This window comes from Thamnophis sirtalis, unplaced genomic scaffold, assembly GCF_051295495.1.
Source record: "Thamnophis sirtalis isolate CommonGarterSnake01/CBP01778 unplaced genomic scaffold, rThaSir2_p1.2 scaffold_22, whole genome shotgun sequence".
Lineage (NCBI taxonomy): Eukaryota > Metazoa > Chordata > Lepidosauria > Squamata > Natricidae > Thamnophis > Thamnophis sirtalis.
The window spans coordinates 499072-571160 of NW_028261402.1; positions in this window are offsets into that span (position 1 = coordinate 499072).

Below are 72089 nucleotides of genomic sequence, written 5' to 3' on the forward strand. Positions count from 1 at the left end.
AAAAAACCAACCCATTTTGTGATCTGATGTTTCCCTGGGGAGTTACACCCAAGTATATCTTAGAATTTGCAGAAAAACTCAATTGAACCAGAACGTGTAACTTTTGAACCAAAGCTCAGATTCGAAAAACAAACGTATATTAGTAGTGTCCTGAGTCGGGAATGCTAAAAAACCAACCCATTTTGTGATCTGATGTTTCCCTGGGGAGTTACACCCAAGTATATCTTAGAATTTGCAGAAAAACTCAATTCAACCAGAACGTGTTAGTTTTGAACCAAGGCTCAGATTCGAAAAACAAACGTATATTAGTAGTGTCCTGAGTCGGGAATGCTAAAAAACCACTCAATTTTGTGATCTGATGTTTCCCTGGGGAGTTACACCCAAGTATACCTTAGAATTTGCAGAAACACTCAATTCAAACAGAACGTTTTCTTTTGAACCAAAGCTCAGATTCGAAAAACAAACATATATTAGTAGTGTCCTGAGTCGGGAATGCTAAAAAACCAACCCATTTTGTGATCTGATGTTTCCCTGGGGAGTTACACCCAAGTATATCTTAGAATTTGCAGAAAAACTCAATTCAACCAGAACGTGTTACTTTTGAACCAAAGCTCAGATTCGAAAAACAAATGTATATTAGTAGTGTCCTGAGTCGGGAATGCTAAAAAACCAACCCATTTTGTGATCTGATGTTTCCCTGGGGAGTTACACCCATGTATATCTTAGAATTTGCAGAAAAAATCAATTGAACCAGAACGTGTAACTTTTGAACCAAAGCTCAGATTCGAAAAACAAACGTATATTAGTAGTGTCCTGAGTCGGGAATGCTAAAAAACCAACCCATTTTGTGATCTGATGTTTCCCTGGGGAGTTACACCCAAGTATATCTTAGAATTTGCAGAAAAACTCAATTGAACCAGAACGTGTAACTTTTGAACCAAAGCTCAGATTCGAAAAACAAACGTATATTAGTAGTGTCATGAGTCGGGAATGCTAAAAAACCAACCCATTTTGTGATCTGATGTTTCCCTGGGGAGTTAAACCCAAGTATATCTTAGAATTTGCAGAAAAACTCAATTGAACCAGAACGTGTAACTTTTGAACCAAAGCTCAGATTCGAAAAACAAACATATATTAGTAGTGTCCTGAGTCGGGAATGCTAAAAAACCACTCCATTTTGTGATCTGATGTTTCCCTGGGGAGTTACACCCAAGTATATCTTAGAATTTGCAGAAAAACTCAATTGAACCAGAACGTGTTACTTTTGAACCAAAGCTCAGATTCGAAAAACAAACGTATATTAGTAGTGTCCTGAGTCGGGAATGCTAAAAAACCAACCCATTTTGTGATCTGATGTTTCCCTGGGGAGTTACACCCAAGTATACCTTAGAATTTGCAGAAAAACTCAATTCAACCAGAACGTTTTCTTTTGAACCAAAGCTCAGATTCGAAAAACAAACATATATTAGTAGTGTCCTGAGTCGGGAATGCTAAAAAACCAACCCATTTTGTGATCTGATGTTTCCCTGGGGAGTTACCCCCAAGTATATCTTAGAATTTGCAGAAAAACTCAATTCAACCAGAACGTGTTACTTTTGAACCAAAGCCCAGATTCGAAAAACAAACGTATATAAGTAGTGTCCTGAGTCGGGAATGCTAAAAAAGCAACACATTTTGTGATCTGATGTTTCCCTGGGGAGTTACACCCAAGTATATCTTAGAATTTGCAGAAAAACTCAATTCAACCAGAACGTGTTAGTTTTGAACCAAAGCTCAGATTCGAAAAACAAACGTATATTAGTAGTGTCCTGAGTCGGGAATGCTAACAAACCAACCCATTTTGTGATCTGATGTTTCCCTGGGGAGTTACACCCAAGTATATCTTAGAATTTGCAGAAAAAATCAATTGAACCAGAACGTGTAACTTTTGAACCAAAGCTCAGATTCGAAAAACAAACGTATATTAGTAGTGTCCTGAGTCGGGAATACTAAAAAACCAACCCATTTTGTGATCTGATGTTTCCCTGGGGAGTTACACCCAAGTATATCTTAGAATTTGCAGAAAAACTCAATTGAACCAGAACGTGTAACTTTTGAACCAAAGCTCAGATTCGAAAAACAAACGTATATTAGTAGTGTCCTGAGTCGGGAATGCTAAAAAACCAACCCATTTTGTGAACTGATGTTTCCCTGGGGAGTTACACCCAAGTATATCTTAGAATTTGCAGAAAAAATCAATTGAACCAGAACGTGTAACTTTTGAACTAAAGCTCAGATTCGAAAAACAAACGTATATTAGTAGTGTCCTGAGTCGGGAATGCTAAAAAACCAACCCATTTTGTGATCTGATGTTTCCCTGGGGAGTTACACCCAAGTATATCTTAGAATTTGCAGAAAAACTCAATTGAACCAGAACGTGTAACTTTTGAACCAAAGCTCAGATTCGAAAAACAAACATATATTAGTAGTGTCCTGAGGCGGGAATGCTAAAAAACCAACCCATTTTGTGATCTGATGTTTCCCTGGGGAGTTACACCCAAGTATATCTTAGAATTTGCAGAAAAACTCAATTCAACCAGAACGTGTTACTTTTGAACCAAAGCTCAGATTCGGAAAAAAAACGTATATAAGTAGTGTCCTGAGTCGGGAAGGCTAAAAAACCAACCCTTTTTGTGATCTGATGTTTCCCTGGGGAGTTAAACCCAAGTATACCTTCGAATTTGCAGAAAAACTCAATTCAACCAGAACGTTTTCTTTTGAACCAAAGCTCAGATTCGAAAAACAAACATATAGTAGTGTCCTGAGTCGGGAATGCTAAAAAACCAACCCATTTTGTGATCTGATGTTTCCCTGGGGAGTTACACCCAAGTATATCTTAGAATTTGCAGAAAAACTCAATTCAACCAGAACGTGTTACTTTTGAACCAAAGCCCAGATTCGAAAAACAAACGTATATAAGTAGTGTCCTGAGTCGGGAATGCTAAAAAACCAACCCATTTTGTGATCTGATGTTTCCCTGGGGAGTTAAACCCAAGTATATCTTAGAATTTGCAGAAAATTCAACCAGAACGTGTTACTTTTGAACCAAAGCTCAGATTCGAAAAACAAACGTATATTAGTAGTGTCCTGAGTCGGGAATGCTAAAAAACCACTCAATTTTGTGATCTGATGTTTCCCTGGGGAGTTACACCCAAGTATACCTTAGAATTTGCAGAAACACTCAATTCAAACAGAACGTTTTCTTTTGAACCAAAGCTCAGATTAGAAAAACAAACATATATTAGTAGTGTCCTGAGTCGGGAATGCTAAAAAACCAACCCATTTTGTGATCTGATGTTTCCCTGGGGAGTTAAACCCAAGTATATCTTAGAATTTGCAGAAAATTCAACCAGAACGTGTTACTTTTGAACCAAAGCTCAGATTCGAAAAACAAACGTATATTAGTAGTGTCCTGAGTCGGGAATGCTAAAAAACCAACCCATTTTGTGATCTGATGTTTCCCTGGGGAGTTACACCCAAGTATATCTTAGAATTTGCAGAAAAACTCAATTCAACCAGAACGTGTTAGTTTTGAACCAAAGCTCAGATTCGAAAAACAAACGTATATTAGTAGTGTCCTGAGTCGGGAATGCTAAAAAACCACTCAATTTTGTGATCTGATGTTTCCCTGGGGAGTTACACCCAAGTATACCTTAGAATTTGCAGAAACACTCAATTCAAACAGAACGTTTTCTTTTGAACCAAAGCTCAGATTCGAAAAACAAACATATATTAGTAGTGTCCTGAGTCGGGAATGCTAAAAAACCAACCCATTTTGTGATCTGATGTTTCCCTGGGGAGTTACCCCCAAGTATATCTTAGAATTTGCAGAAAAACTCAATTCAACCAGAACGTGTTAATTTTGAACCAAAGCCCAGATTCGAAAAACAAACGTATATAAGTAGTGTCCTGAGTCGGGAATGCTAAAAAACTAACCCATTTTGTGATCTGATGTTTCCCTGGGGAGTTAAACCCAAGTATATCTTAGAATTTGCAGAAAAACTCAATTCAACCAGAACGTTTTGTTTTGAACCAAAGCTCAGATTCGAAAAACAAACATATATTAGTAGTGTCCTGAGTCGGGAATGCTAAAAAACCAACCCATTTTGTGATCTGATGTTTCCCTGGGGAGTTACACCCAAGTATATCTTAGAATTTGCAGAAAAAATCAATTGAACCAGAACGTGTAACTTTTGAACCAAAGCTCAGATTCGAAAAACAAACGTATATTAGTAGTGTCCTGAGTCGGGAATGCTAAAAAACCAACCCATTTTGTGATCTGATGTTTCCCTGGGGAGTTACACCCAAGTATATCTTAGAATTTGCAGAAAAACTCAATTCAACCAGAACGTGTTAGTTTTGAACCAAAGCCCAGATTCGAAAAACAAACGTATATAAGTAGTGTCCTGAGTCGGGAATGCTAAAAAACCAACCCATTTTGTGATCTGATGTTTCCCTGGGTAGTTAAACCCAAGTATATCTTAGAATTTGCAGAAAAACTCAATTCAACCAGAACGTGTTACTTTTAAACCAAAGCTCAGATTCGAAAAACAAACGTATATTAGTAGTGTCCTGAGTCGGGAATGCTAAAAAACCAACCCATTTTGTGATCTGATGTTTCCCTGGGGAGTTACACCCAAGTATATCTTAGAATTTGCAGAAAAACTCAATTCAACCAGAACGTGTTACTTTTGAACCAAAGCTCAGATTCGAAAAACAAACGTATATTAGTAGTGTCCTGAGTCGGGAATGCTAAAAAACCAACCAATTTTGTGATCTGATGTTTCCCTGGGGAGTTACATCCAAGTATATCTTAGAATTTGCAGAAAAACTCAATTGAACCAGAACGTGTTACTTTTGAACCAAAGCTCAGATTCGAAAAACAAACGTATATTAGTAGTGTCCTGAGTCGGGAATGCTAAAAAACCAACCCATTTTGTGATCTGATGTTTCCCTGGGGAGTTACACCGAAGTATATCTTAGAATTTGCAGAAAAACTCAATTCAACCAGAACGTGTTCCTTTTGAACCAAAGCTCAGATTCGAAAAACAAACGTATATTAGTAGTGTCCTGAGTCGGGAATGCTAAAAAACCAACCCATTTTGTGATCTGATGTTTCCCTGGGGAGTTACACCCAAGTATATCTTAGAATTTGCAGAAAAAATCAATTGAACCAGAACGTGTAACTTTTGAACCAAAGCCCAGATTCGAAAAACAAACGTATATTAGTAGTGTCCTGAGTCGGGAATGCTAAAAAACCAACCCATTTTGTGATCTGATGTTTCCCTGGGGAGTTACACCCAAGTATATCTTAGAATTTGCAGAAAAACTCAATTCAACCAGAACGTGTTAGTTTTGAACCAAAGCCCAGATTCGAAAAACAAACGTATATAAGTAGTGTCCTGAGTCGGGAATGCTAAAAAACCAACCCATTTTGTGATCTGATGTTTCCCTGGGGAGTTAAACCCAAGTATATCTTAGAATTTGCAGAAAAACTCAATTCAACCAGAACGTGTTCCTTTTGAACCAAAGCTCAGATTCGAAAAACAAACGTATATTAGTAGTGTCCTGAGTCGGTAATGCTAAAAAACCAACCCATTTTGTGATCTGATGTTTCCCTGGGGAGTTACACCCAAGTATATCTTAGAATTTGCAGAAAAAATCAATTGAACCAGAACGTGTAACTTTTGAACCAAAGCTCAGATTCGAAAAACAAACGTATATTAGTAGTGTCCTGAGTCGGGAATGCTAAAAAACCAACCCATTTTGTGATCTGATGTTTCCCTGGGGAGTTACACCCAAGTATATCTTAGAATTTGCAGAAAAACTCAATTCAACCAGAACGTGTTAGTTTTGAACCAAAGCCCAGATTCGAAAAACAAACGTATATAAGTAGTGTCCTGAGTCGGGAATGCTAAAAAACCAACCCATTTTGTGATCTGATGTTTCCCTGGGTAGTTAAACCCAAGTATATCTTAGAATTTGCAGAAAAACTCAATTCAACCAGAACGTGTTACTTTTAAACCAAAGCTCAGATTCGAAAAACAAATGTATATTAGTAGTGTCCTGAGTCGGGAATGCTAAAAAACCAACCCATTTTGTGATCTGATGTTTCCCTGGGGAGTTACACCCAAGTATATCTTAGAATTTGCAGAAAAACTCAATTCAACGAGAACGTGTTAGTTTTGAACCAAAGCTCAGATTCGAAAAACAAACGTATATTAGTAGTGTCCTGAGTCGGGAATGCTAAAAAACCAACCAATTTTGTGATCTGATGTTTCCCTGGGGAGTTACACCCAAGTATACCTTAGAATTTGCAGAAAAACTCAATTGAACCAGAACGTGTTACTTTTGAACCAAAGCTCAGATTCGAAAAACAAACGTATATTAGTAGTGTCCTGAGTCGGGAATGCTAAAAAACCAACCCATTTTGTGATCTGATGTTTCCCTGGGGAGTTACACCCAAGTATATCTTAGAATTTGCAGAAAAACTCAATTCAACCAGAACGTGTTACTTTTGAACCAAAGCTCAGATTCGAAAAACAAACGTATATTAGTAGTGTCCTGAGTCGGGAATGCTAAAAAACCAACCCATTTTGTGATCTGATGTTTCCCTGGGGAGTTACACCCAAGTATATCTTAGAATTTGCAGAAAAACTCAATTGAACCAGAACGTGTAACTTTTGAACCAAACCTCAGATTCGAAAAACAAACGTATATTAGTAGTGTCCTGAGTCGGGAATGCTAAAAAACCAACCCATTTTGTGATCTGATGTTTCCCTGGGGAGTTAAACTCAAGTATATCTTAGAATTTGCAGAAAAACTCAATTGAACCAGAACGTGTAACTTTTGAACCAAAGCTCAGATTCGAAAAACAAACGTATATTAGTAGTGTCCTGAGTCGGGAATGCTAAAAAAACACTCAATTTTGTGATCTGATGTTTCCCTGGGGAGTTACACCCAAGTATATCTTAGAATTTGCAGAAAAACTCAATTGAACCAGAACGTGTTACTTTTGAACCAAAGCTCAGATTCGAAAAACAAACGTATATTAGTAGTGTCCTGAGTCGGGAATGCTAAAAAACCAACCCATTTTGTGATCTGATGTTTCCCTGGGGAGTTACACCCAAGTATACCTTAGAATTTGCAGAAAAACTCAATTTAACCAGAACGTTTTCTTTTGAACCAAAGCTCAGATTCGAAAAACAAACATATAGTAGTGTCCTGAGTCGGGAATGCTAAAAAACCAACCCATTTTGTGATCTGATGTTTCCCTGGGGAGTTACACCCAAGTATATCTTAGAATTTGCAGAAAAACTCAATTCAACCAGAACGTGTTACTTTTGAACCAAAGCCCAGATTCGAAAAACAAACGTATATAAGTAGTGTCCTGAGTCGGGAATGCTAAAAAACCAACCCATTTTGTGATCTGATGTTTCCCTGGGGAGTTAAACCCAAGTATATCTTAGAATTTGCAGAAAATTCAACCAGAACGTGTTAGTTTTGAACCAAAGCTCAGATTCGAAAAACAAACGTATATTAGTAGTGTCCTGAGTCGGGAATGCTAAAAAACCAACCAATTTTGTGATCTGATGTTTCCCTGGGGAGTTACACCCAAGTATACCTTAGAATTTGCAGAAAAACTCAATTGAACCAGAACGTGTTACTTTTGAACCAAAGCTCAGATTCGAAAAACAAACGTATATTAGTAGTGTCCTGAGTCGGGAATGCTAAAAAACCAACCCATTTTGTGATCTGATGTTTCCCTGGGGAGTTACACCCAAGTATATCTTAGAATTTGCAGAAAAACTCAATTCAACCAGAACGTGTTACTTTTGAACCAAAGCTCAGATTCGAAAAACAAACGTATATTAGTAGTGTCCTGAGTCGGGAATGCTAAAAAACCAACCCATTTTGTGATCTGATGTTTCCCTGGGGAGTTACACCCAAGTATATCTTAGAATTTGCAGAAAAACTCAATTGAACCAGAACGTGTAACTTTTGAACCAAACCTCAGATTCGAAAAACAAACGTATATTAGTAGTGTCCTGAGTCGGGAATGCTAAAAAACCAACCCATTTTGTGATCTGATGTTTCCCTGGGGAGTTAAACTCAAGTATATCTTAGAATTTGCAGAAAAACTCAATTGAACCAGAACGTGTAACTTTTGAACCAAAGCTCAGATTCGAAAAACAAACGTATATTAGTAGTGTCCTGAGTCGGGAATGCTAAAAAAACACTCAATTTTGTGATCTGATGTTTCCCTGGGGAGTTACACCCAAGTATATCTTAGAATTTGCAGAAAAACTCAATTGAACCAGAACGTGTTACTTTTGAACCAAAGCTCAGATTCGAAAAACAAACGTATATTAGTAGTGTCCTGAGTCGGGAATGCTAAAAAACCAACCCATTTTGTGATCTGATGTTTCCCTGGGGAGTTACACCCAAGTATACCTTAGAATTTGCAGAAAAACTCAATTTAACCAGAACGTTTTCTTTTGAACCAAAGCTCAGATTCGAAAAACAAACATATAGTAGTGTCCTGAGTCGGGAATGCTAAAAAACCAACCCATTTTGTGATCTGATGTTTCCCTGGGGAGTTACACCCAAGTATATCTTAGAATTTGCAGAAAAACTCAATTCAACCAGAACGTGTTACTTTTGAACCAAAGCCCAGATTCGAAAAACAAACGTATATAAGTAGTGTCCTGAGTCGGGAATGCTAAAAAACCAACCCATTTTGTGATCTGATGTTTCCCTGGGGAGTTAAACCCAAGTATATCTTAGAATTTGCAGAAAATTCAACCAGAACGTGTTACTTTTGAACCAAAGCTCAGATTCGAAAAACAAACGTATATTAGTAGTGTCCTGAGTCGGGAATGCTAAAAAACCACTCCATTTTGTGATCTGATGTTTCCCTGGGGAGTTACACCCAAGTATATCTTAGAATTTGCAGAAAAACTCAATTCAACCAGAACGTGTTACTTTTGAACCAAAGCTCAGATTCAAAAAACAAACGTATATTAGTAGTGTCCTGAGTCGGGAATGCTAAAAAACCACTCAATTTTGTGATCTGATGTTTCCCTGGGGAGTTACACCCAAGTATACCTTAGAATTTGCAGAAAAACTCAATTCAACCAGAACGTTTTCTTTTGAACCAAAGCTCAGATTCGAAAAACAAACATATATTAGTAGTGTCCTGAGTCGGGAATGCTAAAAAACCAACCCATTTTGTGATCTGATGTTTCCCTGGGGAGTTACCCCCAAGTATATCTTAGAATTTGCAGAAAAACTCAATTCAACCAGAACGTGTTACTTTTGAACCAAAGCCCAGATTCGAAAAACAAACGTATATAAGTAGTGTCCTGAGTCGGGAATGCTAAAAAACCAACCAATTTTGTGATCTGATGTTTCCCTGGGGAGTTAAACCCAAGTATATCTTAGAATTTGCAGAAAAACTCAATTCAACCAGAACGTGTTACTTTTGAACCAAAGCTCAGATTCGAAAAACAAACGTATATTAGTAGTGTCCTGAGTCGGGAATGCTAAAAAACCAACCCATTTTGTGATCTGATGTTTCCCTGGGGAGTTACACCCAAGTATATCTTAGAATTTGCAGAAAAACTCAATTCAACCAGAACGTGTTAGTTTTGAACCAAAGCTCAGATTCGAAAAACAAACGTATATTAGTAGTGTCCTGAGTCGGGAATGCTAAAAAACCAACCAATTTTGTGATCTGATGTTTCCCTGGGGAGTTACATCCAAGTATATCTTAGAATTTGCAGAAAAACTCAATTGAACCAGAACGTGTTACTTTTGAACCAAAGCTCAGATTCGAAAAACAAACGTATATTAGTAGTGTCCTGAGTCGGGAATGCTAAAAAACCAACCCATTTTGTGATCTGATGTTTCCCTGGGGAGTTACACCGAAGTATATCTTAGAATTTGCAGAAAAACTCAATTCAACCAGAACGTGTTCCTTTTGAACCAAAGCTCAGATTCGAAAAACAAACGTATATTAGTAGTGTCCTGAGTCGGGAATGCTAAAAAACCAACCCATTTTGTGATCTGATGTTTCCCTGGGGAGTTACACCCAAGTATATCTTAGAATTTGCAGAAAAAATCAATTGAACCAGAACGTGTAACTTTTGAACCAAAGCCCAGATTCGAAAAACAAACGTATATTAGTAGTGTCCTGAGTCGGGAATGCTAAAAAACCAACCCATTTTGTGATCTGATGTTTCCCTGGGGAGTTACACCCAAGTATATCTTAGAATTTGCAGAAAAACTCAATTCAACCAGAACGTGTTAGTTTTGAACCAAAGCCCAGATTCGAAAAACAAACGTATATAAGTAGTGTCCTGAGTCGGGAATGCTAAAAAACCAACCCATTTTGTGATCTGATGTTTCCCTGGGTAGTTAAACCCAAGTATATCTTAGAATTTGCAGAAAAACTCAATTCAACCAGAACGTGTTCCTTTTGAACCAAAGCTCAGATTCAAAAAACAAACGTATATTAGTAGTGTCCTGAGTCGGGAATGCTAAAAAACCAACCCATTTTGTGATCTGATGTTTCCCTGGGGAGTTAAACCCAAGTATATCTTAGAATTTGCAGAAAAAATCAATTGAACCAGAACGTGTAACTTTTGAACCAAAGCTCAGATTCGAAAAACAAACGTATATTAGTAGTGTCCTGAGTCGGGAATGCTAAAAAACCAACCCATTTTGTGATCTGATGTTTCCCTGGGGAGTTACACCCAAGTATATCTTAGAATTTGCAGAAAAACTCAATTCAACCAGAACGTGTTAGTTTTGAACCAAAGCCCAGATTCGAAAAACAAACGTATATAAGTAGTGTCCTGAGTCGGGAATGCTAAAAAACCAACCCATTTTGTGATCTGATGTTTCCCTGGGTAGTTAAACCCAAGTATATCTTAGAATTTGCAGAAAAACTCAATTCAACCAGAACGTGTTACTTTTAAACCAAAGCTCAGATTCGAAAAACAAACACATATTAGTAGTGTCCTGAGTCGGGAATGCTAAAAAACCAACCCATTTTGTGATCTGATGTTTCCCTGGGGAGTTACACCCAAGTATATCTTAGAATTTGCAGAAAAACTCAATTCAACGAGAACGTGTTAGTTTTGAACCAAAGCTCAGATTCGAAAAACAAACGTATATTAGTAGTGTCCTGAGTCGGGAATGCTAAAAAACCAACCAATTTTGTGATCTGATGTTTCCCTGGGGAGTTACATCCAAGTATATCTTAGAATTTGCAGAAAAACTCAATTGAACCAGAACGTGATACTTTTGAACCAAAGCTCAGATTCGAAAAACAAACGTATATTAGTAGTGTCCTGCGTCGGGAATGCTAAAAAACCAACCCATTTTGTGATCTGATGTTTCCCTGGGGAGTTACACCCAAGTATATCTTAGAATTTGCAGAAAAACTCAATTCAACCAGAACGTGTTACTTTTGAACCAAAGCTCAGATTCGAAAAACAAACGTATATTAGTAGTGTCCTGAGTCGGGAATGCTAAAAAACCAACCCATTTTGTGATCTGATGTTTCCCTGGGGAGTTACACCCAAGTATATCTTAGAATTTGCAGAAAAACTCAATTCAACCAGAACGTGTAACTTTTGAACCAAACCTCAGATTCGAAAAACAAACGTATATTAGTAGTGTCCTGAGTCGGGAATGCTAAAAAACCAACCCATTTTGTGATCTGATGTTTCCCTGGGGAGTTAAACTCAAGTATATCTTAGAATTTGCAGAAAAACTCAATTGAACCAGAACGTGTAACTTTTGAACCAAAGCTCAGATTCGAAAAACAAACGTATATTAGTAATGTCCTGAGTCGGGAATGCTAAAAAACCACTCCATTTTGTGATCTGATGTTTCCCTGGGGAGTTACAAGCAAGTATATCTTAGAATTTGCAGAAAAACTCAATTGAACCAGAACGTGTTACTTTTGAACCAAAGCTCAGATTCGAAAAACAAACGTATATTAGTAGTGTCCTGAGTCGGGAATGCTAAAAAACCAACCCATTTTGTGATCTGATGTTTCCCTGGGGAGTTACACCCAAGTATACCTTAGAATTTGCAGAAAAACTCAATTCAACCAGAACGTTTTGTTTTGAACCAAAGCCCAGATTCGAAAAACAAACGTATATAAGTAGTGTCCTGAGTCGGGAATGCTAAAAAACCAACCCATTTTGTGATCTGATGTTTCCCTGGGTAGTTAAACCCAAGTATATCTTAGAATTTGCAGAAAAACTCAATTCAACCAGAACGTGTTACTTTTAAACCAAAGCTCAGATTCGAAAAACAAACGTATATTAGTAGTGTCCTGAGTCGGGAATGCTAAAAAACCAACCCATTTTGTGATCTGATGTTTCCCTGGGGTGTTACACCCAAGTATATCTTAGAATTTGCAGAAAAACTCAATTCAACCAGAACGTGTTAGTTTTGAACCAAAGTTCAGATTCGAAAAACAAACGTATATTAGTAGTGTCCTGAGTCGGGAATGCTAAAAAACCAACCCATTTTGTGATCTGATGTTTCCCTGGGGAGTTAAACTCAAGTATATCTTAGAATTTGCAGAAAAACTCAATTGAACCAGAACGTGTAACTTTTGAACCAAACCTCAGATTCGAAAAACAAACGTATATTAGTAGTGTCCTGAGTCGGGAATGCTAAAAAACCAACCCATTTTGTGATCTGATGTTTCCCTGGGGAGTTACACCCAAGTATATCTTAGAATTTGCAGAAAAACTCAATTGAACCAGAACGTGTAACTTTTGAACCAAACCTCAGATTCGAAAAACAAACGTATATTAGTAGTGTCCTGAGTCGGGAATGCTAAAAAACCAACCCATTTTGTGATCTGATGTTTCCCTGGGGAGTTACACCCAAGTATACATTAGAATTTGCAGAAAAACTCAATTCAACCAGAACGTTTTGTTTTGAACCAAAGCTCAGATTCGAAAAACAAACATATATTAGTAGTGTCCTGAGTCGGGAATGCTAAAAAACCACTCCATTTTGTGATCTGATGTTTCCCTGGGGAGTTACCCCCAAGTATACCTTAGAATTTGCAGAAAAACTCAATTCAACCAGGACGTGTAACTTTTGAACCAAAGCTCAGATTCGAAAAACAAACGTATATTAGTAGTGTCCTGAGTCGGGAATGCTAAAAAACCAACCCATTTTGTGATCTGATGTTTCCCTGGGGAGTTACCCCCAAGTATATCTTAGAATTTGCAGAAAAACTCAATTCAACCAGAACGTGTTACTTTTGAACCAAAGCCCAGATTCGAAAAACAAACGTATATAAGTAGTGTCCTGAGTCGGGAATGCTAAAAAAGCAACCCATTTTGTGATCTGATGTTTCCCTGGGGAGTTACACCCAAGTATATCTTAGAATTTGCAGAAAAACTCAATTGAACCAGAACGTGTTACTTTTGAACCAAAGCTCAGGTTCGAAAAACAAATGTATATTAGTAGTGTCCTGAGTCGGGAATGCTAAAAAACCAACCCATTTTGTGATCTGATGTTTCCCTGGGGAGTTACACCCAAGTATATCTTAGAATTTGCAGAAAAACTCAATTCAACCAGAACGTGTAACTTTTGAACCAAAGCTCAGATTCGAAAAACAAACGTATATTAGTAGTGTCCTGAGTCGGGAATGCTAAAAAACCAACCCATTTTGTGATCTGATGTTTCCCTGGGGAGTTACACCCAAGTATATCTTAGAATTTGCAGAAAAACTCAATTGAACCAGAACGTGTTAGTTTTGAACCAAAGCTCAGATTCGAAAAACAAACGTATATTAGTAGTGTCCTGAGTCGGGAATGCTAAAAAACCAAGCCATTTTGTGATCTGATGTTTCCCTGGGGAGTTACACCCAAGTATATCTTAGAATTTGCAGAAAAACTCAATTGAACCAGAACATGTTACTTTTGAACTAAAGCTCAGATTCGAAAAACAATCGTATATTAGTAGTGTCCTGAGTCGGGAATGCTAAAAAACCAACCCATTTTGTGATCTGATGTTTCCCTGGGGAGTTAAACCCAAGTATATCTTAGAATTTGCAGAAAAACTCAATTGAACCAGAACGTGTTACTTTTGAACCAAAGCTCAGATTCGAAAAACAAACGTATATTAGTAGTGTCCTGAGTCGGGAATGCTAAAAAACCAACCCATTTTGTGATCTGATGTTTCCCTGGAGAGTTACACCCAAGTATACCTTAGAATTTGCAGAAAAACTCAATTCAACCAGAACGTTTTCTTTTGAACCAAAGCTCAGATTCGAAAAACAAACGTATATTACTAGTGTCCTGAGTCGGGAATGCTAAAAAACCAACCCATTTTGTGATCTGATGTTTCCCTGGGGAGTTACACCCAAGTATATCTTAGAATTTGCAGAAAAACTCAATTCAACCAGAACGTGTTACTTTTGAACCAAAGCTCAGATTCGAAAAACAAACATATATTAGTAGTGTCCTGAGTCGGGAATGCTAAAAAACCAACCCATTTTGTGATCTGATGTTTTCCTGGGGAGTTACACCCAAGTATATCTTAGAATTTGCAGAAAAACTCAATTCAACCAGAACGTGTTAGTTTTGAACCAAAGTTCAGATTCGAAAAACAAACGTATATTAGTAGTGTCCTGAGTCGGGAATGCTAAAAAACCAACCCATTTTGTGATCTGATGTTTCCCTGGGGAGTTAAACCCAAGTATATCTTAGAATTTGCAGAAAAACTCAATTGAACCAGAACGTGTAACTTTTGAACCAAAGCTCAGATTCGAAAAACAAACGTATATTAGTAGTGTCCTGAGTTGGGAATGCTAAAAAACCACTCCATTTTGTGATCTGATGTTTCCCTGGGGAGTTACACCCAAGTATATCTTAGAATTTGCAGAAAAACTCAATTGAACCAGAACGTGTTACTTTTGAACCAAAGCTCAGATTCGAAAAACAAACGTATATTAGTAGTGTCCTGAGTCGGGAATGCTAAAAAACCAACCCATTTTGTGATCTGATGTTTCCCTGGGGAGTTACACCCAAGTATACCTTAGAATTTGCAGAAAAACTCAATTCAACCAGAACGTTTTCTTTTGAACCAAAGCTCAGATTCGAAAAACAAACATATATTAGTAGTGTCCTGAGTCGGGAATGCTAAAAAACCAACCCATTTTGTGATCTGATGTTTCCCTGGGGAGTTAAACCCAAGTATATCTTAGTATTTGCAGAAAAACTCAATTGAACCAGAACGTGTTACTTTTGAACCAAAGCTCAGATTCGAAAAACAAACGTATATTAGTAGTGTCCTGAGTCGGGAATGCTAAAAAACCAACCCATTTTGTGATCTGATGTTTCCCTGGGGAGTTACACCCAAGTATACCTTAGAATTTGCAGAAAAACTCAATTCAACCAGAACGTTTTGTTTTGAACCAAAGCTCAGATTCGAAAAACAAACATATATTAGTAGTGTCCTGAGTCGGGAATGCTAAAAAACCAACCCATTTTGTGATCTGATGTTTCCCTGGGGAGTTACCCCCAAGTATATCTTAGAATTTGCAGAAAAACTCAATTCAACCAGAACGTGTTACTTTTGAACCAAAGCCCAGATTCGAAAAACAAACGTATATAAGTAGTGTCCTGAGTCGGGAATGCTAAAAAAGCAACCCATTTTGTGATCTGATGTTTCCCTGGGGAGTTACACCCAAGTATATCTTAGAATTTGCAGAAAAACTCAATTGAACCAGAACGTGTTACTTTTGAACCAAAGCTCAGGTTCGAAAAACAAATGTATATTAGTAGTGTCCTGAGTCGGGAATGCTAAAAAACCAACCCATTTTGTGATCTGATGTTTCCCTGGGGAGTTACACCCAAGTATATCTTAGAATTTGCAGAAAAACTCAATTCAACCAGAACGTGTAACTTTTGAACCAAAGCTCAGATTCGAAAAACAAACGTATATTAGTAGTGTCCTGAGTCGGGAATGCTAAAAAACCAACCCATTTTGTGATCTGATGTTTCCCTGGGGAGTTACACCCAAGTATATCTTAGAATTTGCAGAAAAACTCAATTGAACCAGAACGTGTTAGTTTTGAACCAAAGCTCAGATTCGAAAAACAAACGTATATTAGTAGTGTCCTGAGTCGGGAATGCTAAAAAACCAAGCCATTTTGTGATCTGATGTTTCCCTGGGGAGTTACACCCAAGTATATCTTAGAATTTGCAGAAAAACTCAATTGAACCAGAACATGTTACTTTTGAACTAAAGCTCAGATTCGAAAAACAAACGTATATTAGTAGTGTCCTGAGTCGGGAATGCTAAAAAACCAACCCATTTTGTGATCTGATGTTTCCCTGGGGAGTTAAACCCAAGTATATCTTAGAATTTGCAGAAAAACTCAATTGAACCAGAACGTGTTACTTTTGAACCAAAGCTCAGATTCGAAAAACAAACGTATATTAGTAGTGTCCTGAGTCGGGAATGCTAAAAAACCAAGCCATTTTGTGATCTGATGTTTCCCTGGGGAGTTACACCCAAGTATATCTTAGAATTTGCAGAAAAACTCAATTGAACCAGAACATGTTACTTTTGAACTAAAGCTCAGATTCGAAAAACAAACGTATATTAGTAGTGTCCTGAGTCGGGAATGCTAAAAAACCAACCCATTTTGTGATCTGATGTTTCCCTGGGGAGTTAAACCCAAGTATATCTTAGAATTTGCAGAAAAACTCAATTGAACCAGAACGTGTTACTTTTGAACCAAAGCTCAGATTCGAAAAACAAACGTATATTAGTAGTGTCCTGAGTCGGGAATGCTAAAAAACCAACCCATTTTGTGATCTGATGTTTCCCTGGAGAGTTACACCCAAGTATACCTTAGAATTTGCAGAAAAACTCAATTCAACCAGAACGTTTTCTTTTGAACCAAAGCTCAGATTCGAAAAACAAACGTATATTACTAGTGTCCTGAGTCGGGAATGCTAAAAAACCAACCCATTTTGTGATCTGATGTTTCCCTGGGGAGTTACACCCAAGTATATCTTAGAATTTGCAGAAAAACTCAATTCAACCAGAACGTGTTACTTTTGAACCAAAGCTCAGATTCGAAAAACAAACATATATTAGTAGTGTCCTGAGTCGGGAATGCTAAAAAACCAACCCATTTTGTGATCTGATGTTTTCCTGGGGAGTTACACCCAAGTATATCTTAGAATTTGCAGAAAAACTCAATTCAACCAGAACGTGTTAGTTTTGAACCAAAGTTCAGATTCGAAAAACAAACGTATATTAGTAGTGTCCTGAGTCGGGAATGCTAAAAAACCAACCCATTTTGTGATCTGATGTTTCCCTGGGTAGTTAAACCCAAGTATATCTTAGAATTTGCAGAAAAACTCAATTCAACCAGAACGTGTTACTTTTAAACCAAAGCTCAGATTCGAAAAACAAACGTATATTAGTAGTGTCCTGAGTCGGGAATGCTAAAAAACCAACCCATTTTGTGATCTGATGTTTCCCTGGGGTGTTACACCCAAGTATATCTTAGAATTTGCAGAAAAACTCAATTGAACCAGAACGTGTAACTTTTGAACCAAACCTCAGATTCGAAAAACAAACGTATATTAGTAGTGTCCTGAGTCGGGAATGCTAAAAAACCAACCCATTTTGTGATCTGATGTTTCCCTGGGGAGTTAAACTCAAGTATATCTTAGAATTTGCAGAAAAACTCAATTGAACCAGAACGTGTAACTTTTGAACCAAACCTCAGATTCGAAAAACAAACGTATATTAGTAGTGTCCTGAGTCGGGAATGCTAAAAAACCAACCCATTTTGTGATCTGATGTTTCCCTGGGGAGTTACACCCAAGTATATCTTAGAATTTGCAGAAAAACTCAATTGAACCAGAACGTGTAACTTTTGAACCAAACCTCAGATTCGAAAAACAAACGTATATTAGTAGTGTCCTGAGTCGGGAATGCTAAAAAACCAACCCATTTTGTGATCTGATGTTTCCCTGGGGAGTTACACCCAAGTATACATTAGAATTTGCAGAAAAACTCAATTCAACCAGAACGTTTTGTTTTGAACCAAAGCTCAGATTCGAAAAACAAACATATATTAGTAGTGTCCTGAGTCGGGAATGCTAAAAAACCACTCCATTTTGTGATCTGATGTTTCCCTGGGGAGTTACCCCCAAGTATACCTTAGAATTTGCAGAAAAACTCAATTCAACCAGGACGTGTAACTTTTGAACCAAAGCTCAGATTCGAAAAACAAACGTATATTAGTAGTGTCCTGAGTCGGGAATGCTAAAAAACCAACCCATTTTGTGATCTGATGTTTCCCTGGGGAGTTACCCCCAAGTATATCTTAGAATTTGCAGAAAAACTCAATTCAACCAGAACGTGTTACTTTTGAACCAAAGCCCAGATTCGAAAAACAAACGTATATAAGTAGTGTCCTGAGTCGGGAATGCTAAAAAAGCAACCCATTTTGTGATCTGATGTTTCCCTGGGGAGTTACACCCAAGTATATCTTAGAATTTGCAGAAAAACTCAATTGAACCAGAACGTGTTACTTTTGAACCAAAGCTCAGGTTCGAAAAACAAATGTATATTAGTAGTGTCCTGAGTCGGGAATGCTAAAAAACCAACCCATTTTGTGATCTGATGTTTCCCTGGGGAGTTACACCCAAGTATATCTTAGAATTTGCAGAAAAACTCAATTCAACCAGAACGTGTAACTTTTGAACCAAAGCTCAGATTCGAAAAACAAACGTATATTAGTAGTGTCCTGAGTCGGGAATGCTAAAAAACCAACCCATTTTGTGATCTGATGTTTCCCTGGGGAGTTACACCCAAGTATATCTTAGAATTTGCAGAAAAACTCAATTGAACCAGAACGTGTTAGTTTTGAACCAAAGCTCAGATTCGAAAAACAAACGTATATTAGTAGTGTCCTGAGTCGGGAATGCTAAAAAACCAAGCCATTTTGTGATCTGATGTTTCCCTGGGGAGTTACACCCAAGTATATCTTAGAATTTGCAGAAAAACTCAATTGAACCAGAACATGTTACTTTTGAACTAAAGCTCAGATTCGAAAAACAATCGTATATTAGTAGTGTCCTGAGTCGGGAATGCTAAAAAACCAACCCATTTTGTGATCTGATGTTTCCCTGGGGAGTTAAACCCAAGTATATCTTAGAATTTGCAGAAAAACTCAATTGAACCAGAACGTGTTACTTTTGAACCAAAGCTCAGATTCGAAAAACAAACGTATATTAGTAGTGTCCTGAGTCGGGAATGCTAAAAAACCAACCCATTTTGTGATCTGATGTTTCCCTGGAGAGTTACACCCAAGTATACCTTAGAATTTGCAGAAAAACTCAATTCAACCAGAACGTTTTCTTTTGAACCAAAGCTCAGATTCGAAAAACAAACGTATATTACTAGTGTCCTGAGTCGGGAATGCTAAAAAACCAACCCATTTTGTGATCTGATGTTTCCCTGGGGAGTTACACCCAAGTATATCTTAGAATTTGCAGAAAAACTCAATTCAACCAGAACGTGTTACTTTTGAACCAAAGCTCAGATTCGAAAAACAAACATATATTAGTAGTGTCCTGAGTCGGGAATGCTAAAAAACCAACCCATTTTGTGATCTGATGTTTTCCTGGGGAGTTACACCCAAGTATATCTTAGAATTTGCAGAAAAACTCAATTCAACCAGAACGTGTTAGTTTTGAACCAAAGTTCAGATTCGAAAAACAAACGTATATTAGTAGTGTCCTGAGTCGGGAATGCTAAAAAACCAACCCATTTTGTGATCTGATGTTTCCCTGGGGAGTTAAACCCAAGTATATCTTAGAATTTGCAGAAAAACTCAATTGAACCAGAACGTGTAACTTTTGAACCAAAGCTCAGATTCGAAAAACAAACGTATATTAGTAGTGTCCTGAGTTGGGAATGCTAAAAAACCACTCCATTTTGTGATCTGATGTTTCCCTGGGGAGTTACACCCAAGTATATCTTAGAATTTGCAGAAAAACTCAATTGAACCAGAACGTGTTACTTTTGAACCAAAGCTCAGATTCGAAAAACAAACGTATATTAGTAGTGTCCTGAGTCGGGAATGCTAAAAAACCAACCCATTTTGTGATCTGATGTTTCCCTGGGGAGTTACACCCAAGTATACCTTAGAATTTGCAGAAAAACTCAATTCAACCAGAACGTTTTCTTTTGAACCAAAGCTCAGATTCGAAAAACAAACATATATTAGTAGTGTCCTGAGTCGGGAATGCTAAAAAACCAACCCATTTTGTGATCTGATGTTTCCCTGGGGAGTTAAACCCAAGTATATCTTAGTATTTGCAGAAAAACTCAATTGAACCAGAACGTGTTACTTTTGAACCAAAGCTCAGATTCGAAAAACAAACGTATATTAGTAGTGTCCTGAGTCGGGAATGCTAAAAAACCAACCCATTTTGTGATCTGATGTTTCCCTGGGGAGTTACACCCAAGTATACCTTAGAATTTGCAGAAAAACTCAATTCAACCAGAACGTTTTGTTTTGAACCAAAGCTCAGATTCGAAAAACAAACATATATTAGTAGTGTCCTGAGTCGGGAATGCTAAAAAACCAACCCATTTTGTGATCTGATGTTTCCCTGGGGAGTTACCCCCAAGTATATCTTAGAATTTGCAGAAAAACTCAATTCAACCAGAACGTGTTACTTTTGAACCAAAGCCCAGATTCGAAAAACAAACGTATATAAGTAGTGTCCTGAGTCGGGAATGCTAAAAAAGCAACCCATTTTGTGATCTGATGTTTCCCTGGGGAGTTACACCCAAGTATATCTTAGAATTTGCAGAAAAACTCAATTGAACCAGAACGTGTTACTTTTGAACCAAAGCTCAGGTTCGAAAAACAAATGTATATTAGTAGTGTCCTGAGTCGGGAATGCTAAAAAACCAACCCATTTTGTGATCTGATGTTTCCCTGGGGAGTTACACCCAAGTATATCTTAGAATTTGCAGAAAAACTCAATTCAACCAGAACGTGTAACTTTTGAACCAAAGCTCAGATTCGAAAAACAAACGTATATTAGTAGTGTCCTGAGTCGGGAATGCTAAAAAACCAACCCATTTTGTGATCTGATGTTTCCCTGGGGAGTTACACCCAAGTATATCTTAGAATTTGCAGAAAAACTCAATTGAACCAGAACGTGTTAGTTTTGAACCAAAGCTCAGATTCGAAAAACAAACGTATATTAGTAGTGTCCTGAGTCGGGAATGCTAAAAAACCAAGCCATTTTGTGATCTGATGTTTCCCTGGGGAGTTACACCCAAGTATATCTTAGAATTTGCAGAAAAACTCAATTGAACCAGAACATGTTACTTTTGAACTAAAGCTCAGATTCGAAAAACAAACGTATATTAGTAGTGTCCTGAGTCGGGAATGCTAAAAAACCAACCCATTTTGTGATCTGATGTTTCCCTGGGGAGTTAAACCCAAGTATATCTTAGAATTTGCAGAAAAACTCAATTGAACCAGAACGTGTAACTTTTGAACCAAAGCTCAGATTCGAAAAACAAACGTATATTAGTAGTGTCCTGAGTTGGGAATGCTAAAAAACCACTCCATTTTGTGATCTGATGTTTCCCTGGGGAGTTACACCCAAGTATATCTTAGAATTTGCAGAAAAACTCAATTGAACCAGAACGTGTTACTTTTGAACCAAAGCTCAGATTCGAAAAACAAACGTATATTAGTAGTGTCCTGAGTCGGGAATGCTAAAAAACCAACCCATTTTGTGATCTGATGTTTCCCTGGGGAGTTACACCCAAGTATACCTTAGAATTTGCAGAAAAACTCAATTCAACCAGAACGTTTTCTTTTGAACCAAAGCTCAGATTCGAAAAACAAACATATATTAGTAGTGTCCTGAGTCGGGAATGCTAAAAAACCAACCCATTTTGTGATCTGATGTTTCCCTGGGGAGTTAAACCCAAGTATATCTTAGTATTTGCAGAAAAACTCAATTGAACCAGAACGTGTTACTTTTGAACCAAAGCTCAGATTCGAAAAACAAACGTATATTAGTAGTGTCCTGAGTCGGGAATGCTAAAAAACCAACCCATTTTGTGATCTGATGTTTCCCTGGGGAGTTACACCCAAGTATACCTTAGAATTTGCAGAAAAACTCAATTCAACCAGAACGTTTTGTTTTGAACCAAAGCTCAGATTCGAAAAACAAACATATATTAGTAGTGTCCTGAGTCGGGAATGCTAAAAAACCAACCCATTTTGTGATCTGATGTTTCCCTGGGGAGTTACCCCCAAGTATATCTTAGAATTTGCAGAAAAACTCAATTCAACCAGAACGTGTTACTTTTGAACCAAAGCCCAGATTCGAAAAACAAACGTATATAAGTAGTGTCCTGAGTCGGGAATGCTAAAAAAGCAACCCATTTTGTGATCTGATGTTTCCCTGGGGAGTTACACCCAAGTATATCTTAGAATTTGCAGAAAAACTCAATTGAACCAGAACGTGTTACTTTTGAACCAAAGCTCAGGTTCGAAAAACAAATGTATATTAGTAGTGTCCTGAGTCGGGAATGCTAAAAAACCAACCCATTTTGTGATCTGATGTTTCCCTGGGGAGTTACACCCAAGTATATCTTAGAATTTGCAGAAAAACTCAATTCAACCAGAACGTGTAACTTTTGAACCAAAGCTCAGATTCGAAAAACAAACGTATATTAGTAGTGTCCTGAGTCGGGAATGCTAAAAAACCAACCCATTTTGTGATCTGATGTTTCCCTGGGGAGTTACACCCAAGTATATCTTAGAATTTGCAGAAAAACTCAATTGAACCAGAACGTGTTAGTTTTGAACCAAAGCTCAGATTCGAAAAACAAACGTATATTAGTAGTGTCCTGAGTCGGGAATGCTAAAAAACCAAGCCATTTTGTGATCTGATGTTTCCCTGGGGAGTTACACCCAAGTATATCTTAGAATTTGCAGAAAAACTCAATTGAACCAGAACATGTTACTTTTGAACTAAAGCTCAGATTCGAAAAACAAACGTATATTAGTAGTGTCCTGAGTCGGGAATGCTAAAAAACCAACCCATTTTGTGATCTGATGTTTCCCTGGGGAGTTAAACCCAAGTATATCTTAGAATTTGCAGAAAAACTCAATTGAACCAGAACGTGTTACTTTTGAACCAAAGCTCAGATTCGAAAAACAAACGTATATTAGTAGTGTCCTGAGTCGGGAATGCTAAAAAACCAAGCCATTTTGTGATCTGATGTTTCCCTGGGGAGTTACACCCAAGTATATCTTAGAATTTGCAGAAAAACTCAATTGAACCAGAACATGTTACTTTTGAACTAAAGCTCAGATTCGAAAAACAAACGTATATTAGTAGTGTCCTGAGTCGGGAATGCTAAAAAACCAACCCATTTTGTGATCTGATGTTTCCCTGGGGAGTTAAACCCAAGTATATCTTAGAATTTGCAGAAAAACTCAATTGAACCAGAACGTGTTACTTTTGAACCAAAGCTCAGATTCGAAAAACAAACGTATATTAGTAGTGTCCTGAGTCGGGAATGCTAAAAAACCAACCCATTTTGTGATCTGATGTTTCCCTGGAGAGTTACACCCAAGTATACCTTAGAATTTGCAGAAAAACTCAATTCAACCAGAACGTTTTCTTTTGAACCAAAGCTCAGATTCGAAAAACAAACGTATATTACTAGTGTCCTGAGTCGGGAATGCTAAAAAACCAACCCATTTTGTGATCTGATGTTTCCCTGGGGAGTTACACCCAAGTATATCTTAGAATTTGCAGAAAAACTCAATTCAACCAGAACGTGTTACTTTTGAACCAAAGCTCAGATTCGAAAAACAAACATATATTAGTAGTGTCCTGAGTCGGGAATGCTAAAAAACCAACCCATTTTGTGATCTGATGTTTTCCTGGGGAGTTACACCCAAGTATATCTTAGAATTTGCAGAAAAACTCAATTCAACCAGAACGTGTTAGTTTTGAACCAAAGTTCAGATTCGAAAAACAAACGTATATTAGTAGTGTCCTGAGTCGGGAATGCTAAAAAACCAACCCATTTTGTGATCTGATGTTTCCCTGGGGAGTTAAACCCAAGTATATCTTAGAATTTGCAGAAAAACTCAATTGAACCAGAACGTGTTACTTTTGAACCAAAGCTCAGGTTCGAAAAACAAATGTATATTAGTAGTGTCCTGAGTCGGGAATGCTAAAAAACCAACCCATTTTGTGATCTGATGTTTCCCTGGGGAGTTACACCCAAGTATATCTTAGAATTTGCAGAAAAACTCAATTGAACCAGAACGTGTAACTTTTGAACCAAAGCTCAGATTCGAAAAACAAACGTATATTAGTAGTGTCCTGAGTCGGGAATGCTAAAAAACCAACCCATTTTGTGAACTGATGTTTCCCTGGGGAGTTACACCCAAGTATATCTTAGAATTTGCAGAAAAAATCAATTGAACCAGAACGTGTAACTTTTGAACTAAAGCTCAGATTCGAAAAACAAACGTATATTAGTAGTGTCCTGAGTCGGGAATGCTAAAAAACCAACCCATTTTGTGATCTGATGTTTCCCTGGGGAGTTAAACCCAAGTATATCTTAGTATTTGCAGAAAAACTCAATTGAACCAGAACGTGTTACTTTTGAACCAAAGCTCAGATTCGAAAAACAAACGTATATTAGTAGTGTCCTGAGTCGGGAATGCTAAAAAACCAACCCATTTTGTGATCTGATGTTTCCCTGGGGAGTTACACCCAAGTATACCTTAGAATTTGCAGAAAAACTCAATTCAACCAGAACGTTTTGTTTTGAACCAAAGCTCAGATTCGAAAAACAAACATATATTAGTAGTGTCCTGAGTCGGGAATGCTAAAAAACCAACCCATTTTGTGATCTGATGTTTCCCTGGGGAGTTACCCCCAAGTATATCTTAGAATTTGCAGAAAAACTCAATTCAACCAGAACGTGTTACTTTTGAACCAAAGCCCAGATTCGAAAAACAAACGTATATAAGTAGTGTCCTGAGTCGGGAATGCTAAAAAAGCAACCCATTTTGTGATCTGATGTTTCCCTGGGGAGTTACACCCAAGTATATCTTAGAATTTGCAGAAAAACTCAATTGAACCAGAACGTGTTACTTTTGAACCAAAGCTCAGGTTCGAAAAACAAATGTATATTAGTAGTGTCCTGAGTCGGGAATGCTAAAAAACCAACCCATTTTGTGATCTGATGTTTCCCTGGGGAGTTACACCCAAGTATATCTTAGAATTTGCAGAAAAACTCAATTCAACCAGAACGTGTAACTTTTGAACCAAAGCTCAGATTCGAAAAACAAACGTATATTAGTAGTGTCCTGAGTCGGGAATGCTAAAAAACCAACCCATTTTGTGATCTGATGTTTCCCTGGGGAGTTACACCCAAGTATATCTTAGAATTTGCAGAAAAACTCAATTGAACCAGAACGTGTTAGTTTTGAACCAAAGCTCAGATTCGAAAAACAAACGTATATTAGTAGTGTCCTGAGTCGGGAATGCTAAAAAACCAACCCATTTTGTGATCTGATGTTTCCCTGGGGAGTTACACCCAAGTATATCTTAGAATTTGCAGAAAAACTCAATTGAACCAGAACGTGTTACTTTTGAACCAAAGCCCAGATTCGAAAAACAAACGTATATAAGTAGTGTCCTGAGTCGGGAATGCTAAAAAACCAACCCATTTTGTGATCTGATGTTTCCCTGGGGAGTTAAACCCAAGTATATCTTAGAATTTGCAGAAAATTCAACCAGAACGTGTTACTTTTGAACCAAAGCTCAGATTCGAAAAACAAACGTATATTAGTAGTGTCCTGAGTCGGGAATGCTAAAAAACCAACCCATTTTGTGATCTGATGTTTCCCTGGGGAGTTACACCCAAGTATATCTTAGAATTTGCAGAAAAACTCAATTCAACCAGAACGTGTTAGTTTTGAACCAAAGCTCAGATTCGAAAAACAAACGTATATTAGTAGTGTCCTGAGTCGGGAATGCTAAAAAACCACTCAATTTTGTGATCTGATGTTTCCCTGGGGAGTTACACCCAAGTATACCTTAGAATTTGCAGAAACACTCAATTCAAACAGAACGTTTTCTTTTGAACCAAAGCTCAGATTCGAAAAACAAACATATATTAGTAGTGTCCTGAGTCGGGAATGCTAAAAAACCAACCCATTTTGTGATCTGATGTTTCCCTGGGGAGTTACCCCCAAGTATATCTTAGAATTTGCAGAAAAACTCAATTCAACCAGAACGTGTTAATTTTGAACCAAAGCCCAGATTCGAAAAACAAACGTATATAAGTAGTGTCCTGAGTCGGGAATGCTAAAAAACTAACCCATTTTGTGATCTGATGTTTCCCTGGGGAGTTAAACCCAAGTATATCTTAGAATTTGCAGAAAAACTCAATTCAACCAGAACGTGTTACTTTTGAACCAAAGCTCAGATTCGAAAAACAAACGTATATTAGTAGTGTCCTGAGTCGGGAATGCTAAAAAACCAACCCATTTTGTGATCTGATGTTTCCCTGGGGAGTTACATCCAAGTATATCTTAGAATTTGCAGAAAAACTCAATTGAACCAGAACGTGTTACTTTTGAACCAAAGCTCAGATTCGAAAAACAAACGTATATTAGTAGTGTCCTGAGTCGGGAATGCTAAAAAACCAACCCATTTTGTGATCTGATGTTTCCCTGGGGAGTTAAACCCAAGTATATCTTAGAATTTGCAGAAAAACTCAATTCAACCAGAACGTGTTACTTTTGAACCAAAGCTCAGATTCGAAAAACAAACGTATATTAGTAGTGTCCTGAGTCGGGAATGCTAAAAAACCAACCCATTTTGTGATCTGATGTTTCCCTGGGGAGTTACACGCAAGTATATCTTAGAATTTGCAGAAAAACTCAATTCAACCAGAACGTGTTAGTTTTGAACCAAGGCTCAGATTCGAAAAACAAACGTATATTAGTAGTGTCCTGAGTCGGGAATGCTAAAAAACCACTCAATTTTGTGATCTGATGTTTCCCTGGGGAGTTACATCCAAGTATACCTTAGAATTTGCAGAAACACTCAATTCAAACAGAACGTTTTCTTTTGAACCAAAGCTCAGATTCGAAAAACAAACATATATTAGTAGTGTCCTGAGTCGGGAATGCTAAAAAACCAACCCATTTTGTGATCTGATGTTTCCCTGGGGAGTTACACCCAAGTATATCTTAGAATTTGCAGAAAAACTCAATTCAACCAGAACGTGTTACTTTTGAACCAAAGCTCAGATTCGAAAAACAAATGTATATTAGTAGTGTCCTGAGTCGGGAATGCTAAAAAACCAACCCATTTTGTGATCTGATGTTTCCCTGGGGAGTTACACCCATGTATATCTTAGAATTTGCAGAAAAAATCAATTGAACCAGAACGTGTAACTTTTGAACCAAAGCTCAGATTCGAAAAACAAACGTATATTAGTAGTGTCCTGAGTCGGGAATGCTAAAAAACCAACCCATTTTGTGATCTGATGTTTCCCTGGGGAGTTACACCCAAGTATATCTTAGAATTTGCAGAAAAACTCAATTGAACCAGAACGTGTAACTTTTGAACCAAAGCTCAGATTCGAAAAACAAACGTATATTAGTAGTGTCATGAGTCGGGAATGCTAAAAAACCAACCCATTTTGTGATCTGATGTTTCCCTGGGGAGTTAAACCCAAGTATATCTTAGAATTTGCAGAAAAACTCAATTGAACCAGAACGTGTAACTTTTGAACCAAAGCTCAGATTCGAAAAACAAACATATATTAGTAGTGTCCTGAGTCGGGAATGCTAAAAAACCACTCCATTTTGTGATCTGATGTTTCCCTGGGGAGTTACACCCAAGTATATCTTAGAATTTGCAGAAAAACTCAATTGAACCAGAACGTGTTACTTTTGAACCAAAGCTCAGATTCGAAAAACAAACGTATATTAGTAGTGTCCTGAGTCGGGAATGCTAAAAAACCAACCCATTTTGTGATCTGATGTTTCCCTGGGGAGTTACACCCAAGTATACCTTAGAATTTGCAGAAAAACTCAATTCAACCAGAACGTTTTCTTTTGAACCAAAGCTCAGATTCGAAAAACAAACATATATTAGTAGTGTCCTGAGTCGGGAATGCTAAAAAACCAACCCATTTTGTGATCTGATGTTTCCCTGGGGAGTTACCCCCAAGTATATCTTAGAATTTGCAGAAAAACTCAATTCAACCAGAACGTGTTACTTTTGAACCAAAGCCCAGATTCGAAAAACAAACGTATATAAGTAGTGTCCTGAGTCGGGAATGCTAAAAAAGCAACACATTTTGTGATCTGATGTTTCCCTGGGGAGTTACACCCAAGTATATCTTAGAATTTGCAGAAAAACTCAATTCAACCAGAACGTGTTAGTTTTGAACCAAAGCTCAGATTCGAAAAACAAACGTATATTAGTAGTGTCCTGAGTCGGGAATGCTAAAAAACCAACCCATTTTGTGATCTGATGTTTCCCTGGGGAGTTACACCCAAGTATATCTTAGAATTTGCAGAAAAACTCAATTCAACCAGAACGTGTTACTTTTGAACCAAAGCTCAGATTCGGAAAAAAAACGTATATAAGTAGTGTCCTGAGTCGGGAATGCTAAAAAACCAACCCATTTTGTGATCTGATGTTTCCCTGGGGAGTTAAACCCAAGTATACCTTCGAATTTGCAGAAAAACTCAATTCAACCAGAACGTTTTCTTTTGAACCAAAGCTCAGATTCGAAAAACAAACATATAGTAGTGTCCTGAGTCGGGAATGCTAAAAAACCAACCCATTTTGTGATCTGATGTTTCCCTGGGGAGTTACACCCAAGTATATCTTAGAATTTGCAGAAAAACTCAATTCAACCAGAACGTGTTACTTTTGAACCAAAGCCCAGATTCGAAAAACAAACGTATATAAGTAGTGTCCTGAGTCGGGAATGCTAAAAAACCAACCCATTTTGTGATCTGATGTTTCCCTGGGGAGTTAAACCCAAGTATATCTTAGAATTTGCAGAAAATTCAACCAGAACGTGTTACTTTTGAACCAAAGCTCAGATTCGAAAAACAAACGTATATTAGTAGTGTCCTGAGTCGGGAATGCTAAAAAACCACTCAATTTTGTGATCTGATGTTTCCCTGGGGAGTTACACCCAAGTATACCTTAGAATTTGCAGAAACACTCAATTCAAACAGAACGTTTTCTTTTGAACCAAAGCTCAGATTCGAAAAACAAACATATATTAGTAGTGTCCTGAGTCGGGAATGCTAAAAAACCAACCCATTTTGTGATCTGATGTTTCCCTGGGGAGTTACACCCAAGTATATCTTAGAATTTGCAGAAAAACTCAATTCAACCAGAACGTGTTACTTTTGAACCAAAGCCCAGATTCGAAAAACAAACGTATATAAGTAGTGTCCTGAGTCGGGAATGCTAAAAAACCAACCCATTTTGTGATCTGATGTTTCCCTGGGGAGTTAAACCCAAGTATATCTTAGAATTTGCAGAAAATTCAACCAGAACGTGTTACTTTTGAACCAAAGCTCAGATTCGAAAAACAAACGTATATTAGTAGTGTCCTGAGTCGGGAATGCTAAAAAACCAACCCATTTTGTGATCTGATGTTTCCCTGGGGAGTTACACCCAAGTATATCTTAGAATTTGCAGAAAAACTCAATTCAACCAGAACGTGTTAGTTTTGAACCAAAGCTCAGATTCGAAAAACAAACGTATATTAGTAGTGTCCTGAGTCGGGAATGCTAAAAAACCACTCAATTTTGTGATCTGATGTTTCCCTGGGGAGTTACACCCAAGTATACCTTAGAATTTGCAGAAACACTCAATTCAAACAGAACGTTTTCTTTTGAACCAAAGCTCAGATTCGAAAAACAAACATATATTAGTAGTGTCCTGAGTCGGGAATGCTAAAAAACCAACCCATTTTGTGATCTGATGTTTCCCTGGGGAGTTACCCCCAAGTATATCTTAGAATTTGCAGAAAAACTCAATTCAACCAGAACGTGTTAATTTTGAACCAAAGCCCAGATTCGAAAAACAAACGTATATAAGTAGTGTCCTGAGTCGGGAATGCTAAAAAACTAACCCATTTTGTGATCTGATGTTTCCCTGGGGAGTTAAACCCAAGTATATCTTAGAATTTGCAGAAAAACTCAATTCAACCAGAACGTGTTACTTTTGAACCAAAGCTCAGATTCGAAAAACAAACGTATATTAGTAGTGTCCTGAGTCGGGAATGCTAAAAAACCAACCCATTTTGTGATCTGATGTTTCCCTGGGGAGTTACATCCAAGTATATCTTAGAATTTGCAGAAAAACTCAATTGAACCAGAACGTGTTACTTTTGAACCAAAGCTCAGATTCGAAAAACAAACGTATATTAGTAGTGTCCTGAGTCGGGAATGCTAAAAAACCAACCCATTTTGTGATCTGATGTTTCCCTGGGGAGTTAAACCCAAGTATATCTTAGAATTTGCAGAAAAACTCAATTCAACCAGAACGTGTTACTTTTGAACCAAAGCTCAGATTCGAAAAACAAACGTATATTAGTAGTGTCCTGAGTCGGGAATGCTAAAAAACCAACCCATTTTGTGATCTGATGTTTCCCTGGGGAGTTACACGCAAGTATATCTTAGAATTTGCAGAAAAACTCAATTCAACCAGAACGTGTTAGTTTTGAACCAAGGCTCAGATTCGAAAAACAAACATATATTAGTAGTGTCCTGAGTCGGGAATGCTAAAAAACCACTCAATTTTGTGATCTGATGTTTCCCTGGGGAGTTACACCCAAGTATACCTTAGAATTTGCAGAAACACTCAATTCAAACAGAACGTTTTCTTTTGAACCAAAGCTCAGATTCGAAAAACAAACATATATTAGTAGTGTCCTGAGTCGGGAATGCTAAAAAACCAACCCATTTTGTGATCTGATGTTTCCCTGGGGAGTTACACCCAAGTATATCTTAGAATTTGCAGAAAAACTCAATTCAACCAGAACGTGTTACTTTTGAACCAAAGCTCAGATTCGAAAAACAAATGTATATTAGTAGTGTCCTGAGTCGGGAATGCTAAAAAACCAACCCATTTTGTGATCTGATGTTTCCCTGGGGAGTTACACCCATGTATATCTTAGAATTTGCAGAAAATATCAATTGAACCAGAACGTGTAACTTTTGAACCAAAGCTCAGATTCGAAAAACAAACGTATATTAGTAGTGTCCTGAGTCGGGAATGCTAAAAAACCAACCCATTTTGTGATCTGATGTTTCCCTGGGGAGTTACACCCAAGTATATCTTAGAATTTGCAGAAAAACTCAATTGAACCAGAACGTGTAACTTTTGAACCAAAGCTCAGATTCGAAAAACAAACGTATATTAGTAGTGTCATGAGTCGGGAATGCTAAAAAACCAACCCATTTTGTGATCTGATGTTTCCCTGGGGAGTTAAACCCAAGTATATCTTAGAATTTGCAGAAAAACTCAATTGAACCAGAACGTGTAACTTTTGAACCAAAGCTCAGATTCGAAAAACAAACATATATTAGTAGTGTCCTGAGTCGGGAATGCTAAAAAACCACTCCATTTTGTGATCTGATGTTTCCCTGGGGAGTTACACCCAAGTATATCTTAGAATTTGCAGAAAAACTCAATTGAACCAGAACGTGTTACTTTTGAACCAAAGCTCAGATTCGAAAAACAAACGTATATTAGTAGTGTCCTGAGTCGGGAATGCTAAAAAACCAACCCATTTTGTGATCTGATGTTTCCCTGGGGAGTTACACCCAAGTATACCTTAGAATTTGCAGAAAAACTCAATTCAACCAGAACGTTTTCTTTTGAACCAAAGCTCAGATTCGAAAAACAAACATATATTAGTAGTGTCCTGAGTCGGGAATGCTAAAAAACCAACCCATTTTGTGATCTGATGTTTCCCTGGGGAGTTACCCCCAAGTATATCTTAGAATTTGCAGAAAAACTCAATTCAACCAGAACGTGTTACTTTTGAACCAAAGCCCAGATTCGAAAAACAAACGTATATAAGTAGTGTCCTGAGTCGGGAATGCTAACAAACCAACCCATTTTGTGATCTGATGTTTCCCTGGGGAGTTACACCCAAGTATATCTTAGAATTTGCAGAAAAAATCAATTGAACCAGAACGTGTAACTTTTGAACCAAAGCTCAGATTCGAAAAACAAACGTATATTAGTAGTGTCCTGAGTCGGGAATGCTAAAAAACCAACCCATTTTGTGATCTGATGTTTCCCTGGGGAGTTACACCCAAGTATATCTTAGAATTTGCAGAAAAACTCAATTGAACCAGAACGTGTAACTTTTGAACCAAAGCTCAGATTCGAAAAACAAACGTATATTAGTAGTGTCCTGAGTCGGGAATGCTAAAAAACCAACCCATTTTGTGAACTGATGTTTCCCTGGGGAGTTACACCCAAGTATATCTTAGAATTTGCAGAAAAAATCAATTGAACCAGAACGTGTAACTTTTGAACTAAAGCTCAGATTCGAAAAACAAACGTATATTAGTAGTGTCCTGAGTCGGGAATGCTAAAAAACCAACCCATTTTGTGATCTGATGTTTCCCTGGGGAGTTACACCCAAGTATATCTTAGAATTTGCAGAAAAACTCAATTGAACCAGAACGTGTAACTTTTGAACCAAAGCTCAGATTCGAAAAACAAACGTATATTAGTAGTGTCCTGAGTCGGGAATGCTAAAAAACCAACCCATTTTGTGATCTGATGTTTCCCTGGGGAGTTAAACCCAAGTATATCTTAGAATTTGCAGAAAAACTAAATTGAACCAGAACGTGTAACTTTTGAACCAAAGCTCAGATTCGAAAAACAAACATATATTAGTAGTGTCCTGAGGCGGGAATGCTAAAAAACCAACCCATTTTGTGATCTGATGTTTCCCTGGGGAGTTACACCCAAGTATATCTTAGAATTTGCAGAAAAACTCAATTCAACCAGAACGTGTTACTTTTGAACCAAAGCTCAGATTCGGAAAAAAAACGTATATAAGTAGTGTCCTGAGTCGGGAATGCTAAAAAACCAACCCATTTTGTGATCTGATGTTTCCCTGGGGAGTTAAACCCAAGTATATCTTAGAATTTGCAGAAAAACTCAATTCAACCAGAACGTGTTACTTTTGAACCAAAGCTCAGATTCGAAAAACAAACGTATATTAGTAGTGTCCTGAGTCGGGAATGCTAAAAAACCAACCCATTTTGTGATCTGATGTTTCCCTGGGGAGTTACATCCAAGTATATCTTAGAATTTGCAGAAAAACTCAATTGAACCAGAACGTGTTACTTTTGAACCAAAGCTCAGATTCGAAAAACAAACGTATATTAGTAGTGTCCTGAGTCGGGAATGCTAAAAAACCAACCCATTTTGTGATCTGATGTTTCCCTGGGGAGTTAAACCCAAGTATATCTTAGAATTTGCAGAAAAACTCAATTCAACCAGAACGTGTTACTTTTGAACCAAAGCTCAGATTCGAAAAACAAACGTATATTAGTAGTGTCCTGAGTCGGGAATGCTAAAAAACCAACCCATTTTGTGATCTGATGTTTCCCTGGGGAGTTACACGCAAGTATATCTTAGAATTTGCAGAAAAACTCAATTCAACCAGAACGTGTTAGTTTTGAACCAAGGCTCAGATTCGAAAAACAAACGTATATTAGTAGTGTCCTGAGTCGGGAATGCTAAAAAACCACTCAATTTTGTGATCTGATGTTTCCCTGGGGAGTTACACCCAAGTATACCTTAGAATTTGCAGAAACACTCAATTCAAACAGAACGTTTTCTTTTGAACCAAAGCTCAGATTCGAAAAACAAACATATATTAGTAGTGTCCTGAGTCGGGAATGCTAAAAAACCAACCCATTTTGTGATCTGATGTTTCCCTGGGGAGTTACACCCAAGTATATCTTAGAATTTGCAGAAAAACTCAATTCAACCAGAACGTGTTACTTTTGAACCAAAGCTCAGATTCGAAAAACAAATGTATATTAGTAGTGTCCTGAGTCGGGAATGCTAAAAAACCAACCCATTTTGTGATCTGATGTTTCCCTGGGGAGTTACACCCATGTATATCTTAGAATTTGCAGAAAAAATCAATTGAACCAGAACGTGTAACTTTTGAACCAAAGCTCAGATTCGAAAAACAAACGTATATTAGTAGTGTCCTGAGTCGGGAATGCTAAAAAACCAACCCATTTTGTGATCTGATGTTTCCCTGGGGAGTTACACCCAAGTATATCTTAGAATTTGCAGAAAAACTCAATTGAACCAGAACGTGTAACTTTTGAACCAAAGCTCAGATTCGAAAAACAAACGTATATTAGTAGTGTCATGAGTCGGGAATGCTAAAAAACCAACCCATTTTGTGATCTGATGTTTCCCTGGGGAGTTAAACCCAAGTATATCTTAGAATTTGCAGAAAAACTCAATTGAACCAGAACGTGTAACTTTTGAACCAAAGCTCAGATTCGAAAAACAAACATATATTAGTAGTGTCCTGAGTCGGGAATGCTAAAAAACCACTCCATTTTGTGATCTGATGTTTCCCTGGGGAGTTACACCCAAGTATATCTTAGAATTTGCAGAAAAACTCAATTGAACCAGAACGTGTTACTTTTGAACCAAAGCTCAGATTCGAAAAACAAACGTATATTAGTAGTGTCCTGAGTCGGGAATGCTAAAAAACCAACCCATTTTGTGATCTGATGTTTCCCTGGGGAGTTACACCCAAGTATACCTTAGAATTTGCAGAAAAACTCAATTCAACCAGAACGTTTTCTTTTGAACCAAAGCTCAGATTCGAAAAACAAACATATATTAGTAGTGTCCTGAGTCGGGAATGCTAAAAAACCAACCCATTTTGTGATCTGATGTTTCCCTGGGGAGTTACCCCCAAGTATATCTTAGAATTTGCAGAAAAACTCAATTCAACCAGAACGTGTTACTTTTGAACCAAAGCCCAGATTCGAAAAACAAACGTATATAAGTAGTGTCCTGAGTCGGGAATGCTAAAAAAGCAACACATTTTGTGATCTGATGTTTCCCTGGGGAGTTACACCCAAGTATATCTTAGAATTTGCAGAAAAACTCAATTCAACCAGAACGTGTTAGTTTTGAACCAAAGCTCAGATTCGAAAAACAAACGTATATTAGTAGTGTCCTGAGTCGGGAATGCTAACAAACCAACCCATTTTGTGATCTGATGTTTCCCTGGGGAGTTACACCCAAGTATATCTTAGAATTTGCAGAAAAAATCAATTGAACCAGAACGTGTAACTTTTGAACCAAAGCTCAGATTCGAAAAACAAACGTATATTAGTAGTGTCCTGAGTCGGGAATGCTAAAAAACCAACCCATTTTGTGATCTGATGTTTCCCTGGGGAGTTACACCCAAGTATATCTTAGAATTTGCAGAAAAACTCAATTGAACCAGAACGTGTAACTTTTGAACCAAAGCTCAGATTCGAAAAACAAACGTATATTAGTAGTGTCCTGAGTCGGGAATGCTAAAAAACCAACCCATTTTGTGAACTGATGTTTCCCTGGGGAGTTACACCCAAGTATATCTTAGAATTTGCAGAAAAAATCAATTGAACCAGAACGTGTAACTTTTGAACTAAAGCTCAGATTCGAAAAACAAACGTATATTAGTAGTGTCCTGAGTCGGGAATGCTAAAAAACCAACCCATTTTGTGATCTGATGTTTCCCTGGGGAGTTACACCCAAGTATATCTTAGAATTTGCAGAAAAACTCAATTGAACCAGAACGTGTAACTTTTGAACCAAAGCTCAGATTCGAAAAACAAACGTATATTAGTAGTGTCCTGAGTCGGGAATGCTAAAAAACCAACCCATTTTGTGATCTGATGTTTCCCTGGGGAGTTAAACCCAAGTATATCTTAGAATTTGCAGAAAAACTCAATTGAACCAGAACGTGTAACTTTTGAACCAAAGCTCAGATTCGAAAAACAAACATATATTAGTAGTGTCCTGAGGCGGGAATGCTAAAAAACCAACCCATTTTGTGATCTGATGTTTCCCTGGGGAGTTACACCCAAGTATATCTTAGAATTTGCAGAAAAACTCAATTCAACCAGAACGTGTTACTTTTGAACCAAAGCTCAGATTCGGAAAAAAAACGTATATAAGTAGTGTCCTGAGTCGGGAATGCTAAAAAACCAACCCATTTTGTGATCTGATGTTTCCCTGGGGAGTTAAACCCAAGTATACCTTCGAATTTGCAGAAAAACTCAATTCAACCAGAACGTTTTCTTTTGAACCAAAGCTCAGATTCGAAAAACAAACATATAGTAGTGTCCTGAGTCGGGAATGCTAAAAAACCAACCCATTTTGTGATCTGATGTTTCCCTGGGGAGTTACACCCAAGTATATCTTAGAATTTGCAGAAAAACTCAATTCAACCAGAACGTGTTACTTTTGAACCAAAGCCCAGATTCGAAAAACAAACGTATATAAGTAGTGTCCTGAGTCGGGAATGCTAAAAAACCAACCCATTTTGTGATCTGATGTTTCCCTGGGGAGTTAAACCCAAGTATATCTTAGAATTTGCAGAAAATTCAACCAGAACGTGTTACTTTTGAACCAAAGCTCAGATTCGAAAAACAAACGTATATTAGTAGTGTCCTGAGTCGGGAATGCTAAAAAACCACTCAATTTTGTGATCTGATGTTTCCCTGGGGAGTTACACCCAAGTATACCTTAGAATTTGCAGAAACACTCAATTCAAACAGAACGTTTTCTTTTGAACCAAAGCTCAGATTCGAAAAACAAACATATATTAGTAGTGTCCTGAGTCGGGAATGCTAAAAAACCAACCCATTTTGTGATCTGATGTTTCCCTGGGAATTACACCCAAGTATATCTTAGAATTTGCAGAAAAACTCAATTCAACCAGAACGTGTTACTTTTGAACCAAAGCCCAGATTCGAAAAACAAACGTATATAAGTAGTGTCCTGAGTCGGGAATGCTAAAAAACCAACCCATTTTGTGATCTGATGTTTCCCTGGGGAGTTAAACCCAAGTATATCTTAGAATTTGCAGAAAATTCAACCAGAACGTGTTACTTTTGAACCAAAGCTCAGATTCGAAAAACAAACGTATATTAGTAGTGTCCTGAGTCGGGAATGCTAAAAAACCAACCCATATTGTGATCTGATGTTTCCCTGGGGAGTTACACCCAAGTATATCTTAGAATTTGCAGAAAAACTCAATTCAACCAGAACGTGTTAGTTTTGAACCAAAGCTCAGATTCGAAAAACAAACGTATATTAGTAGTGTCCTGAGTCGGGAATGCTAACAAACCAACCCATTTTGTGATCTGATGTTTCCCTGGGGAGTTACACCCAAGTATATCTTAGAATTTGCAGAAAAAATCAATTGAACCAGAACGTGTAACTTTTGAACCAAAGCTCAGATTCGAAAAACAAACGTATATTAGTAGTGTCCTGAGTCGGGAATGCTAAAAAACCAACCCATTTTGTGATCTGATGTTTCCCTGGGGAGTTACACCCAAGTATATCTTAGAATTTGCAGAAAAACTCAATTGAACCAGAACGTGTAACTTTTGAACCAAAGCTCAGATTCGAAAAACAAACGTATATTAGTAGTGTCCTGAGTCGGGAATGCTAAAAAACCAACCCATTTTGTGAACTGATGTTTCCCTGGGGAGTTACACCCAAGTATATCTTAGAATTTGCAGAAAAAATCAATTGAACCAGAACGTGTAACTTTTGAACCAAAGCTCAGATTCGAAAAACAAACGTATATTAGTAGTGTCCTGAGTCGGGAATGCTAAAAAACCAACCCATTTTGTGATCTGATGTTTCCCTGGGGAGTTACACCCAAGTATATCTTAGAATTTGCAGAAAAACTCAATTGAACCAGAACGTGTAACTTTTGAACCAAAGCTCAGATTCGAAAAACAAACGTATATTAGTAGTGTCCTGAGTCGGGAATGCTAAAAAACCAACCCATTTTGTGATCTGATGTTTCCCTGGGGAGTTAAACCCAAGTATATCTTAGAATTTGCAGAAAAACTCAATTGAACCAGAACGTGTAACTTTTGAACCAAAGCTCAGATTCGAAAAACAAACATATATTAGTAGTGTCCTGAGGCGGGAATGCTAAAAAACCAACCCATTTTGTGATCTGATGTTTCCCTGGGGAGTTACACCCAAGTATATCTTAGAATTTGCAGAAAAACTCAATTCAACCAGAACGTGTTACTTTTGAACCAAAGCTCAGATTCGGAAAAAAAACGTATATAAGTAGTGTCCTGAGTCGGGAATGCTAAAAAACCAACCCATTTTGTGATCTGATGTTTCCCTGGGGAGTTAAACCCAAGTATACCTTCGAATTTGCAGAAAAACTCAATTCAACCAGAACGTTTTCTTTTGAACCAAAGCTCAGATTCGAAAAACAAACATATAGTAGTGTCCTGAGTCGGGAATGCTAAAAAACCAACCCATTTTGTGATCTGATGTTTCCCTGGGGAGTTACACCCAAGTATATCTTAGAATTTGCAGAAAAACTCAATTCAACCAGAACGTGTTACTTTTGAACCAAAGCCCAGATTCGAAAAACAAACGTATATAAGTAGTGTCCTGAGTCGGGAATGCTAAAAAACCAACCCATTTTGTGATCTGATGTTTCCCTGGGGAGTTAAACCCAAGTATATCTTAGAATTTGCAGAAAATTCAACCAGAACGTGTTACTTTTGAACCAAAGCTCAGATTCGAAAAACAAACGTATATTAGTAGTGTCCTGAGTCGGGAATGCTAAAAAACCACTCAATTTTGTGATCTGATGTTTCCCTGGGGAGTTACACCCAAGTATACCTTAGAATTTGCAGAAACACTCAATTCAAACAGAACGTTTTCTTTTGAACCAAAGCTCAGATTCGAAAAACAAACATATATTAGTAGTGTCCTGAGTCGGGAATGCTAAAAAACCAACCCATTTTGTGATCTGATGTTTCCCTGGGAATTACACCCAAGTATATCTTAGAATTTGCAGAAAAACTCAATTCAACCAGAACGTGTTACTTTTGAACCAAAGCCCAGATTCGAAAAACAAACGTATATAAGTAGTGTCCTGAGTCGGGAATGCTAAAAAACCAACCCATTTTGTGATCTGATGTTTCCCTGGGGAGTTAAACCCAAGTATATCTTAGAATTTGCAGAAAATTCAACCAGAACGTGTTACTTTTGAACCAAAGCTCAGATTCGAAAAACAAACGTATATTAGTAGTGTCCTGAGTCGGGAATGCTAAAAAACCAACCCATTTTGTGATCTGATGTTTCCCTGGGGAGTTACACCCAAGTATATCTTAGAATTTGCAGAAAAACTCAATTCAACCAGAACGTGTTAGTTTTGAACCAAAGCTCAGATTCGAAAAACAAACGTATATTAGTAGTGTCCTGAGTCGGGAATGCTAAAAAACCACTCAATTTTGTGATCTGATGTTTCCCTGGGGAGTTACACCCAAGTATACCTTAGAATTTGCAGAAACACTCAATTCAAACAGAACGTTTTCTTTTGAACCAAAGCTCAGATTCGAAAAACAAACATATATTAGTAGTGTCCTGAGTCGGGAATGCTAAAAAACCAACCCATTTTGTGATCTGATGTTTCCCTGGGGAGTTACCCCCAAGTATATCTTAGAATTTGCAGAAAAACTCAATTCAACCAGAACGTGTTAATTTTGAACCAAAGCCCAGATTCGAAAAACAAACGTATATAAGTAGTGTCCTGAGTCGGGAATGCTAAAAAACTAACCCATTTTGTGATCTGATGTTTCCCTGGGGAGTTAAACCCAAGTATATCTTAGAATTTGCAGAAAAACTCAATTCAACCAGAACGTGTTACTTTTGAACCAAAGCTCAGATTCGAAAAACAAACGTATATTAGTAGTGTCCTGAGTCGGGAATGCTAAAAAACCAACCCATTTTGTGATCTGATGTTTCCCTGGGGAGTTACATCCAAGTATATCTTAGAATTTGCAGAAAAACTCAATTGAACCAGAACGTGTTACTTTTGAACCAAAGCTCAGATTCGAAAAACAAACGTATATTAGTAGTGTCCTGAGTCGGGAATGCTAAAAAACCAACCCATTTTGTGATCTGATGTTTCCCTGGGGAGTTAAACCCAAGTATATCTTAGAATTTGCAGAAAAACTCAATTCAACCAGAACGTGTTACTTTTGAACCAAAGCTCAGATTCGAAAAACAAACGTATATTAGTAGTGTCCTGAGTCGGGAATGCTAAAAAACCAACCCATTTTGTGATCTGATGTTTCCCTGGGGAGTTACATCCAAGTATATCTTAGAATTTGCAGAAAAACTCAATTGAACCAGAACGTGTTACTTTTGAACCAAAGCTCAGATTCGAAAAACAAACGTATATTAGTAGTGTCCTGAGTCGGGAATGCTAAAAAACCAACCCATTTTGTGATCTGATGTTTCCCTGGGGAGTTACACCCAAGTATATCTTAGAATTTGCAGAAAAACTCAATTCAACCAGAACGTGTTACTTTTGAACCAAAGCTCAGATTCGAAAAACAAACGTATATTAGTAGTGTCCTGAGTCGGGAATGCTAAAAAACCAACCCATTTTGTGATCTGATGTTTCCCTGGGGAGTTACACCCAAGTATATCTTAGAATTTGCAGAAAAAATCAATTGAACCAGAACGTGTAACTTTTGAACCAAAGCTCAGATTCGAAAAACAAACGTATATTAGTAGTGTCCTGAGTCGGGAATGCTAAAAAACCAACCCATTTTGTGATCTGATGTTTCCCTGGGGAGTTACACCCAAGTATATCTTAGAATTTGCAGAAAAACTCAATTGAACCAGAACGTGTAACTTTTGAACCAAAGCTCAGATTCGAAAAACAAACGTATATTAGTAGTGTCCTGAGTCGGGAATGCTAAAAAACCAACCCATTTTGTGATCTGATGTTTCCCTGGGGAGTTACACCCAAGTATATCTTAGAATTTGCAGAAAAACTCAATTCAACCAGAACGTGTTAGTTTTGAACCAAGGCTCAGATTCGAAAAACAAACGTATATTAGTAGTGTCCTGAGTCGGGAATGCTAAAAAACCACTCAATTTTGTGATCTGATGTTTCCCTGGGGAGTTACACCCAAGTATACCTTAGAATTTGCAGAAACACTCAATTCAAACAGAACGTTTTCTTTTGAACCAAAGCTCAGATTCGAAAAACAAACATATATTAGTAGTGTCCTGAGTCGGGAATGCTAAAAAACCAACCCATTTTGTGATCTGATGTTTCCCTGGGGAGTTACACCCAAGTATATCTTAGAATTTGCAGAAAAACTCAATTCAACCAGAACGTGTTACTTTTGAACCAAAGCTCAGATTCGAAAAACAAATGTATATTAGTAGTGTCCTGAGTCGGGAATGCTAAAAAACCAACCCATTTTGTGATCTGATGTTTCCCTGGGGAGTTACACCCATGTATATCTTAGAATTTGCAGAAAAAATCAATTGAACCAGAACGTGTAACTTTTGAACCAAAGCTCAGATTCGAAAAACAAACGTATATTAGTAGTGTCCTGAGTCGGGAATGCTAAAAAACCAACCCATTTTGTGATCTGATGTTTCCCTGGGGAGTTACACCCAAGTATATCTTAGAATTTGCAGAAAAACTCAATTGAACCAGAACGTGTAACTTTTGAACCAAAGCTCAGATTCGAAAAACAAACGTATATTAGTAGTGTCATGAGTCGGGAATGCTAAAAAACCAACCCATTTTGTGATCTGATGTTTCCCTGGGGAGTTAAACCCAAGTATATCTTAGAATTTGCAGAAAAACTCAATTTAACCAGAACGTGTAACTTTTGAACCAAAGCTCAGATTCGAAAAACAAACATATATTAGTAGTGTCCTGAGTCGGGAATGCTAAAAAAACCACTCCATTTTGTGATCTGATGTTTCCCTGGGGAGTTACACCCAAGTATATCTTAGAATTTGCAGAAAAACTCAATTGAACCAGAACGTGTTACTTTTGAACCAAAGCTCAGATTCGAAAAACAAACGTATATTAGTAGTGTCCTGAGTCGGGAATGCTAAAAAACCAACCCATTTTGTGATCTGATGTTTCCCTGGGGAGTTACACCCAAGTATACCTTAGAATTTGCAGAAAAACTCAATTCAACCAGAACGTTTTCTTTTGAACCAAAGCTCAGATTCGAAAAACAAACATATATTAGTAGTGTCCTGAGTCGGGAATGCTAAAAAACCAACCCATTTTGTGATCTGATGTTTCCCTGGGGAGTTACCCCCAAGTATATCTTAGAATTTGCAGAAAAACTCAATTCAACCAGAACGTGTTACTTTTGAACCAAAGCCCAGATTCGAAAAACAAACGTATATAAGTAGTGTCCTGAGTCGGGAATGCTAAAAAAGCAACACATTTTGTGATCTGATGTTTCCCTGGGGAGTTACACCCAAGTATATCTTAGAATTTGCAGAAAAACTCAATTCAACCAGAACGTGTTAGTTTTGAACCAAAGCTCAGATTCGAAAAACAAACGTATATTAGTAGTGTCCTGAGTCGGGAATGCTAACAAACCAACCCATTTTGTGATCTGATGTTTCCCTGGGGAGTTACACCCAAGTATATCTTAGAATTTGCAGAAAAAATCAATTGAACCAGAACGTGTAACTTTTGAACCAAAGCTCAGATTCGAAAAACAAACGTATATTAGTAGTGTCCTGAGTCGGGAATACTAAAAAACCAACCCATTTTGTGATCTGATGTTTCCCTGGGGAGTTACACCCAAGTATATCTTAGAATTTGCAGAAAAACTCAATTGAACCAGAACGTGTAACTTTTGAACCAAAGCTCAGATTCGAAAAACAAACGTATATTAGTAGTGTCCTGAGTCGGGAATGCTAAAAAACCAACCCATTTTGTGAACTGATGTTTCCCTGGGGAGTTACACCCAAGTATATCTTAGAATTTGCAGAAAAAATCAATTGAACCAGAACGTGTAACTTTTGAACTAAAGCTCAGATTCGAAAAACAAACGTATATTAGTAGTGTCCTGAGTCGGGAATGCTAAAAAACCAACCCATTTTGTGATCTGATGTTTCCCTGGGGAGTTACACCCAAGTATATCTTAGAATTTGCAGAAAAACTCAATTGAACCAGAACGTGTAACTTTTGAACCAAAGCTCAGATTCGAAAAACAAACATATATTAGTAGTGTCCTGAGGCGGGAATGCTAAAAAACCAACCCATTTTGTGATCTGATGTTTCCCTGGGGAGTTACACCCAAGTATATCTTAGAATTTGCAGAAAAACTCAATTCAACCAGAACGTGTTACTTTTGAACCAAAGCTCAGATTCGGAAAAAAAACGTATATAAGTAGTGTCCTGAGTCGGGAAGGCTAAAAAACCAACCTTTTTGTGATCTGATGTTTCCCTGGGGAGTTAAACCCAAGTATACCTTCGAATTTGCAGAAAAACTCAATTCAACCAGAACGTTTTCTTTTGAACCAAAGCTCAGATTCGAAAAACAAACATATAGTAGTGTCCTGAGTCGGGAATGCTAAAAAACCAACCCATTTTGTGATCTGATGTTTCCCTGGGGAGTTACACCCAAGTATATCTTAGAATTTGCAGAAAAAACTCAATTCAACCAGAACGTGTTACTTTTGAACCAAAGCTCAGATTCGAAAAACAAATGTATATTAGTAGTGTCCTGAGTCGGGAATGCTAAAAAACCAACCCATTTTGTGATCTGATGTTTCCCTGGGGAGTTACACCCATGTATATCTTAGAATTTGCAGAAAAAATCAATTGAACCAGAACGTGTAACTTTTGAACCAAAGCTCAGATTCGAAAAACAAACGTATATTAGTAGTGTCCTGAGTCGGGAATGCTAAAAAACCAACCCATTTTGTGATCTGATGTTTCCCTGGGGAGTTACACCCAAGTATATCTTAGAATTTGCAGAAAAACTCAATTGAACCAGAACGTGTAACTTTTGAACCAAAGCTCAGATTCGAAAAACAAACGTATATTAGTAGTGTCATGAGTCGGGAATGCTAAAAACCAACCCATTTTGTGATCTGATGTTTCCCTGGGGAGTTAAACCCAAGTATATCTTAGAATTTGCAGAAAAACTCAATTGAACCAGACGTGTAACTTTTGAACCAAAGCTCAGATTCGAAAAACAAACATATATTAGTAGTGTCCTGAGTCGGGAATGCTAAAAAACCACTCCATTTTGTGATCTGATGTTTCCCTGGGGAGTTACACCCAAGTATATCTTAGAATTTGCAGAAAAACTCAATTGAACCAGAACGTGTTACTTTTGAACCAAAGCTCAGATTCGAAAAACAAACGTATATTAGTAGTGTCCTGAGTCGGGAATGCTAAAAAACCAACCCATTTTGTGATCTGATGTTTCCCTGGGGAGTTACACCCAAGTATACCTTAGAATTTGCAGAAAAACTCAATTCAACCAGAACGTTTTCTTTTGAACCAAAGCTCAGATTCGAAAAACAAACATATATTAGTAGTGTCCTGAGTCGGGAATGCTAAAAAACCAACCCATTTTGTGATCTGATGTTTCCCTGGGGAGTTACCCCAAGTATATCTTAGAATTTGCAGAAAAACTCAATTCAACCAGAACGTGTTACTTTTGAACCAAAGCCCAGATTCGAAAAACAAACGTATATAAGTAGTGTCCTGAGTCGGGAATGCTAAAAAGCAACACATTTTGTGATCTGATGTTTCCCTGGGGAGTTACACCCAAGTATATCTTAGAATTTGCAGAAAAACTCAATTCAACCAGAACGTGTTAGTTTTGAACCAAAGCTCAGATTCGAAAAACAAACGTATATTAGTAGTGTCCTGAGTCGGGAATGCTAACAAACCAACCCATTTTGTGATCTGATGTTTCCCTGGGGAGTTACACCCAAGTATATCTTAGAATTTGCAGAAAAAATCAATTGAACCAGAACGTGTAACTTTTGAACCAAAGCTCAGATTCGAAAAACAAACGTATATTAGTAGTGTCCTGAGTCGGGAATACTAAAAAACCAACCCATTTTGTGATCTGATGTTTTCCCTGGGGAGTTACACCCAAGTATATCTTAGAATTTGCAGAAAAACTCAATTGAACCAGAACGTGTAACTTTTGAACCAAAGCTCAGATTCGAAAAACAAACGTATATTAGTAGTGTCCTGAGTCGGGAATGCTAAAAAACCAACCCATTTTGTGAACTGATGTTTCCCTGGGGAGTTACACCCAAGTATATCTTAGAATTTGCAGAAAAAATCAATTGAACCAGAACGTGTAACTTTTGAACTAAAGCTCAGATTCGAAAAACAAACGTATATTAGTAGTGTCCTGAGTCGGGAATGCTAAAAAACCAACCCATTTTGTGATCTGATGTTTCCCTGGGGAGTTACACCCAAGTATATCTTAGAATTTGCAGAAAAACTCAATTGAACCAGAACGTGTAACTTTTGAACCAAAGCTCAGATTCGAAAAACAAACATATATTAGTAGTGTCCTGAGGCGGGAATGCTAAAAAACCAACCCATTTTGTGATCTGATGTTTCCCTGGGGAGTTACACCCAAGTATATCTTAGAATTTGCAGAAAAACTCAATTCAACCAGAACGTGTTACTTTTGAACCAAAGCTCAGATTCGGAAAAAAAACGTATATAAGTAGTGTCCTGAGTCGGGAAGGCTAAAAAACCAACCCTTTTTGTGATCTGATGTTTCCCTGGGGAGTTAAACCCAAGTATACCTTCGAATTTGCAGAAAAACTCAATTCAACCAGAACGTTTTCTTTTGAACCAAAGCTCAGATTCGAAAAACAAACATATAGTAGTGTCCTGAGTCGGGAATGCTAAAAAACCAACCCATTTTGTGATCTGATGTTTCCCTGGGGAGTTACACCCAAGTATATCTTAGAATTTGCAGAAAAACTCAATTCAACCAGAACGTGTTACTTTTGAACCAAAGCCCAGATTCGAAAAACAAACGTATATAAGTAGTGTCCTGAGTCGGGAATGCTAAAAAACCAACCCATTTTGTGATCTGATGTTTCCCTGGGGAGTTAAACCCAAGTATATCTTAGAATTTGCAGAAAATTCAACCAGAACGTGTTACTTTTGAACCAAAGCTCAGATTCGAAAAACAAACGTATATTAGTAGTGTCCTGAGTCGGGAATGCTAAAAAACCACTCAATTTTGTGATCTGATGTTTCCCTGGGGAGTTACACCCAAGTATACCTTAGAATTTGCAGAAACACTCAATTCAAACAGAACGTTTTCTTTTGAACCAAAGCTCAGATTAGAAAAACAAACATATATTAGTAGTGTCCTGAGTCGGGAATGCTAAAAAACCAACCCATTTTGTGATCTGATGTTTCCCTGGGGAGTTAAACCCAAGTATATCTTAGAATTTGCAGAAAATTCAACCAGAACGTGTTACTTTTGAACCAAAGCTCAGATTCGAAAAACAAACGTATATTAGTAGTGTCCTGAGTCGGGAATGCTAAAAAACCAACCCATTTTGTGATCTGATGTTTCCCTGGGGAGTTACACCCAAGTATATCTTAGAATTTGCAGAAAAACTCAATTCAACCAGAACGTGTTAGTTTTGAACCAAAGCTCAGATTCGAAAAACAAACGTATATTAGTAGTGTCCTGAGTCGGGAATGCTAAAAAACCACTCAATTTTGTGATCTGATGTTTCCCTGGGGAGTTACACCCAAGTATACCTTAGAATTTGCAGAAACACTCAATTCAAACAGAACGTTTTCTTTTGAACCAAAGCTCAGATTCGAAAAACAAACATATATTAGTAGTGTCCTGAGTCGGGAATGCTAAAAAACCAACCCATTTTGTGATCTGATGTTTCCCTGGGGAGTTACCCCCAAGTATATCTTAGAATTTGCAGAAAAACTCAATTCAACCAGAACGTGTTAATTTTGAACCAAAGCCCAGATTCGAAAAACAAACGTATATAAGTAGTGTCCTGAGTCGGGAATGCTAAAAAACTAACCCATTTTGTGATCTGATGTTTCCCTGGGGAGTTAAACCCAAGTATATCTTAGAATTTGCAGAAAAACTCAATTCAACCAGAACGTGTTACTTTTGAACCAAAGCTCAGATTCGAAAAACAAACGTATATTAGTAGTGTCCTGAGTCGGGAATGCTAAAAAACCAACCCATTTTGTGATCTGATGTTTCCCTGGGGAGTTACATCCAAGTATATCTTAGAATTTGCAGAAAAACTCAATTGAACCAGAACGTGTTACTTTTGAACCAAAGCTCAGATTCGAAAAACAAACGTATATTAGTAGTGTCCTGAGTCGGGAATGCTAAAAAACCAACCCATTTTGTGATCTGATGTTTCCCTGGGGAGTTAAACCCAAGTATATCTTAGAATTTGCAGAAAAACTCAATTCAACCAGAACGTGTTACTTTTGAACCAAAGCTCAGATTCGAAAAACAAACGTATATTAGTAGTGTCCTGAGTCGGGAATGCTAAAAAACCAACCCATTTTGTGATCTGATGTTTCCCTGGGGAGTTACATCCAAGTATATCTTAGAATTTGCAGAAAAACTCAATTGAACCAGAACGTGTTACTTTTGAACCAAAGCTCAGATTCGAAAAACAAACATATATTAGTAGTGTCCTGAGTCGGGAATGCTAAAAAACCAACCCATTTTGTGATCTGATGTTTCCCTGGGGAGTTACACCCAAGTATATCTTAGAATTTGCAGAAAAACTCAATTCAACCAGAACGTGTTACTTTTGAACCAAAGCTCAGATTCGAAAAACAAACGTATATTAGTAGTGTCCTGAGTCGGGAATGCTAAAAAACCAACCCATTTTGTGATCTGATGTTTCCCTGGGGAGTTACACCCAAGTATATCTTAGAATTTGCAGAAAAAATCAATTGAACCAGAACGTGTAACTTTTGAACCAAAGCTCAGATTCGAAAAACAAACGTATATTAGTAGTGTCCTGAGTCGGGAATGCTAAAAAACCAACCCATTTTGTGATCTGATGTTTCCCTGGGGAGTTACACCCAAGTATATCTTAGAATTTGCAGAAAAACTCAATTGAACCAGAACGTGTAACTTTTGAACCAAAGCTCAGATTCGAAAAACAAACGTATATTAGTAGTGTCCTGAGTCGGGAATGCTAAAAAACCAACCCATTTTGTGATCTGATGTTTCCCTGGGGAGTTACACCCAAGTATATCTTAGAATTTGCAGAAAAACTCAATTGAACCAGAACGTGTTAGTTTTGAACCAAAGCTCAGATTCGAAAAACAAACGTATATTAGTAGTGTCCTGAGTCGGGAATGCTAAAGAACCAACCCATTTTGTGATCTGATGTTTCCCTGGGGAGTTACACCCAAGTATACCTTAGAATTTGCAGAAAAACTCAAATCAACCAGAACGTTTTCTTTTGAACCAAAGCTCAGATTCGAAAAACAAACGTATATTAGTAGTGTCCTGAGTCGGGAATGCTAAAAAACCAACCCATTTTGTGATCTGATGTTTCCCTGGGGAGTTACACCCAAGTATACCTTAGAATTTGCAGAAAAACTCAATTCAACCAGAACGTTTTCTTTTGAACCAAAGCTCAGATTCGAAAAACAAACGTATATTACTAGTGTCCTGAGTCGGGAATGCTAAAAAACCAACCCATTTTGTGATCTGATGTTTCCCTGGGGAGTTACACCCAAGTATATCTTAGAATTTGCAGAAAAACTCAATTCAACCAGAACGTGTTACTTTTGAACCAAAGCTCAGATTCGAAAAACAAACATATATTAATAGTGTCCTGAGTCGGGAATGCTAAAAAACCAACCCATTTTGTGATCTGATGTTTTCCTGGGGAGTTACACCCAAGTATATCTTAGAATTTGCAGAAAAACTCAATTCAACCAGAACGTGTTAGTTTTGAACCAAAGCTCAGATTCCAAAAACAAACGTATATTAGTAGTGTCCTGAGTCGGGAATGCTAACAAACCAACCCATTTTGTGATCTGATGTTTCCCTGGGGAGTTACAACCAAGTATACCTTAGAATTTGCAGAAAAACTCAATTCAACCAGAACGTTTTCTTTTGAACCAAACCTCAGATTCGAAAAACAAACATATAGTAGTGTCCTGAGTCGGGAATGCTAAAAAACCAACCCATTTTGTGATCTGATGTTTCCCTGTGAGTTACACCCAAGCATATCTTAGAATTTGCAGAAAAACTCAATTCAACCAGAACGTGTTACTTTTGAACCAAAGCCCAGATTCGAAAAACCAACGTATATAAGTAGTGTCCTGAGTCGGGAATGCTAAAAAACCAACCCATTTTGTGATCTGATGTTTCCCTGGGGAGTTAAACCCAAGTATATCTTAGAATTTGCAGAAAAACTCAATTCAACCAGAACGTGTTAGTTTTGAACCAAAGCTCAGATTCGAAAAACAAACGTATATTAGTAGTGTCCTGAGTCGGGAATGCTAAAAAAACCACTCAATTTTGTGATCTGATGTTTCCCTGGGGATTTATACCCAAGTATACCTTAGAATTTGCAGAAAAACTCAATTCAACCAGAACGTTTTCTTTTGAACCAAAGCTCAGATTCGAAAAACAAACATATATTAGTAGTGTCCTGAGTCGGGAATGCTAAAAAACCAACCCATTTTGTGATCTGATGTTTCCCTGGGGAGTTACCCCCAAGTATATCTTAGAATTTGCAGAAAAACTCAATTCAACCAGAACGTGTTACTTTTGAACCAAAGCCCAGATTCGAAAAACAAACGTATATAAGTAGTGTCCTGAGTCGGGAATGCTAAAAAACCAACCCATTTTGTGATCTGATGTTTCCCTGGGGAGTTAAACCCAAGTATATCTTAGAATTTGCAGAAAAACTCAATTCAACCAGAACGTGTTACTTTTGAACCAAAGCTCAGATTCGAAAAACAAACGTATATTAGTAGTGTCCTGAGTCGGGAATGCTAAAAAACCAACCCATTTTGTGATCTGATGTTTCCCTGGGGAGTTACACCCAAGTATATCTTAGAATTTGCAGAAAAACTCAATTCAACCAGAACGTGTTACTTTTGAACCAAAGCTCAGATTCGAAAAACAAACGTATATTAGTAGTGTCCTGAGTCGGGAATGCTAAAAAACCAACCCATTTTGTGATCTGATGTTTCCCTGGGGAGTTACACCCAAGTATACCTTAGAATTTGCAGAAAAACTCAAATCAACCAGAACGTTTTCTTTTGAACCAAAGCTCAGATTCGAAAAACAAACGTATATTAGTAGTGTCCTGAGTCGGGAATGCTAAAAACCAACCCATTTTGTGATCTGATGTTTCCCTGGGGAGTTACACCCAAGTATACCTTAGAATTTGCAGAAAAACTCAATTCAACCAGAACGTTTTCTTTTGAACCAAAGCTCAGATTCGAAAAACAAACGTATATTACTAGTGTCCTGAGTCGGGAATGCTAAAAAACCAACCCATTTGTGATCTGATGTTTCCCTGGGGAGTTACACCCAAGTATATCTTAGAATTTGCAGAAAAACTCAATTCAACCAGAACGTGTTACTTTTGAACCAAAGCTCAGATTCGAAAAACAAACATATATTAATAGTGTCCTGAGTCGGGAATGCTAAAAAACCAACCCATTTTGTGATCTGATGTTTTCCTGGGGAGTTACACCCAAGTATATCTTAGAATTTGCAGAAAAACTCAATTCAACCAGAACGTGTTAGTTTTGAACCAAAGCTCAGATTCCAAAAACAAACGTATATTAGTAGTGTCCTGAGTTGGGAATGCTAACAAACCAACCCATTTTGTGATCTGATGTTTCCCTGGGGAGTTACAACCAAGTATACCTTAGAATTTGCAGAAAAACTCAATTCAACCAGAACGTGTTAGTTTTGAACCAAAGCTCAGATTCGAAAAACAAACGTATATTAGTAGTGTCCTGAGTCGGGAATGCTAAAAAACCACTCAATTTTGTGATCTGATGTTTCCCTGGGGAGTTACACCCAAGTATACCTTAGAATTTGCAGAAACACTCAATTCAAACAGAACGTTTTCTTTTGAACCAAAGCTCAGATTCGAAAAACAAACATATATTAGTAGTGTCCTGAGTCGGGAATGCTAAAAAACCAACCCATTTTGTGATCTGATGTTTCCCTGGGGAGTTACCCCCAAGTATATCTTAGAATTTGCAGAAAAACTCAATTCAACCAGAACGTGTTAATTTTGAACCAAAGCTCAGATTCGAAAAACAAACGTATATTAGTAGTGTCCGGAGTCGGGAATGCAAAAAAACCAACCCATTTTGTGATCTGATGTTTCCCTGGGGAGTTACACCCAAGTATATCTTAGAATTTGCAGAAAATTCAACCAGAACGTGTAACTTTTGAACCAAAGCTCAGATTCGAAAAACAAACGTATATTAGTAGTGTCATGAGTCGGGAATGCTAAAAAACCAACCCATTTTGTGATCTGATGTTTCCCTGGGGAGTTAACCCAAGTATATCTTAGAATTTGCAGAAAAACTCAATTGAACCAGAACGTGTAACTTTTGAACCAAAGCTCAGATTCGAAAAACAAACATATATTAGTAGTGTCCTGAGTCGGGAATGCTAAAAAACCACTCCATTTTGTGATCTGATGTTTCCCTGGGGAGTTACACCCAAGTATATCTTAGAATTTACAGAAAAACTCAATTGAACCAGAGCGTGTTACTTTTGAACCAAAGCTCAGATTCGAAAAACAAACGTATATTAGTAGTGTCCGGAGTCAGGAATGCAAAAAACCAACCCATTTTGTGATCTGATGTTTCCCTGGGGAGTTACACCCAAGTATATCTTAGAATTTGCAGAAAATTCAACCAGAACGTGTTACTTTTGAACCAAAGCTCAGATTCGAAAAACAAACGTATATTAGTAGTGTCCTGAGTCGGGAATGCTAAAAAACCAACCCATTTTGTGATCTGATGTTTCCCTGGGGAGTTACACCCAAGTATATCTTAGAATTTGCAGAAAAACTCAATTCAACCAGAACGTGTTAGTTTTGAACCAAAGCTCAGATTCGAAAAACAAACGTATATTAGTAGTGTCCTGAGTCGGGAATGCTAAAAAACCACTCAATTTTGTGATCTGATGTTTCCCTGGGGAGTTACACCCAAGTATACCTTAGAATTTGCAGAAACACTCAATTCAAACAGAACGTTTTCTTTTGAACCAAAGCTCAGATTCGAAAAACAAACATATATTAGTAGTGTCCTGAGTCGGGAATGCTAAAAAACCAACCCATTTTGTGATCTGATGTTTCCCTGGGGAGTTACCCCCAAGTGTATCTTAGAATTTGCAGAAAAACTCAATTCAACCAGAACGTGTTAATTTTGAACCAAAGCCCAGATTCGAAAAACAAACGTATATAAGTAGTGTCCTGAGTCGGGAATGCTAAAAAACTAACCCATTTTGTGATCTGATGTTTCCCTGGGGAGTTAAACCCAAGTATATCTTAGAATTTGCAGAAAAACTCAATTCAACCAGAACGTGTTACTTTTGAACCAAAGCTCAGATTCGAAAAACAAACGTATATTAGTAGTGTCCTGAGTCGGGAATGCTAAAAAACCAACCCATTTTGTGATCTGATGTTTCCCTGGGGAGTTACATCCAAGTATATCTTAGAATTTGCAGAAAAACTCAATTGAACCAGAACGTGTTACTTTTGAACCAAAGCTCAGATTCGAAAAACAAACGTATATTAGTAGTGTCCTGAGTCGGGAATGCTAAAAAACCAACCCATTTTGTGATCTGATGTTTCCCTGGGGAGTTACACCCAAGTATATCTTAGAATTTGCAGAAAAACTCAATTCAACCAGAACGTGTTACTTTTGAACCAAAGCTCAGATTCGAAAAACAAACGTATATTAGTAGTGTCCTGAGTCGGGAATGCTAAAAAACCAACCCATTTTGTGATCTGATGTTTCCCTGGGGAGTTACACCCAAGTATATCTTAGAATTTGCAGAAAAAATCAATTGAACCAGAACGTGTAACTTTTGAACCAAAGCTCAGATTCGAAAAACAAACGTATATTAGTAGTGTCCTGAGTCGGGAATGCTAAAAAACCAACCCATTTTGTGATCTGATGTTTCCCTGGGGAGTTACACCCAAGTATATCTTAGAATTTGCAGAAAAACTCAATTGAACCAGAACGTGTAACTTTTGAACCAAAGCTCAGATTCGAAAAACAAACGTATATTAGTAGTGTCATGAGTCGGGAATGCTAAAAAACCAACCCATTTTGTGATCTGATGTTTCCCTGGGGAGTTAAACCCAAGTATATCTTAGAATTTGCAGAAAAACTCAATTGAACCAGAACGTGTAACTTTTGAACCAAAGCTCAGATTCGAAAAACAAACATATATTAGTAGTGTCCTGAGTCGGGAATGCTAAAAAACCACTCCATTTTGTGATCTGATGTTTCCCTGGGGAGTTACACCCAAGTATATCTTAGAATTTACAGAAAAACTCAATTGAACCAGAGCGTGTTACTTTTGAACCAAAGCTCAGATTCGAAAAACAAACGTATATTAGTAGTGTCCTGAGTCGGGAATGCTAAAAAACCAACCTATTTTGTGATCTGATGTTTCCCTGGGGAGTTACACCCAAGTATATCTTAGAATTTGCAGAAAAACTCAATTCAACCAGAACGTGTTAATTTTGAACCAAAGCCCAGATTCGAAAAACAAACGTATATAAGTAGTGTCCTGAGTCGGGAATGCTAAAAAACTAACCCATTTTGTGATCTGATGTTTCCCTGGGGAGTTAAACCCAAGTATATCTTAGAATTTGCAGAAAAACTCAATTCAACCAGAACGTGTTACTTTTGAACCAAAGCTCAGATTCGAAAAACAAACGTATATTAGTAGTGTCCTGAGTCGGGAATGCTAAAAAACCAACCCATTTTGTGATCTGATGTTTCCCTGGGGAGTTACATCCAAGTATATCTTAGAATTTGCAGAAAAACTCAATTGAACCAGAACGTGTTACTTTTGAACCAAAGCTCAGATTCGAAAAACAAACGTATATTAGTAGTGTCCTGAGTCGGGAATGCTAAAAAACCAACCCATTTTGTGATCTGATGTTTCCCTGGGGAGTTACACCCAAGTATATCTTAGAATTTGCAGAAAAACTCAATTCAACCAGAACGTGTTACTTTTGAACCAAAGCTCAGATTCGAAAAACAAACGTATATTAGTAGTGTCCTGAGTCGGGAATGCTAAAAAACCAACCCATTTTGTGATCTGATGTTTCCCTGGGGAGTTACACCCAAGTATATCTTAGAATTTGCAGAAAAAATCAATTGAACCAGAACGTGTAACTTTTGAACCAAAGCTCAGATTCGAAAAACAAACGTATATTAGTAGTGTCCTGAGTCGGGAATGCTAAAAAACCAACCCATTTTGTGATCTGATGTTTCCCTGGGGAGTTACACCCAAGTATATCTTAGAATTTGCAGAAAAACTCAATTGAACCAGAACGTGTAACTTTTGAACCAAAGCTCAGATTCGAAAAACAAACGTATATTAGTAGTGTCATGAGTCGGGAATGCTAAAAAACCAACCCATTTTGTGATCTGATGTTTCCCTGGGGAGTTAAACCCAAGTATATCTTAGAATTTGCAGAAAAACTCAATTGAACCAGAACGTGTAACTTTTGAACCAAAGCTCAGATTCGAAAAACAAACATATATTAGTAGTGTCCTGAGTCGGGAATGCTAAAAAACCACTCCATTTTGTGATCTGATGTTTCCCTGGGGAGTTACACCCAAGTATATCTTAGAATTTACAGAAAAACTCAATTGAACCAGAGCGTGTTACTTTTGAACCAAAGCTCAGATTCGAAAAACAAACGTATATTAGTAGTGTCCGGAGTCGGGAATGCAAAAAAACCAACCCATTTTGTGATCTGATGTTTCCCTGGGGAGTTACACCCAAGTATATCTTAGAATTTGCAGAAAATTCAACCAGAACGTGTTACTTTTGAACCAAAGCTCAGATTCGAAAAACAAACGTATATTAGTAGTGTCCTGAGTCGGGAATGCTAAAAAACCAACCCATTTTGTGATCTGATGTTTCCCTGGGGAGTTACACCCAAGTATATCTTAGAATTTGCAGAAAAACTCAATTCAACCAGAACGTGTTAGTTTTGAACCAAAGCTCAGATTCGAAAAACAAACGTATATTAGTAGTGTCCTGAGTCGGGAATGCTAAAAAACCACTCAATTTTGTGATCTGATGTTTCCCTGGGGAGTTACACCCAAGTATACCTTAGAATTTGCAGAAACACTCAATTCAAACAGAACGTTTTCTTTTGAACGAAACCTCAGATTCGAAAAACAAACATATATTAGTAGTGTCCTGAGTCGGGAATGCTAAAAAACCAACCCATTTTGTGATCTGATGTTTCCCTGGGGAGTTACATCCAAGTATATCTTAGAATTTGCAGAAAAACTCAATTGAACCAGAACGTGTTACTTTTGAACCAAAGCTCAGATTCGAAAAACAAACGTATATTAGTAGTGTCCTGAGTCGGGAATGCTAAAAAACCAACCCATTTTGTGATCTGATGTTTCCCTGGGGAGTTACACCCAAGTATATCTTAGAATTTGCAGAAAAACTCAATTCAACCAGAACGTGTTACTTTTGAACCAAAGCTCAGATTCGAAAAACAAACGTATATTAGTAGTGTCCTCAGTCGGGAATGCTAAAAAACCAACCCATTTTGTGATCTGATGTTTCCCTGGGGAGTTACACCCAAGTATATCTTAGAATTTGCAGAAAAAATCAATTGAACCAGAACGTGTAACTTTTGAACCAAAGCTCAGATTCGAAAAACAAACGTATATTAATAGTGTCCTGAGTCGGGAATGCTAAAAAACCAACCCATTTTGTGATCTGATGTTTCCCTGGGGAGTTACACCCAAGTATATCTTAGAATTTGCAGAAAAACTCAATTGAACCAGAACGTGTAACTTTTGAACCAAAGCTCAGATTCGAAAAACAAACGTATATTAGTAGTGTCATGAGTCGGGAATGCTAAAAAACCAACCCATTTTGTGATCTGATGTTTCCCTGGGGAGTTAAACCCAAGTATATCTTAGAATTTGCAGAAAAACTCAATTGAACCAGAACGTGTAACTTTTGAACCAAAGCTCAGATTCGAAAAACAAACATATATTAGTAGTGTCCTGAGTCGGGAATGCTAAAAAACCACTCCATTTTGTGATCTGATGTTTCCCTGGGGAGTTACACCCAAGTATATCTTAGAATTTACAGAAAAACTCAATTGAACCAGAGCGTGTTACTTTTGAACCAAAGCTCAGATTCGAAAAACAAACGTATATTAGTAGTGTCCGGAGTCGGGAATGCAAAAAAACCAACCCATTTTGTGATCTGATGTTTCCCTGGGGAGTTACACCCAAGTATATCTTAGAATTTGCAGAAAATTCAACCAGAACGTGTTACTTTTGAACCAAAGCTCAGATTCGAAAAACAAACGTATATTAGTAGTGTCCTGAGTCGGGAATGCTAAAAAACCAACCCATTTTGTGATCTGATGTTTCCCTGGGGAGTTACACCCAAGTATATCTTAGAATTTGCAGAAAAACTCAATTCAACCAGAACGTGTTAGTTTTGAACCAAAGCTCAGATTCGAAAAACAAACGTATATTAGTAGTGTCCTGAGTCGGGAATGCTAAAAAACCACTCAATTTTGTGATCTGATGTTTCCCTGGGGAGTTACACCCAAGTATACCTTAGAATTTGCAGAAACACTCAATTCAAACAGAACGTTTTCTTTTGAACCAAAGCTCAGATTCGAAAAACAAACATATATTAGTAGTGTCCTGAGTCGGGAATGCTAAAAAACCAACCCATTTTGTGATCTGATGTTTCCCTGGGGAGTTACCCCCAAGTATATCTTAGAATTTGCAGAAAAACTCAATTCAACCAGAACGTGTTAATTTTGAACCAAAGCCCAGATTCGAAAAACAAACGTATATAAGTAGTGTCCTGAGTCAGGAATGCTAAAAAACTAACCCATTTTGTGATCTGATGTTTCCCTGGGGAGTTACACCCAAGTATATCTTAGAATTTGCAGAAAAACTCAATTCAACCAGAACGTGTTACTTTTGAACCAAAGCTCAGATTCGAAAAACAAACGTATATTAGTAGTGTCCTCAGTCGGGAATGCTAAAAAACCAACCCATTTTGTGATCTGATGTTTCCCTGGGGAGTTACACCCAAGTATATCTTAGAATTTGCAGAAAAAATCAATTGAACCAGAACGTGTAACTTTTGAACCAAAGCTCAGATTCGAAAAACAAACGTATATTAGTAGTGTCCTGAGTCGGGAATGCTAAAAAACCAACCCATTTTGTGATCTGATGTTTCCCTGGGGAGTTAAACCCAAGTATATCTTAGAATTTGCAAAAAATTCAACCAGAACGTGTAACTTTTGAACCAAAGCTCAGATTCGAAAAACAAACGTATATTAGTAGTGTCCGGAGTCGGGAATGCAAAAAAACCAACCCATTTTGTGATCTGATGTTTCCCTGGGGAGTTACACCCAAGTATATCTTAGAATTTGCAGAAAATTCAACCAGAACGTGTTACTTTTGAACCAAAGCTCAGATTCGAAAAACAAACGTATATTAGTAGTGTCCTGAGTCGGGAATGCTAAAAAACCAACCCATTTTGTGATCTGATGTTTCCCTGGGGAGTTACACCCAAGTATATCTTAGAATTTGCAGAAAAACTCAATTCAACCAGAACGTGTTAGTTTTGAACCAAAGCTCAGATTCGAAAAACAAACGTATATTAGTAGTGTCCTGAGTCGGGAATGCTAAAAAACCACTCAATTTTGTGATCTGATGTTTACCTGGGGAGTTACACCCAAGTATACCCTAGAATTTGCAGAAACACTCAATTCAAACAGAACGTTTTCTTTTGAACCAAAGCTCAGATTCGAAAAACAAACGTATATTAGTAGTGTCCTGAGTCGGGAATGCTAAAAAACCAACCCATTTTGTGATCTGATGTTTCCCTGGGGAGTTACATCCAAGTATATCTTAGAATTTGCAGAAAAACTCAATTCAACCAGAACGTGTTAATTTTGAACCAAAGCCCAGATTCGAAAAACAAACGTATATAAGTAGTGTCCTGAGTCGGGAATGCTAAAAAACTAACCCATTTTGTGATCTGATGTTTCCCTGGGGAGTTAAACCCAAGTATATCTTAGAATTTGCAGAAAAACTCAATTCAACCAGAACGTGTTACTTTTGAACCAAAGCTCAGATTCGAAAAACAAACGTATATTAGTAGTGTCCTGAGTCGGGAATGCTAAAAAACCAACCCATTTTGTGATCTGATGTTTCCCTGGGGAGTTACATCCAAGTATATCTTAGAATTTGCAGAAAAACTCAATTGAACCAGAACGTGTTACTTTTGAACCAAAGCTCAGATTCGAAAAACAAACGTATATTAGTAGTGTCCTGAGTCAGGAATGCTAAAAAACCAACCCATTTTGTGATCTGATGTTTCCCTGGGGAGTTACACCCAAGTATATCTTAGAATTTGCAGAAAAACTCAATTCAACCAGAACGTGTTACTTTTGAACCAAAGCTCAGATTCGAAAAACAAACGTATATTAGTAGTGTCCTGAGTCGGGAATGCTAAAAAACCAACCCATTTTGTGATCTGATGTTTCCCTGGGGGGTTACACCCAAGTATATCTTAGAATTTGCAGAAAAAATCAATTGAACCAGAACGTGTAACTTTTGTACCAAAGCTCAGATTCGAAAAACAAATGTATATTAGTAGTGTCCTGAGTCGGGAATGCTAAAAAACCAACCCATTTTGTGATCTGATGTTTCCCTGGGGAGTTACACCCAAGTATATCTTAGAATTTGCAGAAAAACTCAATTGAACCAGAACGTGTAACTTTTGAACCAAAGCTCAGATTCGAAAAACAAACGTATATTAGTAGTGTCATGAGTCGGGAATGCTAAAAAACCAACCCATTTTGTGATCTGATGTTTCCCTGGGGAGTTAAACCCAAGTATATCTTAGAATTTGCAGAAAAACTCAATTGAACCAGAACGTGTAACTTTTGAACCAAAGCTCAGATTCGAAAAACAAACATATATTAGTAGTGTCCTGAGTCGGGAATGCTAAAAAACCACTCCATTTTGTGATCTGATGTTTCCCTGGGGAGTTACACCCAAGTATATCTTAGAATTTACAGAAAAACTCAATTGAACCAGAGCGTGTTACTTTTGAACCAAAGCTCAGATTCGAAAAACAAACGTATATTAGTAGTGTCCGGAGTCGGGAATGCAAAAAAACCAACCCATTTTGTGATCTGATGTTTCCCTGGGGAGTTACACCCAAGTATATCTTAGAATTTGCAGAAAATTCAACCAGAACGTGTTACTTTTGAACCAAAGCTCAGATTCGAAAAACAAACGTATATTAGTAGTGTCCTGAGTCGGGAATGCTAAAAAACCAACCCATTTTGTGATCTGATGTTTCCCTGGGGAGTTACACCCAAGTATACCTTAGAATTTGCAGAAACACTCAATTCAAACAGAACGTTTTCTTTTGAACCAAAGCTCAGATTCGAAAAACAAACATATATTAGTAGTGTCCTGAGTCGGGAATGCTAAAAAACCAACCCATTTTGTGATCTGATGTTTCCCTGGGGAGTTACCCCCAAGTATATCTTAGAATTTGCAGAAAAACTCAATTCAACCAGAACGTGTTAATTTTGAACCAAAGCCCAGATTCGAAAAACAAACGTATATAAGTAGTGTCCTGAGTCGGGAATGCTAAAAAACTAACCCATTTTGTGATCTGATGTTTCCCTGGGGAGTTAAACCCAAGTATATCTTAGAATTTGCAGAAAAACTCAATTCAACCAGAACGTGTTACTTTTGAACCAAAGCTCAGATTCGAAAAACAAACGTATATTAGTAGTGTCCTGAGTCGGGAATGCTAAAAAACCAACCCATTTTGTGATCTGATGTTTCCCTGGGGGGTTACACCCAAGTATATCTTAGAATTTGCAGAAAAAATCAATTGAACCAGAACGTGTAACTTTTGTACCAAAGCTCAGATTCGAAAAACAAATGTATATTAGTAGTGTCCTGAGTCGGGAATGCTAAAAAACCAACCCATTTTGTGATCTGATGTTTCCCTGGGGAGTTACACCCAAGTATATCTTAGAATTTGCAGAAAAACTCAATTGAACCAGAACGTGTAACTTTTGAACCAAAGCTCAGATTCGAAAAACAAACGTATATTAGTAGTGTCATGAGTCGGGAATGCTAAAAAACCAACCCATTTTGTGATCTGATGTTTCCCTGGGGAGTTAAACCCAAGTATATCTTAGAATTTGCAGAAAAACTCAATTGAACCAGAACGTGTAACTTTTGAACCAAAGCTCAGATTCGAAAAACAAACATATATTAGTAGTGTCCTGAGTCGGGAATGCTAAAAAACCACTCCATTTTGTGATCTGATGTTTCCCTGGGGAGTTACACCCAAGTATATCTTAGAATTTACAGAAAAACTCAATTGAACCAGAGCGTGTTACTTTTGAACCAAAGCTCAGATTCGAAAAACAAACGTATATTAGTAGTGTCCGGAGTCGGGAATGCAAAAAAACCAACCCATTTTGTGATCTGATTTTTCCCTGGGGAGTTACACCCAAGTATATCTTAGAATTTGCAGAAAATTCAACCAGAACGTGTTACTTTTGAACCAAAGCTCAGATTCGAAAAACAAACGTATATTAGTAGTGTCCTGAGTCGGGAATGCTAAAAAACCAACCCATTTTGTGATCTGATGTTTCCCTGGGGAGTTACACCCAAGTATATCTTAGAATTTGCAGAAAAACTCAATTCAACCAGAACGTGTTAGTTTTGAACCAAAGCTCAGATTCGAAAAACAAACGTATATTAGTAGTGTCCTGAGTCGGGAATGCTAAAAAACCACTCAATTTTGTGATCTGATGTTTACCTGGGGAGTTACACCCAAGTATACCCTAGAATTTGCAGAAACACTCAATTCAAACAGAACGTTTTCTTTTGAACCAAAGCTCAGATTCGAAAAACAAACGTATATTAGTAGTGTCCTGAGTCGGGAATGCTAAAAAACCAACCCATTTTGTGATCTGATGTTTCCCTGGGGAGTTACATCCAAGTATATCTTAGAATTTGCAGAAAAACTCAATTCAACCAGAACGTGTTAATTTTGAACCAAAGCCCAGATTCGAAAAACAAACGTATATAAGTAGTGTCCTGAGTCGGGAATGCTAAAAAACTAACCCATTTTGTGATCTGATGTTTCCCTGGGGAGTTAAACCCAAGTATATCTTAGAATTTGCAGAAAAACTCAATTCAACCAGAACGTGTTACTTTTGAACCAAAGCTCAGATTCGAAAAACAAACGTATATTAGTAGTGTCCTGAGTCGGGAATGCTAAAAAACCAACCCATTTTGTGATCTGATGTTTCCCTGGGGAGTTACATCCAAGTATATCTTAGAATTTGCAGAAAAACTCAATTGAACCAGAACGTGTTACTTTTGAACCAAAGCTCAGATTCGAAAAACAAACGTATATTAGTAGTGTCCTGAGTCAGGAATGCTAAAAAACCAACCCATTTTGTGATCTGATGTTTCCCTGGGGAGTTACACCCAAGTATATCTTAGAATTTGCAGAAAAACTCAATTCAACCAGAACGTGTTACTTTTGAACCAAAGCTCAGATTCGAAAAACAAACGTATATTAGTAGTGTCCTGAGTCGGGAATGCTAAAAAACCAACCCATTTTGTGATCTGATGTTTCCCTGGGGGGTTACACCCAAGTATATCTTAGAATTTGCAGAAAAAATCAATTGAACCAGAACGTGTAACTTTTGTACCAAAGCTCAGATTCGAAAAACAAATGTATATTAGTAGTGTCCTGAGTCGGGAATGCTAAAAAACCAACCCATTTTGTGATCTGATGTTTCCCTGGGGAGTTACACCCAAGTATATCTTAGAATTTGCAGAAAAACTCAATTGAACCAGAACGTGTAACTTTTGAACCAAAGCTCAGATTCGAAAAACAAACGTATATTAGTAGTGTCATGAGTCGGGAATGCTAAAAAACCAACCCATTTTGTGATCTGATGTTTCCCTGGGGAGTTAAACCCAAGTATATCTTAGAATTTGCAGAAAAACTCAATTGAACCAGAACGTGTAACTTTTGAACCAAAGCTCAGATTCGAAAAACAAACATATATTAGTAGTGTCCTGAGTCGGGAATGCTAAAAAACCACTCCATTTTGTGATCTGATGTTTCCCTGGGGAGTTACACCCAAGTATATCTTAGAATTTACAGAAAAACTCAATTGAACCAGAGCGTGTTACTTTTGAACCAAAGCTCAGATTCGAAAAACAAACGTATATTAGTAGTGTCCGGAGTCGGGAATGCAAAAAAACCAACCCATTTTGTGATCTGATGTTTCCCTGGGGAGTTACACCCAAGTATATCTTAGAATTTGCAGAAAATTCAACCAGAACGTGTTACTTTTGAACCAAAGCTCAGATTCGAAAAACAAACGTATATTAGTAGTGTCCTGAGTCGGGAATGCTAAAAAACCAACCCATTTTGTGATCTGATGTTTCCCTGGGGAGTTACACCCAAGTATATCTTAGAATTTGCAGAAAAACTCAATTCAACCAGAACGTGTTAGTTTTGAACCAAAGCTCAGATTCGAAAAACAAACGTATATTAGTAGTGTCCTGAGTCGGGAATGCTAAAAAACCACTCAATTTTGTGATCTGATGTTTCCCTGGGGAGTTACACCCAAGTATACCTTAGAATTTGCAGAAACACTCAATTCAAACAGAACGTTTTCTTTTGAACCAAACCTCAGATTCGAAAAACAAACATATATTAGTAGTGTCCTGAGTCGGGAATGCTAAAAAACCAACCCATTTTGTGATCTGATGTTTCCCTGGGGAGTTACATCCAAGTATATCTTAGAATTTGCAGAAAAACTCAATTGAACCAGAACGTGTTACTTTTGAACCAAAGCTCAGATTCGAAAAACAAACGTATATTAGTAGTGTCCTGAGTCGGGAATGCTAAAAAACCAACCCATTTTGTGATCTGATGTTTCCCTGGGGAGTTACACCCAAGTATATCTTAGAATTTGCAGAAAAACTCAATTCAACCAGAACGTGTTACTTTTGAACCAAAGCTCAGATTCGAAAAACAAACGTATATTAGTAGTGTCCTCAGTCGGGAATGCTAAAAAACCAACCCATTTTGTGATCTGATGTTTCCCTGGGGAGTTACACCCAAGTATATCTTAGAATTTGCAGAAAAAATCAATTGAACCAGAACGTGTAACTTTTGAACCAAAGCTCAGATTCGAAAAACAAACGTATATTAGTAGTGTCCTGAGTCGGGAATGCTAAAAAACCAACCCATTTTGTGATCTGATGTTTCCCTGGGGAGTTACACCCAAGTATATCTTAGAATTTGCAGAAAAACTCAATTGAACCAGAACGTGTAACTTTTGAACCAAAGCTCAGATTCGAAAAACAAACGTATATTAGTAGTGTCATGAGTCGGGAATGCTAAAAAACCAACCCATTTGTGATCTGATGTTTCCCTGGGGAGTTAAACCCAAGTATATCTTAGAATTTGCAGAAAAACTCAATTGAACCAGAACGTGTAACTTTTGAACCAAAGCTCAGATTCGAAAAAACAAACATATATTAGTAGTGTCCTGAGTCGGGAATGCTAAAAAACCACTCCCATTTTGTGATCTGATGTTTCCCTGGGGAGTTACACCCAAGTATATCTTAGAATTTACAGAAAAACTCAATTGAACCAGAGCGTGTTACTTTTGAACCAAAGCTCAGATTCGAAAAACAAACGTATATTAGTAGTGTCCGGAGTCGGGAATGCAAAAAAACCAACCCATTTTGTGATCTGATGTTTCCCTGGGGAGTTACACCCAAGTATATCTTAGAATTTGCAGAAAATTCAACCAGAACGTGTTACTTTTGAACCAAAGCTCAGATTCGAAAAACAAACGTATATTAGTAGTGTCCTGAGTCGGGAATGCTAAAAAACCAACCCATTTTGTGATCTGATGTTTCCCTGGGGAGTTACACCCAAGTATATCTTAGAATTTGCAGAAAAACTCAATTCAACCAGAACGTGTTAGTTTTGAACCAAAGCTCAGATTCGAAAAACAAACGTATATTAGTAGTGTCCTGAGTCGGGAATGCTAAAAAACCACTCAATTTTGTGATCTGATGTTTCCCTGGGGAGTTACACCCAAGTATACCTTAGAATTTGCAGAAACACTCAATTCAAACAGAACGTTTTCTTTTGAACCAAAGCTCAGATTCGAAAAACAAACATATATTAGTAGTGTCCTGAGTCGGGAATGCTAAAAAACCAACCCATTTTGTGATCTGATGTTTCCCTGGGGAGTTACCCCCAAGTATATCTTAGAATTTGCAGAAAAACTCAATTCAACCAGAACGTGTTAATTTTGAACCAAAGCCCAGATTCGAAAAACAAACGTATATAAGTAGTGTCCTGAGTCGGGAATGCTAAAAAACTAACCCATTTTGTGATCTGATGTTTCCCTGGGGAGTTACACCCAAGTATATCTTAGAATTTGCAGAAAAACTCAATTGAACCAGAACGTGTAACTTTTGAACCAAAGCTCAGATTCGAAAAACAAACGTATATTAGTAGTGTCATGAGTCGGGAATGCTAAAAAACCAACCCATTTTGTGATCTGATGTTTCCCTGGGGAGTTAAACCCAAGTATATCTTAGAATTTGCAGAAAAACTCAATTGAACCAGAACGTGTAACTTTTGAACCAAAGCTCAGATTCGAAAAACAAACATATATTAGTAGTGTCCTGAGTCGGGAATGCTAAAAAACCACTCCATTTTGTGATCTGATGTTTCCCTGGGGAGTTACACCCAAGTATATCTTAGAATTTACAGAAAAACTCAATTGAACCAAAGCGTGTTACTTTTGAACCAAAGCTCAGATTCGAAAAACAAACGTATATTAGTAGTGTCCGGAGTCGGGAATGCAAAAAAACCAACCCATTTTGTGATCTGATGTTTCCCTGGGGAGTTACACCCAAGTATATCTTAGAATTTGCAGAAAATTCAACCAGAACGTGTTACTTTTGAACCAAAGCTCAGATTCGAAAAACAAACGTATATTAGTAGTGTCCTGAGTCGGGAATGCTAAAAAACCAACCCATTTTGTGATCTGATGTTTCCCTGGGGAGTTACACCCAAGTATATCTTAGAATTTGCAGAAAAACTCAATTCAACCAGAACGTGTTAGTTTTGAACCAAAGCTCAGATTCGAAAAACAAACGTATATTAGTAGTGTCCTGAGTCGGGAATGCTAAAAAACCACTCAATTTTGTGATCTGATGTTTCCCTGGGGAGTTACACCCAAGTATACCTTAGAATTTGCAGAAACACTCAATTCAAACAGAACGTTTTCTTTTGAACCAAAGCTCAGATTCGAAAAACAAACATATATTAGTAGTGTCCTGAGTCGGGAATGCTAAAAAACCAACCCATTTTGTGATCTGATGTTTCCCTGGGGAGTTACCCCCAAGTATATCTTAGAATTTGCAGAAAAACTCAATTCAACCAGAACGTGTTAATTTTGAACCAAAGCCCAGATTCGAAAAACAAACGTATATAAGTAGTGTCCTGAGTCGGGAATGCTAAAAAACTAACCCATTTTGTGATCTGATGTTTCCCTGGGGAGTTACACCCAAGTATATCTTAGAATTTGCAGAAAAACTCAATTCAACCAGAACGTGTTACTTTTGAACCAAAGCTCAGATTCGAAAAACAAACGTATATTAGTAGTGTCCTCAGTCGGGAATGCTAAAAAACCAACCCATTTTGTGATCTGATGTTTCCCTGGGGAGTTACACCCAAGTATATCTTAGAATTTGCAGAAAAAATCAATTGAACCAGAACGTGTAACTTTTGAACCAAAGCTCAGATTCGAAAAACAAACGTATATTAGTAGTGTCCTGAGTCGGGAATGCTAAAAAACCAACCCATTTTGTGATCTGATGTTTCCCTGGGGAGTTACACCCAAGTATATCTTAGAATTTGCAGAAAAACTCAATTGAACCAGAACGTGTAACTTTTGAACCAAAGCTCAGATTCGAAAAACAAACGTATATTAGTAGTGTCCTGAGTCGGGAATGCTAAAAAACCACTCCATTTTGTGATCTGATGTTTCCCTGGGGAGTTACACCCAAGTATATCTTAGAATTTGCAGAAAAACTCAATTGAACCAGAACGTGTTACTTTTGAACCAAAGCTCAGATTCGAAAAACAAATGTATATTACTAGTGTCCTGAGTCGGGAATGCTAAAAAACCAACCCATTTTGTGATCTGATGTTTCCCTGGGGAGTTACACCCAAGTATATCTTAGAATTTGCAGAAAAACTCAATTCAAACAGAACGTTTTCTTTTGAACCAAAGCTCAGATTCGAAAAACAAACATATATTAGTAGTGTCCTGAGTCGGGAATGCTAAAAAACCACTCCATTTTGTGATCTGATGTTTCCCTGGGGAGTTACACCCAAGTATATCTTAGAATTTACAGAAAAACTCAATTGAACCAGAGCGTGTTACTTTTGAACCAAAGCTCAGATTCGAAAAACAAACGTATATTAGTAGTGTCCGGAGTCGGGAATGCAAAAAAACCAACCCATTTTGTGATCTGATGTTTCCCTGGGGAGTTACACCCAAGTATATCTTAGAATTTGCAGAAAATTCAACCAGAACGTGTTACTTTTGAACCAAAGCTCAGATTCGAAAAACAAACGTATATTAGTAGTGTCCTGAGTCGGGAATGCTAAAAAACCAACCCATTTTGTGATCTGATGTTTCCCTGGGGAGTTACACCCAAGTATATCTTAGAATTTGCAGAAAAACTCAATTCAACCAGAACGTGTTAGTTTTGAACCAAAGCTCAGATTCGAAAAACAAACGTATATTAGTAGTGTCCTGAGTCGGGAATGCTAAAAAACCACTCAATTTTGTGATCTGATGTTTCCCTGGGGAGTTACACCCAAGTATACCTTAGAATTTGCAGAAACACTCAATTCAAACAGAACGTTTTCTTTTGAACCAAAGCTCAGATTCGAAAAACAAACATATATTAGTAGTGTCCTGAGTCGGGAATGCTAAAAAACCAACCCATTTTGTGATCTGATGTTTCCCTGGGGAGTTACCCCCAAGTATATCTTAGAATTTGCAGAAAAACTCAATTCAACCAGAACGTGTTAATTTTGAACCAAAGCCCAGATTCGAAAAACAAACGTATATAAGTAGTGTCCTGAGTCGGGAATGCTAAAAAACTAACCCATTTTGTGATCTGATGTTTCCCTGGGGAGTTACACCCAAGTATATCTTAGAATTTGCAGAAAAACTCAATTGAACCAGAACGTGTAACTTTTGAACCAAAGCTCAGATTCGAAAAACAAACGTATATTAGTAGTGTCATGAGTCGGGAATGCTAAAAAACCAACCCATTTTGTGATCTGATGTTTCCCTGGGGAGTTAAACCCAAGTATATCTTAGAATTTGCAGAAAAACTCAATTGAACCAGAACGTGTAACTTTTGAACCAAAGCTCAGATTCGAAAAACAAACATATATTAGTAGTGTCCTGAGTCGGGAATGCTAAAAAACCACTCCATTTTGTGATCTGATGTTTCCCTGGGGAGTTACACCCAAGTATATCTTAGAATTTACAGAAAAACTCAATTGAACCAGAGCGTGTTACTTTTGAACCAAAGCTCAGATTCGAAAAACAAACGTATATTAGTAGTGTCCGGAGTCGGGAATGCAAAAAAACCAACCCATTTTGTGATCTGATGTTTCCCTGGGGAGTTACACCCAAGTATATCTTAGAATTTGCAGAAAATTCAACCAGAACGTGTTACTTTTGAACCAAAGCTCAGATTCGAAAAACAAACGTATATTAGTAGTGTCCTGAGTCGGGAATGCTAAAAAACCACTCAATTTTGTGATCTGATGTTTCCCTGGGGAGTTACACCCAAGTATACCTTAGAATTTGCAGAAACACTCAATTCAAACAGAACGTTTTCTTTTGAACCAAAGCTCAGATTCGAAAAACAAACATATATTAGTAGTGTCCTGAGTCGGGAATGCTAAAAAACCAACCCATTTTGTGATCTGATGTTTCCCTGGGGAGTTACCCCCAAGTATATCTTAGAATTTGCAGAAAAACTCAATTCAACCAGAACGTGTTAATTTTGAACCAAAGCCCAGATTCGAAAAACAAACGTATATAAGTAGTGTCCTGAGTCGGGAATGCTAAAAAACTAACCCATTTTGTGATCTGATGTTTCCCTGGGGAGTTACACCCAAGTATATCTTAGAATTTGCAGAAAAACTCAATTGAACCAGAACGTGTAACTTTTGAACCAAAGCTCAGATTCGAAAAACAAACATATATTAGTAGTGTCCTGAGTCGGGAATGCTAAAAAACCACTCCATTTTGTGATCTGATGTTTCCCTGGGGAGTTACACCCAAGTATATCTTAGAATTTACAGAAAAACTCAATTGAACCAGAGCGTGTTACTTTTGAACCAAAGCTCAGATTCGAAAAACAAACGTATATTAGTAGTGTCCGGAGTCGGGAATGCAAAAAAACCAACCCATTTTGTGATCTGATGTTTCCCTGGGGAGTTACACCCAAGTATATCTTAGAATTTGCAGAAAAACTCAATTCAACCAGAACGTGTTAGTTTTGAACCAAAGCTCAGATTCGAAAAACAAACGTATATTAGTAGTGTCCTGAGTCGGGAATGCTAAAAAACCACTCAATTTTGTGATCTGATGTTTCCCTGGGGAGTTACACCCAAGTATACCTTAGAATTTGCAGAAACACTCAATTCAAACAGAACGTTTTCTTTTGAACCAAAGCTCAGATTCGAAAAACAAACATATATTAGTAGTGTCCTGAGTCGGGAATGCTAAAAAACCAACCCATTTTGTGATCTGATGTTTCCCTGGGGAGTTACCCCCAAGTATATCTTAGAATTTGCAGAAAAACTCAATTCAACCAGAACGTGTTAATTTTGAACCAAAGCCCAGATTCGAAAAACAAACGTATATAAGTAGTGTCCTGAGTCGGGAATGCTAAAAAACTAACCCATTTTGTGATCTGATGTTTCCCTGGGGAGTTACACCCAAGTATATCTTAGAATTTGCAGAAAAACTCAATTCAACCAGAACGTGTTACTTTTGAACCAAAGCTCAGATTCGAAAAACAAACGTATATTAGTAGTGTCCTCAGTCGGGAATGCTAAAAAACCAACCCATTTTGTGATCTGATGTTTCCCTGGGGAGTTACACCCAAGTATATCTTAGAATTTGCAGAAAAACTCAATTGAACCAGAACGTGTAACTTTTGAACCAAAGCTCAGATTCGAAAAACAAACGTATATTAGTAGTGTCCTGAGTCGGGAATGCTAAAAAACCACTCCATTTTGTGATCTGATGTTTCCCTGGGGAGTTACACCCAAGTATATCTTAGAATTTGCAGAAAAACTCAATTCAACCAGAACGTGTTACTTTTGAACCAAAGCTCAGATTCGAAAAACAAACGTATATTAGTAGTGTCCTGAGTCGGGAATGCTAAAGAACCAACCCATTTTGTGATCTGATGTTTCCCTGGGGAGTTACACCCAAGTATACCTTAGAATTTGCAGAAAAACTCAAATCAACCAGAACGTTTTCTTTTGAACCAAAGCTCAGATTCGAAAAACAAACGTATATTAGTAGTGTCCTGAGTCGGGAATGCTAAAAAACCAACCCATTTTGTGATCTGATGTTTCCCTGGGGAGTTACACCCAAGTATACCTTAGAATTTGCAGAAAAACTCAATTCAACCAGAACGTTTTCTTTTGAACCAAAGCTCAGATTCGAAAAACAAATGTATATTACTAGTGTCCTGAGTCGGGAATGCTAAAAAACCAACCCATTTTGTGATCTGATGTTTCCCTGGGGAGTTACACCCAAGTATATCTTAGAATTTGCAGAAAAACTCAATTCAACCAGAACGTGTTACTTTTGAACCAAAGCTCAGATTCGAAAAACAAACATATATTAATAGTGTCCTGAGTCGGGAATGCTAAAAAACCAACCCATTTTGTGATCTGATGTTTTCCTGGGGAGTTACACCCAAGTATATCTTAGAATTTGCAGAAAAACTCAATTCAACCAGAACGTGTTAGTTTTGAACCAAAGCTCAGATTCGAAAAACAAACGTATATTAGTAGTGTCCTGAGTCGGGAATGCTAACAAACCAACCCATTTTGTGATCTGATGTTTCCCTGGGGAGTTACACCCAAGTATATCTTAGAATTTGCAGAAAAACTCAATTGAACCAGAACATGTTACTTTTGAACCAAAGCTCAGATTCGAAAAACAAACATATATTAGTAGTGTCCTGAGTCGGGAATGCTAAAAAACCAACCCATTTTGTGATCTGATGTTTCCCTGGGGAGTTACACCCAAGTATATCTTAGAATTTGCAGAAACACTCAATTCAAACAGAACGTTTTCTTTTGAACCAAAGCTCAGATTCGAAAAACAAACATATATTAGTAGTGTCCTGAGTCGGGAATGCTAAAAAACCAACCCATTTTGTGATCTGATGTTTCCCTGGGGAGTTACCCCCAAGTATATCTTAGAATTTGCAGAAAAACTCAATTGAACCAGAACGTGTTACTTTTGAACCAAAGCCCAGATTCGAAAAACAAACGTATATAAGTAGTGTCCTGAGTCGGGAATGCTAAAAAACTAACCCATTTTGTGATCTGATGTTTCCCTGGGGAGTTAAACCCAAGTATATCTTAGAATTTGCAGAAAAACTCAATTCAACCAGAACGTGTTACTTTTGAACCAAAGCTCAGATTCGAAAAACAAACGTATATTAGTAGTGTCCTGAGTCGGGAATGCTAAAAACCAACCAATTTTGTGATCTGATGTTTCCCTGGGGAGTTACATCCAAGTATATCTTAGAATTTGCAGAAAAACTCAATTGAACCAGAACGTGTTACTTTTGAACCAAAGCTCAGATTCGAAAAACAAACATATATTAGTAGTGTCCTGAGGCGGGAATGCTAAAAAACCAACCCATTTTGTGATCTGATGTTTCCCTGGGGAGTTACACCCAAGTATATCTTAGAATTTGCAGAAAAACTCAATTCAACCAGAACGTGTTACTTTTGAACCAAAGCTCAGATTCGAAAAAAAAACGTATATAAGTAGTGTCCTGAGTCGGGAATGCTAACAAACCAACCCATTTTGTGATCTGATGTTTCCCTGGGGAGTTACACCCAAGTATACCTTAGAATTTGCAGAAAAACTCAATTCAACCAGAACGTTTTCTTTTGAACCAAAGCTCAGATTCGAAAAACAAACATATATTAGTAGTGTCCTGAGTCGGGAATGCTAAAAAACCAACCCATTTTGTGATCTGATGTTTCCCTGGGGAGTTACCCCCAAGTATATCTTAGAATTTGCAGAAAAACTCAATTCAACCAGAACGTGTTACTTTTGAACCAAAGCCCAGATTCGAAAAACAAACGTATA